General features: G+C 37.0%; 1 protein-coding gene across 2 annotated transcripts; it reads right to left on the minus strand.

Moving 5' to 3' along the window:
• Positions 1-6,340: 6,340 nt before the first annotated feature.
• Positions 6,341-42,907, minus strand: LOC127813001 (E3 ubiquitin-protein ligase HOS1). 2 transcript variants are annotated; one of them, XM_052353649.1, is made up of 12 exons: positions 42,497-42,907; positions 33,794-33,854; positions 33,338-33,426; positions 14,749-15,139; positions 14,327-14,461; positions 14,036-14,211; positions 13,035-13,439; positions 12,360-12,518; positions 10,568-11,065; positions 8,276-8,413; positions 6,927-7,657; positions 6,341-6,806 (listed from the first exon to the last, which is right to left on the minus strand). In XM_052353649.1, the coding sequence occupies exons 3-12, from the start codon at positions 33,419-33,421 to the stop codon at positions 6,626-6,628; spliced, it is 2,898 nt and encodes a 965-aa protein (XP_052209609.1). In that variant the 5' UTR covers positions 33,422-33,426; positions 33,794-33,854; positions 42,497-42,907; the 3' UTR covers positions 6,341-6,625. The 2 variants fall into 2 exon arrangements, with proteins under 2 accessions (XP_052209609.1, XP_052209608.1); XM_052353648.1 differs by having other exon boundaries at positions 33,338-33,457.
• Positions 42,908-72,089: the final 29,182 nt, after the last annotated feature.

The following is a 72,089-nucleotide window of genomic DNA, read 5'->3' on the forward strand; positions in this document are numbered from 1 at the left end:
AGAGAGATAAATAACACTTCTTGATGACTCGAATGGAGCATCATAAAGGTTGGATGAGCAGCTGAGATCAGATTGTGCAACACAACCACTTATTCCAATAGAAAGGTAATCGGGTGCCTCATGGACAGAGCAGATGGGGTTGCCACATGTGACCATCCTGCAGGTGCCACTTGGCAACTTGCGGTTGCTGCACATTGTCGTCCTATCCGCTAGACCACACGACACTGTTTGATGCTTCAACTAAAATCACATCAATCTCCACCTTGAAGCATCAAACCACAGGTGAACTCTCATTCTCATAAAAATACAGCATGCTTCAATTCTCACATTCACAACTCTTATCGGTTGTTTGATCAACCAACTCCTACATGCAGCAAGTCCAAATAATGCTTGAACTTGGTTGCAGTCAGCACCTTTGTACCCATATCTGTTGGGTTACTTTTTGTAGGCACCATTAAAATGTTCACAATTCCATTAGCTACCAAATCTCTTACATAATGATACCTGACATCCACATGTTTTGTTCGTTCATGGTACACTGGATTTTTGGACAGATGAATGACACTTTGGCTGTTTGAGAATACCACCACTTTGCTTTGAAGCAAGTGGATCTCCTTTAGAAGGCCTTGAAGCCATACGTCCTCTTTGAAGGCATCAGTCACTGCTATGTATTCCACCTCAGTGGAAGATAGTGCAACCAGAGGCTGCAACTGTGATTTCCAGCTGATGCAGTTTCCACCCAAGGTGAAAAACAGGGTAGTGATAAGACTTCCTTATGTCTCTTTCTCCTGCAAAATTAGAATCTACGAACCCAACAAGATCAAGTGTATCATATTTCTTCTTATAACTCAGACCAATGTTTACAGAACCATGTATATATCTTAGCAAATATTTTAGTGCATCCCAATGTGGTTTCCTAGGGTTTGACATGAATTTACTAAGAGAGGAAATTACATATTCAAGGTCAGGCCTGATACTAATTATTGCATACATAATGGTTCCAATTGCATTAACATATGTAATATTTTCCATTTTAATAATTTCTGAGTTAGATGTAGGGCTTTGAGATTTAGTTAGAACAAAATGTCTAGCTAATGGAACACTTATAAGCTTGCAATTATGCATGCCAAATTTTTGAACAACTTTCACTATATAGTTATGCTGATGAATTTTTAAGCTGAGTTTACTTCTATCCCTTTTTATTGTCATTCCTAAAAAAAATTTAGTAGATCCTAAGTCTTTCATATCAAAGTTTGTATTTAGCATTGTTTTTAATTCACTGATCTTTGACTTAGACTTGCTAATTAACAGGATATCATCCACATATAACAATAGGTAAACAAGGACATTTGAGAGCATGAAATAAAAGCAGTTATCATATCGACTCCTAATAAACCCAATCCCTAGAACAAAGCTGTCAATTTTTTTATGCCATTGTCTTGGGGATTGCTTTAATCCATACAAAGATTTTCTTAGCAAACAAACATGCTCAGACTTAACAGGGTCAATATATCCAGTTAGCCGAACCATATAAATCTTCTCTTCTAGGTCACCATGTAAGAATGTTGTTTTAATATCTAATTGTTCTAGTTCTAGATCAAATTGAACAACAACAACAAGCATCATACGGATTGTTTTAAATTTAACTAGGTGAAAAAATTTCATTTTAGTCTATACCCTCCCTTTGTGTGAACCCCTTAACCACTAGTCTAGCTTTATATCTAATTGGGTTAGTGGGAGACATACCTTCCTTTAGTTTGTACAACCATTTGCACTGGATTAGTTTTTGCTTCTGAGGTCGAGGGACCAATTCGCAAGTACCATTTGCCTTAAGCAAGGTCATTTCCTCATCCATGGCTTGTTGTCACTTGTTGCATTCCTTGGAGTTGACAGCCTCCTCATATGTGGATGGCTCACCACTCCTTAATTCTATCCCTACAACTAAAGCATAGTAAACCAAATCTGAATAGGCATACATTGCAGAGGTCTAATAACCCTCCTACTTTTGTCATGGGCTAACTGATAGTTATTGAGGTTTTGAGGTGAGTCATGATGCTCCACCTCAATCTCAAGATCATCTTCTTGTTCCTCTTGATCATCATCATGATTAGAGGTGTAATTCTCATTGGACATAGGCAAGGGAACTCCTCATTGGTCAAGTTCTAATGTGGCTGGAGCAACTGGCAGGTTGATGTTTCCTGCAGGTTGCTCCACCTCAACTTGAAAACCTCCTAAGATGACACAATCATCTGGATTTTTCAGAGTGTTGGTTTCTTCTGTATTTAGAGATTTACAAGGAAAAATGGCTTCATTGAATATGACATCTCTACTGATAAGAATTTTTACTCCACCAGATTATCTTTCCCATAGTCTATAACCTTTGGTCTCTTCTTGGTAACCAATAAACACACACTTTGTGGACCTAGGTTCTAATTTCCCTTCAGACTTGTGAGCATAAGCTTCACAACAAACACTCTTAGGTAATTTAGATTTAATTTCCTACTAGTCTATTTTTCTTCAGGGCATTTAAGATTTAAAGCAGTTGAAGGGCTTCTATTTACTAAGTGGGCAGCAGTTAAGAGAGCTTCACCCCAAAAAGACTTAGGTATATTAGAGGTGAATAAAAGACACCTAACTTTTTCAAGTAGGGTTCGATTCATTCTTTCAGCTACCCTATTTTTTTGGGGTGTATTCCTAACTATTCTATGCCTAAGTATCCCCTAGGTATTACAAAATTCATCAAATTCTTTACTGCAAAACTCTAGACCATTGTCTATTCTTAAGATTTTAATTTTTCTATCTGCTTGGTTTTCCACTATGGTCTTCCAAGTTTTAAACTTCTCTAAAGTCCGATCTTTAGTTTTTAATAGAAATACCTAGACCTAGTAAAATCATCTACAATAGATAGAAAATACCTATTACCACCATGAGTAGGAACCTGAGAAGGCCCTCACAGGTCTACATGTAGGTATTCTAGGCATGCCTTGGCCAGGTGAGTTCCTTTAGGAAGCTTAGCTTGTATTGCTCGCCCAGAACACATGGCTCACAGAAATCAAGGGACCCAACAGGCACTGATCCAAGGTAAACTTGGTTTGATAGTGCCTGAAGCCCTTTCAGGCTCATATGACCAAGCCTCTAGTGCCATAGTTTTGTCTTATCAGTATTAGAAATGCAGACATAATGCATGTTAATAGAGGAAAAATAACAACCATTCAAAACATATAAGCCATTTTTCTTAGCACCCGTTAGGATTAAATCATTTCCTTTAAACACATGCATAGAACCATTTTTCTGCTCTATAGGAAAATCCTAGCTCATCTAAGGTACTACGTGAGATCAAGTTTCTTTTTAAACTAGGTACCGGTGAGGGTTCTTGTTTTGTTATCATGTAATTTAAGTGATATGTTACTTATGCCTTTAACACTACAAGAGTGGTTCTTACCCATGTAAACAGTTCTAGTTTCTTTGTTGTTAAAATTTTGAAACCAATCAATGTTTGGACACATATGAAATAAGTAACCAGAGTCTATAATCCATTCATTATCAATAGAGAAATTAGAAACAGTAAGCACTTCAGCCAAACAATTTGAGTTATTAGCAATTGTGGTCACATTTTCCCTTTGTTTTTGTTTTCTGATAAAATCATAGCAATACTTTTTAATATGCCCCTCATTTCCACAGTGATAACATTTTCATTTTTGTTTTCCCTACTTTTATTTCTTTTTACCCTTTTTCCCTGACCCACCAAATTGATCAGTGTTTTCTATAGTATGTCTTTTCTCATTTTTACCCTTTACAAACAAGTTATTTCCCAATTTCTTAGAAATGCTTAATTCCAATTCCCTAGCCTTAATGCCATAAATTACAAGATCCAAACTAGGTACAATACCAATATATCTTAAAGCATGCTTAACAACATCATAGTCATTAGTTCAGGAATTCAATAAAATCATAGTTTCACTAGTGTCACCTAATGATTGATCAATACCTCTTAATAACAGTGCTAGCCTAGTAAATTCATCTATGTTTTCATCCATAGATTTAGAGATATTCATCTTAAAATTAAACAGCATGCTTTTCAAACAAACTAAATTAGGTGCAGTTATAATAGAAAATAGAGAATCAAGTTTATTCCAAAGGTCAAGAGGGTTAGTCACCGTCTACTTTTCGGATTACACTGTCACCCAAATGGAGGAATATCAAATTAAAAGCCTCATCTCTGATCTCATTGGTCCTCACAAGTTGATTTGCGGACCATTTTCGATCATCCGGTTCAAGAGCTATCAACACTTTATGATGAGAGAGAAACACTCATTTTCTTTTTCCAACTTCGAAATCACCTTTGCCATCAAATGTTTCGATTTCAAATCAGGTAGACGCCACATTTGCTTTGCACGAAGGTAACCTAAGGGGCTCTAGACACTGATTGAGACCCACACAGCAAACACTTGCTGACAAAGACTCTCAGAAAACCCTAGACCTCACAGATAAACAAAACCCTGATACCCTAAGAGACGATTTTAACAACCGTACTCTGATACCACTGTTACGAACAGACAAGTAAAGACTCTAAGGAAAACATAACAAGTTCAATCACAAAGAACATACCTTCATGGCTGAAAGCTTACACAAATATACACACAGAAAATATAAATCGCAAACTGAAAAGGATAAAAAAGATGCCAAGGTTTTACCGTGATTCACCCCAAAATAGTGCTATGTCCACATTGAGCTCTGGTGAGAAGAGCTCACTGCACTATGAATGAAGAACGAATATTACACCCTCAAACACTCACAAACACTTTCTGTACATCAATGGTTTTCTACCAAAATGCTCCAATAATCACAAATACATATTAGAGCCTAATCCTATAGAACTTGAGAATAAAGAAGACAACTATATAGAGCATTTACAAAGCAAACGAAGAAACCCCAAAAAATCTTAGCCCGAAGACGACAACCTCTCCCTTTCTCCCTCTTTCTTCTTTTCACTCTTCTGACGCTCCATATCCCCAGGAAAGATATAAATAGCAATTCTTGACGGCTGGGATGGAGCATCATAAAGGTTGGATGAGCGGCTGAGATCAGATCGTGCAACACGATCACTTATTCCAACAGAAAGGTAATATGGCACCTCATGGACAAAGCAGATGGTTGCTGTGTGTGACCATCCTGCAGGTGCCACTTGGTAGCCTGCGGTTGTCGCACATGGCCGTCCTATCCTCTAGACCACATCACACCGTTTGATGCTTCAACTAAAATCACATCATATGTCTAATGCATGTTGCAAGTAATATGCATGACATTATCAATATGTGTCTAGATGCCTATGTTCATGCTAATGAATAGTTACTTGCTAATAAATAGTAAATCCCAAAATAATTGACTGGGTCCAAATAACTAATTGGCTTGAAATAACTAATTGGCCTTGAGAGAACTGACTAGCTCTTGAAAACTGATTGGCCATCGAGAACTGATTGGCTCATAAGAATCGACTAGCCCTGAATAATCGGTTGGCCATTAAGAATCGACTGACCCTGAGAACCAAATGACCATGAATAACCATCTAGCCACCAAGAATCGACTGACCCCTAAGAACCAACTAGCCTTGAATAACCAAGTGGCCCTTGAAATGCTTGAGAACAAAATGGAGTCCTTGTCCAAAAAAATCCCCTCTCCTAAATAAAGAGGCAATCCGCCTATTTATAGAGGAAGGAATGGGGGACAAGTGGCAATTATCCCGAATTTCCCAGGGGGACATCTGGCAGCCATCTGAGGCTTCCTAGATGGCATATTTCGCTCGAGTGTTTGAAGAAAACTTAAACCGAGAGAATCTCGGTAGAATCGAGCGCCTCTCAGTGATGGCCACCTCTTGAGTAAAAGAATCGAGAGCCTCTCAGTAAGGAACCGAGAAGCTTTTAGTGGTGACCCCCCTTTAAGCAAAAGAACTAGAGCCTCTCACTTCTTTATTGAGAAATTCTCTGTGGTGGCCACCCCTTGAGTATGCGAATCAAAAGCCTCTCGATTCAAAATTGAGAAGCTCTCAGTTATAAACTGAGAGCCACTCGATTGAACCGAGTAGAGAGGGCCTCTCAACCTCCACTTGTCCTCCAATTTTTTGTTTTCTTCATTTTACCTTTTTGAATTATTTTTTTTGAATATATTCGATCCATATTCATAGATCCAACAGTCTCTTTATTAATATTTGTGAGCATCACTTTCAAATTAAATTCCCATCATGGATGGATGGTACGTTCCCGGATATGATTAATTGGTGATGCAAGAAATAAAGCAAATTCGGGTCATCAGCCCATCCCATGAATCATGGTCATGGATCATGATTCTAATGAAATTGGTTCTTTTTGAGATCAGATTTGCCTCAACACTATCATATCTGTGTCCAGATTTTCAACTCATCAACCAAGCGCAAGTAAAAGGGGAATGAAGTGTGATGTTATAGAAAACAGCTGGAGCCTGGAGCTGATGGCCCAATTAATTATTTTAAACCTGCCTTCCTCATCTCCATTACCATTAGTCATTACAACCAACCAGCTCCTCCATTCATTCAGCTTTCAGACCCAGCTAATATAATTGTAATAATAATTCCCCCAAACCTACAAGACAATCAAGAGTTTCTTCGTCTTCTAGCTAATATGGTGCTGCGTCTCACTCCCCTTGTATAAGAAGATGGTCCGGCGACTCTTTGAGGACTCTGCAGTTCATCATCTTCGCTGGTGTCGTCAGACCTCCATCTCGCTCCGACGTTTACATTTCCGTCGTTGGCAGCATATTCCTTCTCTCCACGGCTAAAAACAGAAGAACAAGTTCAAAATCAAACAGCTAATATTGCCAGTAGCATATAGAATCATAGAACCATGGGGGATAGCAACAAGAGCAAGGAAGAAGAAAGGGGTTTTATATTTTACCTCCAGGAGATATCCATTGCATCATCCGAAGGGACCTTCCATCCATCAGGTCCACCTGATGGCAGCCGTCTGCCTGATGCAAATAGGTAAGGATCTCTAGCAGTATGTTTTAGTACAGCACTATTGTCACTAGGTGAGACTACTGCATTGGCTCCAACCCTGGCAGTGTACGGACTGGCATTTCGAAGTCTCTGGATGAACCTATTTTCTTCCTTCCCTGGTGCAAGTTCGTCTAATTCACGATCCTGGAAGCTCTTATTCTGAGGCACCCTTGATGGACTTCTATTGAATTCTTTTAGTGGGGTTTTCATCATTGGGCTAACACTATGAATGCCAGAAGTCCTGATTCCCTCAAATTTGACGTTCTTGCCAACGCCACTTTGAGGCTTCAGGTATCTTTGTTCATTTCTGAAGGAGCTACCTTGCTGAGCGGAGGGAGAGCCTTTCTTCCCAAATCCAAAAAGGGAATGGTTAGAAAATCCACCAGGTCTTGAGGAACTCTTGAAGAATGAAGTTTCAGATGAAGCCATTGCTTTGTCCATCAAAAGCATAGGTGAAGAATCCATAGGGGCAGTAAACAATAATCTTGTTGGGTTTGGCTCATCTACCTTCAGAAGATTAGAGGTTGCAGGAATTTCAGCCGCATTAACAGAAGAAACAACTATTTCAGGCAATTTTCCAGCCTTTACTTCTTGCTGTTGGACTTCTGGCAGCAACTCTATGCCCTTTTCCTGTTAAGAGTGCACAATCACATAAACATCTCAATTTGTGCTTCTTTTTCCCAAGAAATGCATACTTCACAATCATTAGTAATTGTCAATGTCTGTGCTTACATCTCGTTCCATCAGAAAGTAATGATTTTGTTAACATATATACAACAATCAGACCGCAACAAGCAAATAGCACAGAACTGCAAAATGATAAGCACCCGGAAAAATCTCTCAGCCAGTTCTCTTCCAGCCACCCCAATACTTTTTTGAGTACAAGAGAAGTTGGAAAACGTTGCATTTAGTATGATAAGCAGGGATAACAAGCTGAGTACTAGCATACGAGGACTACAGACTTCATTTTCACATTTTGGTAGAGATGATCTTAATCACAGACAAAGAATAAGGCAGATAAAGTACCAGTTCATCAGACATATGTTGATTCACTAATAAACACCTCACTGAGCCTAATTACAAACCTTCTTAGGTTCACAGGCATAATAAAAGCAGCAACTGATTCTTACTCCACCAGATATGAAGGGTGACAACTACGCTGCTTTTTGTGACCATTTGACCATACCAAAATATCATTTTCAAAAATAAATTGTAAAAAGAAAAACATGATTTTTTTAAAATACTTACAACCAATCCGGCTCTCCACTGACTTGACGCTTCAATTCTTAATGAGACTTCTTCACTGACAGAAATTTTTGATATGAAGTCCTGCTCCACACTCTGAAGTTTACGATCAACTTGGTATGCCTCAGCATATTGGTAGCGCTAAAATCGTAATAAAATACCAGTCAGTTGTAGTAGTAGGCGTGTCTATGCAAACATTTGAACCAATTGACAATTTAGAAAAATAATAATAATAATAATAATAAAATGAGAACATTTTATAGAGACAAAAAAAGTGTAGAATCTCTTCACAACAATCCACCACAAAGACACAAAACCATCTGCCTGCATAACATTAAACAAGGATGGTACACCTTTAATTCTTCTCCATTTCTTCATGAAGATTTTAGAATGCAATTGTTGGATTTAAGTGAAGCTTCAAACAATGCCGTTTTGCTTGAAGTAGGCAAGGGGGGTTGGATGGTCTTTTGGCAACCACCATTGGCTGCCCAAAACGCTGCCATTTTGGGCCCATGAGCTGGAAGGCCAAAACGGCAACCCCCCTTGCTGTTTCATCAAGCTCGCACGATCTCCTTGTCCCTTAGCCTGCTGCTATCCTATTCGTCGATGCTACCTTTTCACGATCAAATCATCACCGCTGCTTTCCCTTATTTATTTTCTCCAGCGCCTCAAGATCGGTGAAGCACAGCCTCCGATTTGAGTATACCTTTTAGGGTTTTGTTTCATTCTCTGCTACAACTTGCTCTCTGTATAGTTTCTTCTCTATGTTTTCTCTCTAGGGTTATCGCCTCTAATCTATGTTCATGTGGTTATGAGGCATTTTTTATTAGAGAGTCGTTTGTTTGTACAGTGAGTGAATGAGAATGAGATTTGTACATTGAGGCTGTATCCACATTTCTTCCGATAATGCAGTGAGCTCTCCTTGCCGGAGCTCAACATGGACGTAACCCTCATCAACAGGTGAACCACGGTAAAATCACTTTGTGTTTATTCTTGCATTACTTTTACTTCTGTTTCATGCAAGTTTTAGTCTATTGATTGTTCTGTATTTGTGAGGCTCTGTTTTTCTGGGTTCTGTTTTGAGTATTGGCCGAGTCTTGTCTTGACCCAACAGCAATTTTATGTCATGCTTTACAATTCAGCAATATGACAATACAAATCATTCATCTTATATTGACTTCCCAAATGTCATTATAAGTGCAGTAGTTAGTTTCCACAATTTTTTATTGTTGTTCGGTCTGTCTTTAAAGATCTCAATAACCTAACTTAGTTCTATCGCCAAATTGGGTTCTGCTATCTATACAATGAAATCTTATACAAGTTTGATAGTACATACAATGAAGTAATATGGTCCTATCCTAGCAAATGTTTCCTGCTTTCCCATTCTCCTCCTTTCCCAGCAGAAAGACAAGACTGGGTCAACTTTGTGGCAACAATCTAAACAACATTTTACTAACCTCTTAAACTTTGCTCTCATTAGTTAACAAATTGGATTACCACAGTGGTATATGACATCCATCAACTAAACCTGCAAAAGCTATTTAATAAAAACCATAAATATGTCACTCACCCAAGTGGTTAAGCTAGTTGCATCTTTTTTCTGATTTGATCTAGTTTCAGGATCAATTATCTAGATTCTGCATGCAATGGTAAGGGAAAATATATCTGATAGACTGATTCTATTGACCTGGTAGTGGTGGGATCCTTCTGCATTGTTTTTTTTTTTAATTTTTTTTATTCAGGTTGAGAATACTAGTTTATATAGATTGACGGGTCTCCATTTAATGGATGGTGGTCTTTATTAAATGCTTCTTCCCCAGACCCACCCCACCTCTACAGGCAAGTCCATAAAGGCCACTGTTTTTCACTTCAGGCCTAGTGAACATTTGCAGAGACTAACAAAACTCTCAGTGAAATCTCCAATTAAGGAAGAGATGCAACAAACTCACTATCAACTACAACTCAGGCAGTATAAGAGTTCAACTATGAATGGCCAGAACCACATTAGGATAACAAAGTGAACACCCCACCCCACCCCACCCCACCCCACCCCACCCCAAAATAAATAAATAAATAAATAAATAAAATAACACATCTAAATGTTCTGAGTCACATCACTACTGTTTCAAATAATCACTGTGCAATTACATTGAGTATGCCTAAAAATCAGCATGCCTAGCCACGGTTTCCATGATAATAGTATCATTTGGTGATGAATGTTGGTAACAGAGTCAAAATCACAAGATTCAGAAGGGAAGAACATCTCCTCCAACTTGGAGCAGATATAGAAGTTACCTGCAGGTAGAAAACCACAAGAAGACTACCAATTGCTGTTGAGGGGTCATCAACAGCAAAATCCAAGAGGCTTTTGTGGACATATTTCTCTTCAACTGAATTCCATGGCAATTCTATCATTCGATCTACCAAGTTTCTCCGGATACAGAGACAACAAATTTCAGTCACCAGTGCCTCCACCCAGTCCACCCAAGTCCTGCACTCATCTTTTAGATTTCCCACAGAATGCTCAGATGATCCGTGCTTCAACTTCTTTTCCTTAACTTTCATACAGAGCCTTCTCTGGAACATAAATGCTTCAGTCAGAAGTCCACACTCCACTCTCACGCGAACTGCAGTGACAGCCTCACCAAGTGATACTAAATGTGCTCCACCATCATGCCCGCACCACCTTAGAACCATAAGAGCAGCATCAGGATTTTGCCGTTCTAAGAGAACTTGTGCCACTTTAGGGTGAGTTGTAGGGCATGAGATTTCAGGAAGAAGGCGACAAGTTTCCTATGACAAAACAAAATGAACTATTAGCACAACAGCAAACATTATGCAGATGATTCTGCCAAAAAATCACAAAGAGATCTATATTTTATCATTAGCATACTATCATGGATTGAATCAGGCTATCTGGGCCCACTATATACCATCCAAATACAAAAATAACACCTAAAGTCAGTCTATATGGCTCCACTATATACGGTCCACAAAAGTTTAAATAAGGAAAATCACAGTTCTAATAGCAACTGATAATGAGAAATATCACAATTCTAATAACCATCCAACTGAAAAGGTCACATAATGAGCAAATTCTCCAACAGAGAAAAAGAAAAGACTACCCGACAGAGGAGGTTTTGTAATTACAGAGTGATTCATAATTTAGGAAAGAAAGAAAAAAAAGCATTCTGGCAAGAACTACAGATTCAAATGGAATTCTCAAATACATGAAAAAACCCCATCAACTTACTAAGTGTATATGCACATGTCAAAGACAGGATTCAAACCCAAAGTACCCAAAGCCAGAAAAGGATATAGATAAAATGTATCTGCAAATAATGTCCTTGCCATCCATCAAGTATGCTTCCCATCTTCTCACCAATAAAGATGATAGCAAACAACATATTTAGTATCCACTACAGTAAACTAGAATAGTTGGCAGGAATTTGGAAGATGCAGTGAAAACATTGAAAAAGAGATCATCTCATGCAAAATTTTGAGTAAAAATAAAGCCCTACAACAGAAATATTTTATTTGTAAGAGGAGCCTTAGATCTGAACAGACAGATAACAAATGTTCTCTCTAGATGGAGTAAACAGAATATGCCCAGGAGCAGTTAGGCCAAGTTCTGCAGGTGACCATTGACTTTAAGTTTAGCCAGATGCAACTCAACTATCACTGATTCAAGAAGTTTTTTTTAAGTACTAGTTTCATGCTATTTCTTATAATTTTTTCGTGACATTATTAAATAAGAATTAAATAATTTTGAGACTTGAAGGAACAAATAGATTACTTAGATGATTTATTGGCCACATGCTAGTCTTCAGTGACTTTATAAACTATAAATAAAAGGGGAAAAAAAAAGGATTGAATGCTATATCTTTTTTACAGACTAGATCTACATTCCAACTGATAAAGAGTGTACTAGAGCACCGTGAAGGAATAGAACCAGTTATTTAGTAATGAATGGCAGGGAATAGACGTTATACCTAGGGCCTCAACCATAACACCACCATGTATTCATATTTAACAAACATCTAAAGCATTCATATCTAAAAAATACCAGAACAAAACATGAGAGTACCTGGAGAGCCTCTTCGCTGTGGTCATCCAAAAGATAAAAGGTAAAAGATTCCAGTAAGGAATGCCTAGTTATGTTAAATGTAGCAGCAAAGTTATCTATAATGCCTCTCCATTCTTCTTCAGGTCTTGTCCAGTGTCGATCAAACAAGTAATAAAGAAACTGAAAAATTATTAAGGAAACAGAAGTTGGACTGCTTTCTCTTTTCTCTAGTGGTTAGTTGCCCAAGCTACAAATGGGATGTCACAAAACAATTAAAGGGAAAAACCTTCAAATAATAGTAAATAATAAAGGCAATATATAACATGAAATATTCAAATATAATATTATATCCATGAAGCAAGACAAATACCAAAATTTGGAGATATATTCACTCCATTTTTGTATTCATTAATTTTCAATGAAATGAATGAAAAGAGTTAGCAGCTATACATAAAAGCATCAGTCACGAAATGACTAAGTGCAAAGGGAGCATGATAAATAAACATTCATACAGAGTGATGTGGGATTGGCATTTATGTAATTACAAACCACTTTGATGTGGGGGTTTTCATTTTCAATTTATTGATACTAATAACCCATATTATATAATTTCTGTATAGTAATTCTGTTTGTCCAGCATTACAGGAACAAGACATAAGTTGAAATCCACCAAAATAGAACAATGAGAAAGGATACTATTGCTTGCTTTGCAACCACCAAATCAGAGCTTCCACGCAAAAATAGTACATCAGCAGCAGCTCGCAGATTTTCAAATGGGTAGCATCCTGCCATTCCCTCTATCTTAGACCTGAAAAATGATGAGCTTCCATCCTTCTGCAATGATGTAATTTCTAGTTCTCCCCTTTCATGTGCATAGTCCTGTTCTATCTCAATATTTGACAGTGCATCCTCAATAAACAGAGTGCAACTATTGGTTCCAGAGGACTCCGCAGGGTGATTTACCGAGTTGGGCCATGAACGACTAATTGCTGCTGATTTCCTTTCACGGACAGAAGCACGCCAAGATGTGAGATTACTGTAGCGAGATCTGACATTCTCAAGAAAATGATGCCTTATGCACCATAGCATAATCTCCATATGCTGAAAACCCAAAACAAGACTGAGAACACATTTAAATAAGACATCTAGTTAAATCAATAGTTTCAAAGAACATTAGACCAGAAAACTTATCAACCTACCTCAGGACAAAAACAAAACATAAAAAGTGAAGTAGAACCTAAAAATAAGACCATGCCAGGCAAGACATGCAAATAAACTAAAGCAGAGAGACAAGCATGTGGCACAATATGTTCACATAAATCAATAAACAAAGACAGCAGCCTCTCATTGAACATCCTTGAAAACCCAACAAACAAAGAATGATACAACTAATGATATAAAAAATTGTCAGTAACTGGTTATCTTCATTCATGCATGACTACTATAATCTTCAGCTTCGGTTGTGGTTGTGGGGTTCATATTCTGGTCTTGTTTTGAAAACTTTTGGTAATGTTCTGTGGTTTTGTTGTCTGGGTAGTCTATAGCTTATAACATTCCTAATATTACTTTCATTAATAAAATTCTACCTTTGTTCAAAAAAAAAAAAAAAATGACTACCATAACCAAAGAAGAATTCACCTTACATGGTAACAGAGACATTTAAGGATGAAAAGGAATTAGTACTTATGTGGTCATACCTGCTTTGTCTTTAATATGCTTTCTTGAAGATGATGCAGATCATGAAGCTGAGCTGAGAGTGCATCCTTAAATGATGACTCCAGCACTTCCACAACATTGGATATGCCAGACAGCTTCACTGAAAATTTAAGAAGAGAACTTGACCTTGTTTTTATCTCATTTACTGTTAGATTATCTGTTGGAACTGCTAAGGACCACAAATCTAATAAAGGGAAGAACAAAAGGGCAACAAGAAAAATATATAAAGATATAACAAGCAATAAGTTTTAGATTAACGTGTCCAAGGATACAGATTTCTTGAAGATCTGACAATATAATTTTAAACGTGCGTTTACACCAATCCTTGACAACCACTTCATCCAACAAGAAGGCAATGACAGGATCACTTGACACTGCACTCTCATCCATACAAACATCTGTAACATCTGTTAACCTTTCTGTTAAAGAAACCCAAAATGCCAATGTAGAGATGCAATATTAAATACGGAAGACATTTTCAAAGAACTACAATCGTTAAGACATGCATAAGAACAAAAATTCTCCAACCAGTCATGTTTCAATTCATCATATTATTTTTCCATGTTGGCAAAAATAATTTCCCCTTTTCTTTTCCTTTACATGTAATAGTTTTCCTATCTGGAAAATCCACAGGGATTTGTGTTTGGATGATTATTCTTCCTAAAAAAGAAGTGAAGAGACCACATAAGGATACAGTGGCATATTAGAGAAACCAAGTTATTATCCATTGCAACATCAAACAAAGAATAAAGCCTTTCGATATCAGCAGTTTCCTGCCTCTCGCCATCTTCTTTTTCTCGAAATCTGTCATCACATTTTTTGGAGATAAGACCAGCCTCTATGCACTCATAGTAAAGGCGAAGGCGAAGTCTTTTGCCACTTTTGGGTATAGGAGTTCTACAAATTGGGCAACTATCATATCGCTGAGAGCACTCTGTACATAAAGAGGCATGACCACAAGAGTTCAACACACTCTCCACATAGCGTCCACAGCTTCTCAAGTCTCTGGATGCACGACAACGCTCAACTTTGGCTTCATGGCATAACTCAATCAAATCAATTGATGCCAAGTGTTCCAATGCTTCCTGAAATTAAAAGAAAGAGAAACATAATTTCAAGGATAATAGGCAAGAGGTTAACAATTTGAAGTATATATTTGTTCATTAATTCTAACAAGAACATGAAACATAATGATAACAGATTGCATTATGCTTGTTTTCCTACTAAGCTTGCACCTAAATAGAGGTGCAACATACTATACTTGAGGATATGAGTGAAGAGTAAGGTTGGGAAGGGGTGACAACTGGCCTAAAGTCAACTTTGGCATCAGTTGTATGTATATGTGTGTGAGAGCCAACCATCAATCAACTGTAGCAATCACCTGTTAGACGGAATTGAAGACTGATGCCAAAAATTTATGTGACAATCAACTGTTAGATCATACAACAAATATCAAGCCTTAAGGTGCCAACAAATATACAACAATGCTCAACTTTTTAAAAAGTTCATAAAATTACAACATATACCCCATTTTCTTTTCTTGGCCTTGAATATTTTATAATATTATATACTAATCAATATTTTATTGTTTATTACTTAATACTTTTCTCTTTTTTCTCAAAGTGGCCAATATTTTATATATTTAAGCCATTTAAGACGAGCAATCTCGAAAAAGAATTAAATTACATACCCAACATGTAATTTTTTATATACTTAGGGGGCGGGGGCCAATTTCTGAAAAAAAAAAAAAAAGAAGCAAACTACATACTCAATATGTAATCTTGTATAGTTGAGGGGGGCAATTGCCCCCTGTCCCCAGCTATATGTGGCTGGACCCCTGGTTGTGGTTCTTACATGTAGGCATTATACACAAAATGTTTCTATGGAAGCTTGTTATGCTTTGTAACATAGATTCATTTGCATCGTGTTTTAACGTGAGCATATGCTGCATGATGTGTTGAGTCATGCATACTTTGGTGTGTGGATTTAATGCCATGTATGTGGAACTACCCTTGTGTGGTGTGGAACAATGGTTGCCAAAGGTGAGCCTAAAGCCCCTTGTGCTGGTGTGCAAGGGTGAGTGTGAGAAGATGGGGATATTCAAAATATTACAAACTACAAGAGTGTCTCACACTATGAAACAATAGAAGAGAGTGATAGAACATCGGCTAGGACACGAAAGCACAATACTGCCCAGTGACTTTGGATTTATGCCCAGTAAGTCAATAAGGAAAGCAGTCTTCCTACTGAGGATATTAATGGAGAGATCTGGAGAAAAGCATATGCTCAGTCTTCCTACTGAGCATATGCTGCATGATGTGTTGAGTCATGCATACTTTGGTGTGTGGGTTCAATACCATGTATGTGGAACTACCCTTGTGTGGTGTGGAACAATGGTTGCCAAAGGTGAGCCTAAAGCCCCTTGTGCTGGTGTGCAAGGGTGAGTGTGAGAAGATGGGGATATTCAAAATATTACAAACTGCAAGAGTGTCTCACACTACGAAACAATAGAAGAGAGTGATAGAACATCGGCTAGGACACGAAAGCACAATACTGCCCAGTGACTTTGGATTTATGCCCAGTAAGTCAATAAGGAAAGCAGTCTTCCTACTGAGGATATTAATGGAGAGATCTGGAGAAAAGAAGAAACACACTCAATTATATGTATTACAACTTCAATAAAGTGGACGACAGAGAACCTACAGAATTGATATGAAGAGGAGGAAAATGTAGATATGTCAAACGAGCCAGGCCGGGACAGCTCGCATTGGGCCTGTTACTGTGCAGGCTTAAGTGAGCCAGGCCCCAGCTTATTTGCCTTTTTTTTTTTTTTTTTTTTGGGTGGGGGGCACTGCTCAGCCCATAAGCCAACCTATGTCAGGCCGAGCAGGTGGGCTTACAGGTTGGCCGAGCCTGCAGCCCATGAGCTTTAATGAGGAGAGCCCAATGTGCAGGCCCATTTTTTAATAGTTTAATAAATATATTTTTTAAAATACTTTCAAATTGCACTTTTAAACATTATTTTTATATTTTGAACTTCAAAATTTCATATGCAATGTATGTATAACAATGAAATTGAAATGTGAAATAATTTGAATTGTGAGACTAAGAGACTTATTAAATAGAAAAGGATGCGTATATAAGACAAAGAGGTATGCTCCTTGCTCATTTGAAACTTATATTTAGAAATTTTTGTGGTGATTATGACAATTTTTTTTGTGAAAAAGTGTGAAATTGTGAATTTTGAGATGCTTGCTCATTTGATATTTATATAATTTTTTGTTACATCTTTTAACTTTTTAACTTATTAGTTATTAATATCATATTCTTATAGTTTTTCATTATATAATTTTTGTAACTTATTCTTATAATAATCATTTTTGGTGATTGTTTGATTGGTCATATTAAATACTCTATATAATTTTTAGAGTCCTAGACATATTAAATATTATAACATTGCAATATTTATAAATTTTTTAAAAAATATTTGCTAAATAATTTTTATAAAGATCAAAATTTGTTCATGCCCAACAAGCTGGGCCCTTAGATGGGCTAGGAGACGGGCCTAGAATGGCTAGTTTGGGCTCGGCTTGTCTTTTATAGTAACAGGGGGGAAGGCAAGACAGCCCGTTGGACATCCCTAGGAAAAAGCTTTAAGGTAAAGACAATGATGCAACGCAAACATACATTAATTCCTAGGGAAGTTTGCAGACGCAACAGTTGTGATAATTTCTTTACAATAATAAAAACTGAGCAGGAAACCGAGTATATAAAAAAAAGGGTTTATATTTTCAGCCGCTTGCAACCATAATTTTATGCAAAATGTATAGTTAATGAGCAACTAATTTAGGAAAGCAATTTTATATATTTATCCTTCTACTTGATATAAAAAAGTGTGTCCATAATGCAGAAGGCTCCCCACTTTGTGAGGGTGAGGGGAAGGTCATATTTGTATGTAGCCAACTTGCATTTTTGCAAAAAGGCAGTTTCCACACTTTCACTAAATACAAAAGAGAATAAATTTTAATTATTAACATTAACAGGGGGAAGAATGATAGAAAATAAAAGTCCAAGGATTAGATGACGAGATTTAAGAGGTGAAAACCAAACTATTTTTAAGAAAAAAAATGTGATAAAAGAAATTAGATTGTAAGGCAATACTGATCAAATGTGGATTAAGATAGGTTACTAGTTACTACTGCTCAAAATATAACAAAAAGATTCTAAGATAGTCAAAGGGGGAAAAGCTTCAAACTAAGAAACATCTTAGTGGTGGAATGAAGAGGAACAAAAATAAAAACCAAGAAAGCTTGCTAAAAGACTCTACATACATGCCATTATGAAGAAAACCTGAATAGGTATATTTCGATAAAGAAAGGGAATTAAAGAAAATATTGATACAAAGCCAAAAGTATATGAAACTTTATACTGACTACTTCACACAAAAGATGGGGATATATATATAAACTAGCTAAATACCTAGCAAACAAAAAAAAAATAAAAAATCAAGCGAAATGAAGAGAACAAGAAAACAATGGAGTTGAGCCAAGTGATATGCATAAAAGATGGAAATCAGAAAGTACTAGTAAATGAAGGAGCAACTAAGAGATGGAAAGAGCATTTCTTGAAGTTATTGAACAAATAGTTGTTCAAAAAAATATGAATTACATGTTCTATAGATGCAGTTCTCCAAACGAAATAAAGCAAGCATCGAAAAGGATGAACAATAGTAAAGTAATTGGACCAAATAATATCCTCATAGAACCATGGAAATACATGGGAGAAAAGGACATGTTTTGGTTGAGCAAATTATTTAATTTGATCCTTAAGTCAAAAAGGATGGTGGACGATGGAGAAAGAGCACTTTAGTGCTTTTGTATAAAAATAAAACAAAAGTTTAAAGTTGTGAAAATTATACAGAGATCGAGCTAACCAGCCACACTATGATCATTGGGGGAGAGTAATTGAGCAACAGTTAAGGAAAGAAACTAACATCTTTGAAAACCAATTTGGTTATATGTCTGGTAGGTCAACAAGGAAGCTATCTACTCACTAAGGGGAAAGGTCCAGATATAAACAAAAATAATTGAGTATTGTACTTGTAGATTTGGAAAAAACTTAAGACAGTCTAGAGAAGTCTTGTGGATGGTGTTGGAGAAAAAGGCTTCAGATGGCTTGTACACAGGTCATAAAGGACATTTATCATGAAGCAGAAATGTGTATTAAGATTTACGGAGGAGATACTGACACTTCCATGATTACAATTGGATCACATCAAGAATTTGCATTGACCCCTTACCTTTTTTCCCTTGTGATGGTAACTCAGAGCTATCCAAAAAGAACTGCATTGGTGTATGTTAGTGGAACGGTATGTCTTGTTCGAAGAGATAAAAGAAGGCATGAATAATAACCTTGAAGCATGAAGAAAAAACCTTAGATTTCAAAGGTTTCAAATTAAGGAGGTCAAGAACTGAATGTGGAATATAAGTTCAATAAAAATAGAAGAGTGGATGATGATATTTGAGACTTGGTGATAAAGTTATCCCAAAAAAATAAAAATAAAAATAGATGTCTTGGATCATTTATTTAAAAAGAAAGGGTGATCATGGAAAATGTTACCCATAGAATTAAGGCAACTGAAGTGGAGAACTGTATTTAGCATTTTAGTGATCATAAATCCTTTAAAGCCAAAAGGAAGTTTTATTGGGTGGCTATGATGCATCTTTGTTGTATGGATCATAATGTTGGGCATTTGCCCAATGTGTAAAATATGAATATAATTGAGATGAAAATATCACCACATACAAGAGACAAATTAGAAATGAAATAATGTGTAATAAGGTTAAAGTAAAGCTTATTGAAGATAAGACAATTTGGACATGGGAGAAAAATGCCAATAAAAGCACCTTTGAGGCTAGTGGATGTCAGCTCGAGGGTATCATTGTAATTGAGCATATACGATTGGAAGGGTGGGGGGGGAGGTAATTAAAGGCTGAGATGTAGGGGATTAGAGCCAACTGCACATGGCCACTTGAGATGAGTTGTTACATGAATTCTCTAGAAGCTGTAACTAACTCTCTCTCCTATAAATAAGAGATGCACATGAGGATGGGGATAATGTGAGGATAATTCCACAAATCGTTTCCCTCCAATTCTCTCTCTCTCTCTCTCTCGTGTTCTTCCTTCCCCGCCTATTCTCTATTCTTCTTCAATTATAGAAGAACCTTCTCGTCAGACTTTCAATTTGACATTTGGTATCAGAGCCAACAACCCGGCCAGCTAATGGTTATGGTTGAAGGCAAACGGGTGAAACAAATGGAATCCAGATTCGATGCCATTGAATTTGGGATGTGATAGAATCAAGAACATGTTGAAGATCGCCTGGACACATTGGAATTGGGAATTAGGAATACACAAGAGGAGATCAATCGAAGCCGATATGAGAATACAGCTAATTTGGAGCAAGTTGTCATTGGGCTCAGGGAGGAATTTGTTGGATTAAGCCAACAAATTAACCAACAGGTGAGCGCCGCCTTGAGCATGTTCGCTCAACAACCTAATGCTAGCCACCAAACGAATTTCCCCCTCGGGCTTCCTCAAGGCCAATTCTGAGGACGCCAAGGAGTAGACTGAGATCCCATGATCCAGCGAAGGCAGGGGACAAAGTGGAGGCAAAGGAGGAGAACTTCCACCGAGGAGTGGGAGGAACTCACCCCACACCTACGGGGCCTAGAATGGAGATTCCCGCATTTGAGAGGGATAGGCCTAGATGGTGGGTGAGACGGTGTGAACGGGTGTTTTATCAGTATAGAATGGCCGAAAGGGAGAAGGTGAACATGGCGACGACGTACCATGATGATGTGGCCGATGCTTGGTTCCAAAATTGGTGTAGAGGTAGGGTAGAATGGAATTGGCCGGAGTTTGTGAATGGCATTTGCAACAGGTTCGGGGAGGAGAATAGAATTGATGTTATTGAGGAATTCAACAAGTTGGGGCAAAAGGAGACAGTGAAGACTAGGTGAGATTTGAGGAACTCCGATCCTTGCTATCATTGTCTCACCCCTCCTTAGATGAAGCTTACTTCGTGTCTAGCTTCATCAACGGGTTGGATGATCAAATTTGGCCCACTGTGAAAATGCTTTACCCGACATCTGTGGGACAGGCGACATAGTAGGCTCATCTCCATGAAATGGCTTTGGAGGCTTCCGCAAGGAGGCATAAATTGTCCCCTAGGGGAAGCTAGGAAGAGAAGGAATGAGTAAAGGGAGTAATCAGCCTTGGCTGAAGAGTGGACCAATGGGGAGAAGCCAATCAATTCCACCCCCGGCCAAGGCCTTGACATTGGATCAGAAGAGACAATTGGGCCTTTGTTTTCGTTGTGGGGAGAAATATGGGCTAGGACATCAATGTAAAGGATGTTCCTGACAATGGAAGGCCAAGGAGAAGAGGAAGAAGTAGGAATAGAAGAAGAGGAAGAGTAGGAAAGTTAGATTAAAGGGGAAGGAGGGGAGATATCTATGCATGCCCTACAGGGTTGTGGCTCGAGCAAGGTACTAAAGGTAAAAGGAATCGTGGGAAAGAGAAGGCTAGTGGTACTCATTGACAATGAAAGTACCCATAGTTTCTTGGATGAAGAAACTGCCACTACCCTGCAATGTGAGTTGCAAGAGACTCCCCCACATTATGTTTTGATTGCTAATGGGAGTCGTATGGTGAGCCAACTTAAATGCAAGGAGTTCAAATGGGTAATGAATGGACATAAATTCTTAGACGATTTGAGAATTCTCAAGTTGGGAGGCTGCCACATCATGCTAGTGTGGACTAGATGAGGATGGTTAGTCCCCTGGTGTTTGACTTTAACACTCTAGAAGTGACATTTGAAATTGGGGAGGGGGGGTCAAAAAGTCACACTTAAAGGTTGTCAAAAGAAGGGAGAGTGCAGGGCCATATCGAGAAAGAAGTCACGAAAACTCCTGGATCAAGGAGGAACCCCTATTGGGCAGCTATGTTCCCTCTATGCCATAGAGACAGAAGTGGATCAGGGGGAGGACCTTCCCAAGGAGAGACAAGAGGATGGCACCCTATACCTCAAGCCAGAGTACCAACCATCACTCAGGTACAATCACACGAACCAATTCAACTATTGTTGATGGAATTTGAGGAAATCTTTGCTAATCCTTCATCCCTGCCCCCACCTTGATTCCTTGATCATGCAATTCACCTCAAACCAAATAGTGAACCGATCAACCTAAGAGCCTATCGATACTCCCCTGTTCAAAAAGAGGAGATTGAAAAACTAGCAAGGGAAATGTTGGGAAAATCCCTTATCCAACCGAGCCAAAGCCCATTTGCTTCCCCGGTTCTCTTAGTGAAAAAGAAGAATGGTTCAAGGAGGTTTTGCGTGGACTACAGGCAACTAAACTCCATAACCATCAAAAACAAATTCCCAATATCTATTATTGAGGACCTCCTAGATGAACTAACCAATGCCTCCATTTTTTCCAAACTAGACCTCATTTCAAGGTATCACCAAATTCAAATGAACCCTAATGATTACCCTAATAATGGCCTTCCGCACCCACCAAGGACATTATGAGTTCTTGGTCATGCCCTTTGGCCTCACAAACGTCCCAACCGAGACCACAACAGATTAGTATTTGCAGGTAAGACATGAGACCTTGCAAGTGATTAAGAGGGAACTTACTATGGCACAACAAAGGATAAAGCAGACGGTGGATAGACATCGCATAAAAAGGACCTTTGAGATTGGAGAGGAGTTCTATTTGAAGGTAAAAAGGTTCCAACAACACCTTTTTACTAAGGGTCCTACATCCAAAATCAGCCCTAAGTACTACGGGCCCTTCAGAACCATTGCTAAGATAGGACCCGTCATTGCTAAGATAGGACCCGTGGCCTATTGGTTACAACTTCCTAATGGAGTGGGGTTGCATCCAGTGTTCCATGTATCTCTCTTAAAGAAGACAATGGGAACAACATAAGGAGTAAGCAAGAAGGTACCTAAGCTGATTGAAGATAGGATTGTGGAAGTGGAGCCTAGAGTTGTGCTAGATAAGAGGGGTGATCTACCAAGATTCCCTTCCCCTCACACAAGTCTTAGTGCAGTGGACCCATTTGCACCCTGATAACACCACCTAGGAGTTCCACCCAGATCTTCTCCAACAATATCCAAGGGTGGACAGACTTCTCTGATTTCTTGGGGTCAAGAAATCCTTCAAGGGGAGGGGGGTTGTAATAGCCCGAGGGTATCACTGTAATTGAGCGTACATGATTGGAAAGGGGGAGGGGGGGTACATGATTGTAATTAGATGCTGAGATGCAGGGGATTAGAGCCAAGTGCACATGGCCACTTGAGATGAGTTGTTACATGAATTCTCTAGAAGCTATAACTAACTAACTCTTATATAAATAAGAGATACACACGAGGATGGGGATGATGTGAGGATAATTCCACATATCTTTTCCCTCCAATTCTCTCTCTCTCTCTCTCTCTCTCTCTCTCTCTTGTTCTTCTTTTCCTGCCTATTCTCTGTTCTTCCTCAATTACGGAAGAACCTTATTGTTAGACTTTCGATCTGACAGTGGATGAAATAAAAATAAAAAATAAAAAAAAAAACAAAGCAAAACAAAATTAAAAATATTAGTATACTGGTGGTGGTTGGCATCATCGACAACAAAAGGAGGAAGGAGGAAGAACCCATCGCTACTAGGTTCTTCCAAAGAGGAAGAACCAATGGCCGAGAGAGATAAATGACATAAAGCAAAGAGGTAGGGATGGAAAGATAAGGAAAGTTGGTCAATGATGGGGTTTCTTTTCCATCGGCGACAACGATGGCCTAAAGAGAATTATAAAAATATAGATATAAAGGACATATAGAAAGAAATGACTGGCAATGGGGTTCATTCCCATCACCAATGATACATATATTTTTTAAGAGAAAGAGACGGCTAGCAATCTAGAGCAACCCAAAAATCTGGTTTCTTTTTCTCGATCAAAATTCAATTTTTCTAGGTTCTTTTTTGAGACAGAGAGAGGAAGAACCCAAATTTTTTGTTCCAAAACTCTCGATCAAAACACAAATTTTCTAGGTTCTTTTTTTTTTTGAGAGAGAGGGGGGGAAGGACCTAAAACACTCTCGATAAAACCCAAATTTTCTGGGTTCTTTTTTGAGACCGAGAGAGAGAGTGATGTAGTGTGGCATGAAGGATCAGTAAAAACAAGTGCAAAAGCTGGGTAACAACAGTGTAAGGTCACTTCTGAAATGGAGATATTAAAATTAGGGTTTAATAAATCCTCAAAATTGAAATAGAATAAAACAACCTACAAAAACTCTTTAAAAGACTATTCTACACTAGGTTACAACTATAATAGATCCTAATCCTTGATCACAATGGAATCCATCTAATCTCAAGAATCTATCTATTTTAAAAGTCACATGACATGACCACTTGTTAAAGCTAAAAAATTAAAAGTATTTAAAGCCTAATAACTTAAAAACAAAGAAAAATTAAACAAATAATAATAAAATAAAAATATTGATGACAAAAAAACTGCTCCTACATTAATCTCCTTGGGTTGAAAAGAAACTCAGTTTGATGAGAAAACTTTGATGTATTGATCATAAATGCTAGGATCAATTTTTTGTAATTCTTCTTCAGATTACAAAAATAGGACTAATTTGAAGGGCAGCTTTGTCATTCTCTCCATCAAATCCATAGAAATCATATACGTCAACAACATTAAAAATAGGATGTTAGATCCTAAGATCTGACAGTGGCTATTTAGGGTAGAACTTGAGAATTAGAGAGAAAATGGAGGGAGAGTTACGACTGAAAGAGAGAGAACAGCAAGGATTGGGGAAGAACAGAGGGTTCGAGAGAGAGGGAGAGAACAAAAAAGTGGAGGGAAATCCCCATCCTCTTACAAGTGGCCTTTTATAGGCATAGGCTGGCTGCTCTTCAGTTATTGTAACTGAAGGTACAAACTAAAATAGCAGCAACCATGTGCACCTAACAGAATAACAATATGTAGCTCAATTACAATATTACTCCTCTATTGCCCCTAGAGTCGTGACAATTACTCCTAGGGTCATGACAATTCCCCCCTCTTGAAAGATTTCTTGTCCCCAAGAAATCACAACAGTTGAGCTACCCTAGAATGGTTTAAGTTGATCAGGAAGATGCTCTCAAATGGTGTGGTTGGGATGCAAGAGAGACCACTGCACAAGAACAGAAGAACTTGTGTTAGGGGCACTAATCCTTGGTAGCTAACTCTCTTTTCCAGCACAGCCAATGGTTCAACATCTTCCACCAAGTCCTCAGCTGGAGGGGGTAAATGAGGACTGGTGATATCCGTAGGGCCAACAGATTTCTTTAGCAAAGAAACATGAAAAACCTGGTGAATCTGCACATCAGCGGGTAGCTTCAGATGGTAGGCCACCTTTCCCACTTTAGCCTCGACTGGAAAAGGCCCATAGTACTTGGGGCCAGGGGAAGGTGAGAATGCATGCTGCTGAAATCACTTCACCCTTAAATACACCATATCTCCTACCACAAGCACCCTCTCACTTCTTCTGTCAGCAATTTGTTTTGTTGGGTTTTTGCATGGAGATTTCTGTCTAGAAGATGAAGAGTAGAACCTATTAGAAGAATGAGTGCGACTGGATTTTTTCTAAGTTAGAGAGAGAGAACTTAGGTGTTATATTATAAGGGATATTTTAGTCTTTGTTAGGCTAAATGATAGGCTTTGTAATTAACGCCCCTATGGTTTATAAATAGGAGGTGAGGGCTAGGCAGTCGGACATAACAAATCTGTCATTCATTGTGTCTGAGATTGTCGAGAGGGAGAAAAGGCTTAGAGAGAAAGTTTGTCTTTGTAATCTCTTGTGTGAGGGCAGTGAACTTGTGTGATAGAGAGTTGAGGGTTTCTTGTAATTTGTTTCTCTGGTTTCTAGTGGAATTTGCTCTCAGATTGGAGGCTAGATGTAGGACTCATCATTGATCAGTTTGAACCAAAATAAATCTGCGCCTACTGCCTGGTTTGGTTGTCTCTTACTTTGATTTCTTTTCTGTTCTTTTCATTTCCAGTTTATATTCTCTGTTGTGGATGTTTTCTCGGGTGAGGAGTGTTGAGAGATTGACAAACTAAGAGTATTGAATTGAGTTTCTAAGCGCTCCAAATCCTAACATGTTTCATCCGATTTTGTGCCACTGCCAACATTTTTTTTATCACTTGCAACACCTCTTGCTGTTGCTGCAAATAATAGTCTACCGCCTCTTCAGTATTAGGAGATCATAATACAGCAGGTAGCGGTGAGGGTTTGTACCCAGATAAGGCTTCAAAGGGAGCTCTCTTGAGTGAACTGTGGAAGCTCAAGTTATACCACCATTGAGCAAGGGACATCCACTTGTTCCAGCTCTTAGGCTTGGAAACACAAATGCACTGGAGGTAGTTTTCAAAGCACTGACCCTTTCCGTCTGCCCATCAGTTTCAAGGTGATAGGCCATTGACATGTGTAGCTTCACCCCTAAATTCCAGAACAACTCCTACCAGAAGGTGCTGGTAAAGATCTCATCCCTATCTGAAACTATGTATAGTGGCAGCCCATGGATTTTAACAACAGAATCCAGCAATAGACGTGCCACTTCTTGAGCTGTAAAAGAGTGGACACTCAAAAGTTTGCAAATTTAGTCAATCTATCTACCACCACCAAAATAATATCCCTCCCTTCGGACTTGGGCAATCCTTCCACAAAATCTATGGAGATTTGTTCCCAGGCTTGCCCTGAGACGGCTAATGGCTGCAGCAGACCAGGATAGGCAGCCTGGTCATGCTTCCAGCATTGGCATACCGCACAGGCCAAGACAAATGCAGTCATATCCCTCTTAAGTCCTTGCCAAAAAAAAATTGCTTCACCTTGTGATAGGTGACCCTTAACCCTGAATGTCCCCCGAAGGGAGAGCTGAGCAAGGACTGCAAAATCCGTTCCTTCAACTGGTCATCATCCCCTACCACCAACCTCCCTTTAAATCTCAGTAATCCTGCAGAAAGAGAGTACCCCGGTTTACTTGCAGGCTGAATGGCTAGCTGTGACACAAGGATCTTTGCCCATTCTGTTTTTTCATAGCTAGCTGAAATCTCCTTCACCCAATCAGGGACTATGGCTGAAATGGCTTGACAGCTGCCTGTTTCTTCCCTTCTTGATGAAGCGTCTGCCACTACATTCTCCTTACCTTTCCTATATTGAATCACATAATCCAACCCCATCAATTTGGTGACTCTCTTTTTCCGCAGCTATGTATATAATCGTTGCTGTAACAAAAATTTAAGGCCCTCGTGATCTGTCCTTATCACAAACTGATTCCCTTCCAAGTAATGCCTCCACTTCTCCATTACAAACAGCACTACAATCAGCTCCTTATCATATATGCTTAGTCCCAAATGCTTTGGGTTTAAGGCTAGGCTAATGTACGCCAAGGGCCTTACATCCTGCACCAACAAAGCTCCTATCCCCATGTCACATGAATCAGTTTCTAGGATAAATGGCCTTGAAAAATCAGGTAAGGCCAATATAGGTGCCCTAGTCATGGCTCCTTTTAATGCTTGGAAGGCATCCTCAGCACTCAGATTCCATTAGAAGTGGTCCTTCTTAAGCAACTCAGTTAGAGGCTTGCTTATTATTCTATAATTTTGGATGAACCTTCTACACTACCTGTAAGGCCTAAAAACCCCCCGCAGCTCCTTAACAGTCTTTGGCCTCAGCCAATCAACCAAGGCAGCAATCTTTTTAGGATCAGTTTGCACTCCTTCCCCTGATATAATGCGGCCCAAATATTCCACCTGTTTCTTAGCAAAAGTACACTTGGACAACTTTACATACTATTGATTGGATCTAAGGACTTTAAATGCTGTCATCAAATGGTCTAGGTGTTGTTCAAACGTAGGGCTGTAAATGAGGATATCATTGAAAAAGACAAGGATGAATTTGCTCAAGTCGGGGATGAATATATGGTTCATTAGGGATTGGAAAGTTGCAGAAGTGTTGATCAAACCAAAGGGCATGACAATGAATTCATAAAGCCCTTGGTGGGTTCTAAAAGCGGTTTTGGGAATATCAGCAGGGTTCATCCTAATTTGGTGATACCTTGCTCTTAGGTCTAGCTTTGAAAAGACAGTGGCTGAGGTCAATTCATTTAGTAGGTCCTCAATGGCAGGAATTAGAAATTTCTTCTTTATGGTTATGGCATTCAATAGGACGTAATCCACACAAAATTGCTAAGTCCCATCCTTTTTCTTAACAAGTAAGACAGGGGAAGCAAAGGGACTTTGACTAGGTTGGATAATTGTTTTGGCTAGCATTTCTTTGACCAGTTTTTCTATCTCAGATTTTTGAATAGGTGGGCACCTGTAAGACCTAATGTTTACAGGTTCGGCATTAGGCTTAAGGTTAATAAAATGATCAAAGAATCGGTTAGGGGGTAAGGTAGGGGGGGGGGGGGGGGGGGGGGTTCAACAAATATATCCTCAAATTCAATCAAAAGTAAATGTAAAGGGTCCTGAGAATGTACCTCTGAAAGAGAGAATAAGGCAGAATCAGCTGCAGGTATGAGTTTTCCACCCGCCTCTACTTCCTGCTTGCTGTCATCCTCCAACTCAACAGCATAGATAGAGTACATTTGAGCCTTTGAAATCCCCTATTCTTGGAGCATTTTCTGCATCTTCTTACCTATAATTAGTTTACATTCTCCAGCCTCTAAGCTCCCTGTCAAGGTCAATTTCTTCCCCTCCATTTCAAATGTTACCTCTAGTTTGTTGAAATCAAACACTAGAGAGCTGACCGTTTTCATCCAATCCACCCGAGGATTATATCACACCCTCCCAATTTCAGAATTCTGAGGTCTGCTGTGAACTCCTGCCCTTGTATCTTCCATTGAAAGTTTTGACAATTAAATCTACTAATCATCTTGCTGCCATTGGCCACTATAACTGATAAGGGGAATGTGGCCAATGTGGGGCATTGCAGTTCCATGGCAGTGGCTTCATCCAAGAAGCTGTGGGTGCTGCCACTGTCTATCAAAATCATCAATCTCCTCTTCACATAATTCCCCTTTACCATAATTATCTTCCCCGATGGACAGCCTTGCAAGGCATGTAGGGAGATTTCTCCATCTTCCTCCCCTGCTGTCCCTTTACATTTTCCATTTCACCAGCAACAACTTCTTCGCCTTCCACTCCTTCTTCTAACCACTCCATTTGCAACAGCTACCTCTTACATTGATGACCAGGGCTGTATTTTCCCCCACACCTAAAGCATAGCCTACGCTGCCTTTTCTGCTCCATTGATAGGGTTTTAACTGGGGCTGGGCTTGGTAAGGCCTTAGGAATTAAGGCCCCTCTCTGAACTACAGGGCTGGCTGCTCACAGGATATGCTTTTGGCTGCAGCTTGTGCTTCCTAAATATAACCTCCAGTGCCAGCTCTTGCAGCCTGGCCTTCTCTGCAGCCTGTTTTACAGTGACAGGTGCATCATCTTCACCGTAGGCCGTAATTCTTCATTCAACCCACTAATGAAACTCAATACAAAATAAGCCTCAGTCAGGGTTGGATGGGAATTTAGCATGAGTGACTTCAACTCCTCAAACCGAACTTGGTACTCCATAACGGAACCTTCTTGTTTCAGCTTGTTAAATTCTTCAATAACATCTGCCATAGATCTTTCTCCAAATCGCTCATAAAATCCTCTGCAAACTCCTGCCACTTGCATACATTCCTCATCCGACTCCAACCTTAGAACTAGGCCACAGCTATATCATTGACATATGCTGCCTCCAAGTTCACCATCTGATTCTCGACCACCTGATAGTGGTGGAAGAATCTCTCACACCATCAAATCCACCATCTAGGCTAGTCCCCTTCAAAGATTGGGATCTCTAACCTAGGCATAGGGGTATGATGACGAGTAACATAATTGCCCTTTACCTGGACCTCCAGTTCAAATTCAGCCAGATCATCCATTGCCAGTAAATCAGGAGCATGCGACAAAATCCTAGCTCTTGCAGTGGATCTAGGGGGATTTTACACTGGCAAACTGGCCTGCGGCCTCCTAGAGATCATCTCTAGAACACTGTTGATCCATTGATTGACATTAGCAATCTCCATGTCAAGTCTGGAGAGCTCTTCTTTCATACCTTGATCCAATGCATGCACTGCCTCCCTAGCAGGGGTGCTTTCAGCCCTGCCAACATAAAATGATAGATTATGGAACTTAGTTGTGCACTACATTGTCATCCCCTTTTACTTCAAGGAATGTAATCTCTTATATACTCCATTGCATAATCAGCTGGCAATGTTGCATCTTAGCCTTCATATGCTCCGAAGTTTGAATTTTTGGCTTCCCTTGGTCAGCAAGCTACTCTAAAATCTAAAACTCTCTTCCACCATTGAAGGACAGTACTTTCCAATTTCAACTTAACAAAAAGAACTTTCCTGTCTTCAGCCATAAGCTTCCACTCAAAGTAAATCTCTAAACTTGCTTCCCAATCTAAATAATCCTTAGCATCCATCCTTCCATAAAAATCAGAAACTTCTATTTTGATTCCACCACTTGACAGATCAAGTGCATGTGCCAACCGCTCTTTCAATCTGCCTCCACAAAATTTGAGGTTCCAACATCATGAAGGAGTTTTCATCTTCTACATCATCAAACTCTCCCTCAAGACCACCTTCCAGCATGTCAAAAGGGTTGTGATCACCTTTCAGGATCTCCATAAGGAGTCCCACATGTTCCTACCACTGTAGAGCATGCACAGCTTGCGACAAATCTTCAATCTTATGCTGCATCACAACCAATCCTATTTCTTAGCCTTGATTGCCTCTTCCATGTCCTCTAGCATGTCCAACCATAGCTCATAACGGAAAATCCTAACACAACTATAGGATCATTTTGCTTTGATACAAATTTGATGTAGTATGGGAGGAAGGATCAGCAAAAACAAGTGCAAGAATTGCACAAAAACAATGTAAGGCCAATTATGGAACAAAAATCTTAAAATTAGGGTTTAAGAAATCCTCAAAGTTGAAATATAGTAAAATGACTACTTTATAAAGTCTCTTAAAAGATTATTTATACTAGGTTTCAGCTAAAATAAATCATAATCCTTGATCACAAAGGAATCCATCTAATCTAGGAATCTATCTGTTTTAAACGTCACATGCTAGGGAAATGACTACTTATTAAAGCTAATAAATAAAAAAAAAAGTATTTAAAACCTATTAACTTAAATACTAAGCAGAATTAAACAAATTAAAATACTAATAACAAAAAAAAAAAACTGCCCTTGCATAAGAGAAAGAGACTTACAAAGTCATTCTCCATCGCCACCCCTATTGTTTTTCATCACTTCCCCATTGTGATTCTCTCTAAAGAGGCTCCAAATCTCCCCGTCACGATGGTCGCCTATTTCTATCACATTGTCTAACCGTTGGCTTGAGAAGGAGAGAAGGGGCATGCCTTCGGCCAAAATAGGCGTGGGGCCAGGAAGGGGGGGCAGTGTTTTGAAAAGTGCTAAGTGCAATTAAGCCCAAAAAGCCTACAATGCTTATGTGCAAAAGGGCAATACAAAGTGCATGCTTAAGCAAAGTGAAGTGTATATAAATAAAGTAAAGAGTATAAACTTTTATAAGCATAAAAATATAAACTACTAAAAAATTATTTAAAAAAACTAAATAAGAACGAGGGCTACAAGTTTAACAAAAGATGAGATAACATTTTTCATTTATATTTTATATGAGTTTACAAGTTCATTATGTGCAACCATCTAGTCAATTGCTAGTCTTGAGGGAACTTGGAAGACAAACTAGTTTGAACTCTCAGTTGAAATGATCTAAATAAGCTAAGGTTTCTTTCTTAATTTTTTATTTTGTTGTTTTCTCCTTTTGTTTTTTATAAAAGTTTTGCAAAAAAATCCATTCTATTTCATTAACACGATTTATACAGAGGATCAAATAGAAGAATAAGAAAAAAAAATCAAGCCTAATATGCAATTAATCAACAATCCCTAATTTACAACAATTAGGAATCAATCATCAATCCCTAATTTACAACAATTAGAAATAAATTAGCAACCGCTAATTTACACCTAACTGTATGTTTCCTTCAATATTTTTTACTTAGTAAATACAATTGAGTCTTTTTTTATTCAAACAAATGTATATATGCTTTTATTTAGATCTTTCTAAGATCTAATAATACCCTTTTTGGGTAGCAATTTCGTATAAGCAGCCACACTATTGCAAAAAAATTAAACAAATCCAACCATTCATATGGTTTGATAAAGAAAACCTAAGTGTATTTATGAAGGGCATTTTATTATGCTTCAGAGCTCAAATAAAACCTTGTCTTAAGTGCACTTTAATTGCGATTAGGTAAAGTTGTCAAGGAGAGTAAGAGGGAGGAGAAGGATTAAAAACAAGGGTAAAATGGTCAATTTCCAAGATTAGTTAATGGCAGGGAGGTGAGTGCTAATTTTAAAAACACGTGTGTGATCAATGCAAGTTAAGCAAACCTTAGGGGTGGTCTATGAAATTTACCCTAAAAGAATTTGTAGTATCCAAAACTTTGATAACCATTTTTATACCAAATTAAGGTGCTTGCCTTTTAATGGTAGTATATCCAACCATGCAAAAAAAAAAAAACAAATGTAGGAGAAACTAGTATTTTTGCTATCATTTTGCTTAACATCAGGAGTGTAGGTTAAGTCCTACCTTTTTTATTAATCATTGTTGAATAAACATATATAACATCAAATATTTGGGATGCATTATTTGCTGAAGCTAATGTGTTATAAATAAAAGAAATGAAAAGGTAATTCAGAACCCAAGAGAGTAGCTTTATAATCAAAAGGCTTCAAGATAAGCATATCCAAACTAGACATACAAATTGCAACTTAAACAAGAACCAAGGTGGCAATGAAGAATTAGATTATGGCAAACAGGTACCAAAAGTGAGCCGTCCCATACCTCAAATTAATCTTACATGAAAGATAGAGACATCAGTTTTCCGTGACTGACATCTAACTACGAGATTAAAAGATACACAGATTATGGTCATGTTCCTAGTTCAGAAGAAAAAATACGTTAGGGAAATAAATGCATGTGCGTATTATGTGTTCTCTTGCCAATACCATAGTTACTATCAGAGAAAGATACACATTGCTGCATTTCTTATAGTCTCCCGTTAAAGGGAAATGTTACAAAGAGAACCATACCGTTGATGTAAGCTTCTTCTTAACCTTTCCGAACTTATCAGCTTTCGTATCCACTTGCTCACCCAAATCTCCTCTGTCTACCATATTACCTTCCATGGTAATTTTTAATTCATCATTCATCTACATATTTCCAAAAATATTCATAACATTTAATTTTATACAAATGCAATAATAAATAAAATTTAGCCTTTATAAAACAAAAATCTGGGATGCATAGATCCGGGAGTTCGACTTGTCCTAGGAGTCGAACCCTAGGTCTGGCCTCCTAGAGTCGTCAAGTCAAATCTAAGAATGTAGGAACTTAAAATAAGTTGCATAAGATATAATCATTTCAAAAAAAAATTAAAAAAACAGAAACTTTTTCATAGCAGTTTCAAGAGGAATATTTACAATGGTAAATATAGAATCACGAACACATGAGAAAAATATAATGCTATAATATAAATATCTACTCACAACTCAAAGTGCCCAACTTCAGAGGATCTCGCTGAATTCAAGTTTAGAAGCTTCTGAAAACCTAGCCATTAAGAAATCAAAAAATACAGATTAATTAACAAAATTATAATTCCAACACTTCCCAACTTAAACTAAGACTCACTCTATCAAATCCTAACTCCTAATCACCCCTATATTCCAATTTCAAGCAACAGATTTATTGAAATAGTTGCACAAATTCACAAATTGGGATAAACTGCTTGGCATATTTCTTAAAAAAAATTTAGAGTTGGTTTCATACAGAAAAATGGATTAAATTTTGTCAAGAAAGAGACTTGGAAATAAAGAATTCAATTGTTCTTATTCTTTGGAATGGGCCAATTACAATATACACAGACTTCCTTGGTGAATAAGGAAGTTATTTCCTAGGGAAGTTTCCGAATATGGTTTTGGAAACTTTGTACAGAATATACAATACAACTCCTATTGGAAAGATTACAATAACATAAATATACAGCAATCTAAAAGATACATCTTCTGTTTTAGGAAACTAGAATCAATCATTCTAATTCTGGAATCAATCATTCTCAAGAGCTGTCAACACTCTCCCTCAAGATTTGGAGTAGATATCATCCATCCCGATCTTGCTCACCATCCTATGAAACATTGCCGCAGGAAGACCTTTAGTTAGTACATCCCCTAGCTGATCATTTGAAGAGATATAAGGAGTGCAGATCAATCCACTATTCAATTTTACCTTAATAATGTGTCTGTCCACTTCAACATGTTTTGTTCTATCATGTTGAATTGGGTTATGGGCAATGTTGATTGCTGACTTATTATCGCAATACAACTTCATAGGTGCTGTCCACTTAATCTTGAGATCATCTAGCAACAATTTCAGCCGTAGCAATTCACATATCCCTAGGGCCATGGATATAAATTCAACCTCTGCACTTGACCGAGCAACCACATTTTATTTTTTGCTTCTCCATATTATCAAATTACCTCCCAAAACGGTACAATAGTGTGATGTTGCCCTCCTATCCACCATAGATCCTGCATAGTCTGCATCCGTGTAAGCTTCAAGAGTTGTGGATTCTCTTTTCTAGAATAAAATACCCTTCCCAGGGTTTCCCTTCAAGTAGCAGAGGATCCTGTACGCTGCCCTTAAATGAATCTCCCTCGGGTTGTGCATGAATTTGCTAACTACTCCCACAACATAAGCTATGTCCAGCTGAGTATGAGCTAAGTAGATTATAGCTTGCCAACTAGCCGTTGATGAGACCCTTTGTCAACCATGTCATCTTCTAAGGCCTCTCCTAACTTATGATTTGGTTCAATAGGGGTTTCCACCGCCTTGCATCCAAGCATACCAATATCTTTGAGGAGATCTAATATATATTTTTGTTGTGAGATAAAAATTCCCTCTTTTGAATCTCCACTTCTATCCCCAAAAAATATTCCAGTCTTCCCAAGTCCTTAATCTCAAATTCCCTAATCAAACACTCCTTCAACTTACTCATCCCTTCCTCAGCATTGCCAGTGACAACAATATCATCAACATAGACTATAAGCACTATTACTCCCCCTGTAGCTGAGTGTTTAATGAATAGGGTATGATCCCCTTGGCTTTGCATATATCCCATACCAACCATCACACTTGTAAATCAGTCAAACCAGACCCTAGGGGACTGTTTTAGTCCATACAGTGCCTTCTTCAACTTGCAGACTATTTTTTCTTGTGTTATGGGGCTGTATCCTAGTGGTAATTCCATATATACTTCCTCTTCTAGATCTCCATGCAAAAATGTATTTTTTACATCGAATTGTTGCAATGACCAACCAAGATTAGCAGCCAAAGATAGGAGGACTCTTACTGTATTTAATTTTGCAACTGGTGCAAAAGTATCTAAGTAGTCTACTCCATATACTTGGATATACCCCTTGACCACCAATCTTGCTTTATACATGTCCAATGACCCATCAAATTTATACTTTACTGTATACACTCACTTACAACCCACTGGATATTTTCCCTTAGGCAATTGCACAAGTTCCCACATTTGGTTCTTCTCTAAGGCTGCTGTTATTGTTTTGCCTGAAGTAATAGTGTGCTAGAATTCTGGAAGAAATCAGGAAGGAATAGAGATGATCGATGGCAATTAGTTCGCAAGATTCAAATGTAACTAATTGTAATTAATAAGGGTAGTTTAGACTTTATGTAAGTTGGTTATTTCCCTTAGGAAATTCCGTCTCTCTAGTTTATAAATAGAAGGGTGTGGAGGTCAGATAGAATCATCAATCAATTTTCATTCGATCCCCTTGTGTTCGAGTGCAGTGAGAAGTGAGAAAGAGAGTTGTGATAATATAGTTCTTGTAGTCTTCATTTAGAGGATTGTATTCGAGAGGCAAGAGGAGGTGAGTGAGGGATATTCATGTACTGATTTCATACGTTCATAGTGGATTGTTCTCTTCTTGGATTGCTAGATGTAGTGCCATGTAAATGGCATGAACCAGGGTAAATCGGGTGTACTGATGTCTGGTTTGCATTTCTATTCTTTATTCAATTCTATCTTTTTAATTGCTTACTTTCTGTTTTATCGTGATTGGTTTCGATGAGATTATTGAGTGATTCTTGGATCATTTTAACACTCGGTTTCAACAGCTGCCATCTCAACTTCCATGACATCTTTCCAATTCCCATCCCCTAATGCTTCAAAAAAAGTTTTGGGTATTGGAATTGTGTGGAGATTGGCAAGGCCGGCCTTGTGGTTGGGTGACAGTTTAGAATATGAGAGAAATAAGTGTAGAGGATGCTTAGTACAGGTTCTAGTTCCCTTCCTAATAGCAATAGGCCAATCAAGATCACTATTAGGTGTAGGTTCAATAGATTTAGTGGGGTTATCAGCCGGTAATGAAGAAGTAACAAAATTACTTTGTGAAGATTTAAAAGAGCTGGTTGAATTCTCATTGTTGTTTGTGGTAAGACTAGGGTTATATGAGGATGTTAGGGCTTGCATAGGGTCAAATTCCAGCCTTACCCTTCTTGAATACACCTGCAGTGATCGAGGAGTCTCAGTAATAGGTTTCTCTGGTGTCACACCTAGCACATCCTTTGGAATAGAATACGATACCGAAGGGATTGATAGATCAGGAATAAGAGGAATAGAGAAATGAGTCCTATCAGGTAGGTCATTTTCCTGAGTATTGGGGTGTTTAAAATAAGGCTCATTTTCAGAAAAAGTCACATATGCTAACACAAAATGTCTCTTTGAAGAAGATGATAGCAACGGTACCCTTTTTGAGTAGGAGAGTATCCAATGAACACACATTTCAGTGCTCAAGGATCTAATTTTCCTCTATTGATTGTAGGAACATGAACATAGGCTACGCATTCGAACACTTTGGGATTCCAATTGCTAGTCACATGGAAATCAGGGAAATGTTTGGTTAGTAGTTGAATTGGACTTTGGGATTCAAGAGATTTTGAGGGTAGTCTATTGATAAGAAAGATGGTTGTCAAGGCTGCTTCTCCCCAATAGCTTTTAGGAACATTGTGGTGAAACAGAAGAGCCCTAGTAACGGTTAGAAGATAACCATTCTTCCTCTCGGCTACCCCATTCTGTTGGGGGGTGTAAGGGCAGGAAGACTCGTGAATAACACCCTTCTGCTGAAAGCAATCAGAGAGGGATTGGTTGAAAAAACCTCTAGTGCCCACTCGGTTCTTCAAGATGATACAGACCATCCCTAACCCTAGCAAGCCCAATCATCCTCTTCATGTCCTGTTTCTGCAACTCACAAACATTTGAATGAAAAATGACACTGCAGTTAGTGTCCTCAATGAGTTTTTGGATAGATAGGAGGTTAGTACACAATTTAGGAACATGCAGGGCATTTCTGAGAGTGAGATGTTTATTAAGAAGAACATCTCTTTGGCCAGCAATGGTGATTAGAGAACTATTTGCCATTTTAATCTTCCTGGAGCTTGGACAAGGATTATAGTTGATGAAGAATTGAGAAAAAGGGGTCATATGGTCTGAGGCCCCTAAGTCTAATACCCAAGCGTTGTGGTTCATGATTTCTGAAGCATGTAAGGAAAAAGAATAGGAATGAGTACTTGTGAGGGCAAGAGAGCAATTACCCTTCTCAATCTTCTTATCAAGGGACCCCAAAAGACTTTTTAGCCTTTCAATTCCGCCTTGTAAGGTTTAAGAGCTTCTCCTTGATCTTGATTTTTTAACTCAAGTGCAGGCTGCTGATAACTGTTGGCCATATGTACCTACCCCTGTCCTTGATTCATTACTGGTGGTCCTCCTTTGGGTGGCCTTCCATGCAATTTCCAACACCTCTCTATGGTGTGCCTAGGCTTTTTGCAGAAGGTACACCATAGAGACTCTCTATCCATAGTCTTCTTCTCTTCTTTGGGTGGCCCTCTATTCTGATTGTGAGCCTTCAAGATCAGAAGGGCAAAGTTGTCTACTAGTGTAGATTCCAGCATCACTCCTCTTCTCCCCTCTTATGCACATACTAGGGAAATCACCTCATTCAGGGAGGGCAAATCCACCTTGCTCAGAATCTGCACTCTCACTGCGTTAAACTCCACATTAAGGCCAACCAGAAAATCATACGTCCTCTCCTTCTCTACAAATTGTTTATGAAGTGCAGTATCCTCATTACACTTCATCTTCAAACACTAATAGTGATCAAGCTCTTACCATAGAGTTTGCAATAGATTTGCATACTCTGTTATGGCCTTCGTCCCCTACATGGTTGATACCACCTTAGTCCTTATCTCATATATTTGGGTCGCATCATGAACCTTGGAATAGGTAAGGTTTATTGCATCCCAAATATCCTTGACTAATGTCAAGAACATTACCGTGTCACTGATTTCTAGAATCATGGAGTTCCAAACCCAGGACATCACCAGAGAGTCTTCCTCATCCCACGCTGCAAAATGTTGGATCTCCTTCCTTGGGACCGGTTCCTAACAAATGGATGAGTTTCCCTTTCCCCTTTAGAAAGGTCCGGAATAATTGCGGCCACTTCAAGTAGTTTTTTCCATTCAATTGGTAAGCTACTTGAAGATTCTACAATTCTCCTCTTATGTTCCCACTATTAGTTCCAGTAAACGAAACTTTTGCCGTGTTGCTAGAATCAACCGTGTCCGAGATTGGATTTTGGGTAGAAGACATGATGTCGGGTGAAGAAGAAGAAGATTGAATAAAGGAGGAAAAATAAAACCACAAAAGTCACAAAGAAATCAGCGACTAAACTCTTGTGACTCTGATACCATGTCAAGAAAGAGACTTGGAAATAAAGGATTCAATTGTTCTTATTCTTTCGAATGGGCCGATCACAATATATACAGACTTCCTTGCTGAATAAGGAAGTTATTTCCTAGGGAAGTTTCCAAATATGGTTTTGGAAACTTTGTACAGAATATACAATACAACTCCTATTGGAAAGATTACAACAACATAAATATACAGCAATCTAAAAGATACATCTTCTGTTTTAGGAAACTAGAATCAATCAATCTAATTCTAGAATCAATCATTCTAATTCTGAAATCAATCATTCCTGAGAGCTGTCAACAAATTTTACAGAAAATGGATAAAATCCAATCTGCTTTGAAATTGGGTCTAGCTTTTAGATTTGGTCATAAAAGGTAGGAATGGCAATTGGGTGTGTTTGGACCGGGGACCCCTGCCTCATGCCTGTTTGCATCCCTGTTCCCATTGGGCATTGTTTCGTTTCTTGTCCTGTCCTTGTTGGGTAACGAGCACCCATCAAATGGATCGAATGGAAAACCATTTACAGATTGGAAAAGCCTTTCTATCCAGTTTTCTATTCTTCAAATGGATCAAACATAACAGAGGGTCATGACCATCCACCTACCCGAGACTGCCTTTTGTTTCCAAGAATTTTTGAAAACATAAGGATCTCTAATTTCCAATCAAAATCTCCAGATTTAAGGTTCAACATTGTATGTCTTGGACGGTTGTGCAAAGTTATAAGTAGCTGTATGGATGTAATGAGAAACTCAAATCAGAAGTGGAGTCAAAACAATTATTTTAAGAAGACAGATTTCTTCTTTGAGACTCAAAAATCTCTAGGGAGAAAGGAGTTATTCCTATCGTGTGAGTACTCAATTTGTTGTTGATACTTGCAATTAACCCTTTCTCTGTTTTCACTTTAATCCCTGCATCAGTGTTGGACTTATTACAGGAGCAGTGTTAGTGCATAAAGCATACTTTTAGTGTTGTCCTCTTTAAAGCAAAACATGTTGTTACTTTTAGTGTTGGCAAATTGTGTGAAAAACTTAAATTTTGAGACTGAAAATTTTGTAATATGTAACCAAACAGAGTAAAACAAAGCATAACAGAGCATGCTTGTAAAATGTATAACAAGCCAAGAATCCGTTACAAGTAAGATTGCTAGTTCTTTGAGTGATGGCGTTGTAGGTATCCTAGGTCCTATACAACTAGTTTGAAGAAGTCATATGACATGTGGTCCAAGCTCTAAAGCCATTTCAAGTACAACAGCCACCCAAATGCTTATCAGAAAGATTGTGAATGCCTTTTTCAATGCCCCCCCCCCCCCCCCATGAAATTCTGTGAAGAGTTCAGCTTGTTCAAGTCTGTATCATGAGCTCCTACCTTTGTTACCCTTCTATAATATCAAGGTCATCACTGTGTGCTAGGACCCCAATGCTTCTTAGGTACCTCATTATTTGTTACCGCTTCTAATCTCTTTCTATCCTACAATGAAGGAAAATTTACTTCAAGCAGCACCATGCAAGACACGAGGAGAACCGGTTGATTACATGCCTAAGCTGAACCAGAAACCAGCACAGAGACCATACGTACACATGATAACAGTTTCTCTACCTGCCATTTCCCTCAATCACCTCATAACTGCAACTTCAATGCCCCAACTCAAGCTAGCATCAGATTCAAAGAGGGTTTAAACATATAAACATTGTATATATAATATATACACGTACACACATATTATTGCTCTAATAAACTAAATGGCGAGAACTAGAAGGCTTAACAGAAGAACTAGAAGGCTTAACGGAAGTTAACAAATGTCAGTCCCAGCTGAGAACAGCCATCGGCGCGTCACCAGAAAGCCTAGGAGCTGGAGAACCGAGCTCTCAGAGAGGTTCGACGACCAGAGTGCGAAACTGAGAAGGTGTCAGTCTCTACCTCCTTCCATCAATGGCCGGCGCGAGCCAAGAAAGGGGTTTAGGGTTTGAGAAGAGATTTGGAGAAGGTCATGATGCATTGTCGACTCATGCAGAACAAAGAAGAAAATGAAATAAGTAAGATGAGGCTTTACCTCGTCGGATTAGGCTCGCTGGTGACCTTCCTGTCTCTTCGACGATTTCTCTCTCTCTCTCTCTCCCAGTTCGGCTTCAAGCTCACTGGGTAATAGAGGGGAGCCCTATTGAATCAGAGGCCTGGACCAGCCCATTGGGCTAGTTGTCTGGGACTTGATGAGACCCCCTTCAGTTAAACAAAAGTCTATTTTGGAAACAAAAGTTTTTAGAAATGATAATGATATTAAAAAGTCACTTTTACCCTTGTGTTTATCCAACAAAGCAGAACGTTTAATTTTTGTATGTAGGGATGAGCAAAAGTTGGATTAAATCAGGGGCAGATCTAGGAATTTAGGTTTGGGGGGGCTGAAATTTAAAAAGTTAATGTAATAAAATTTTTATGTAACCAAAAAGTCAATACAATAAATTTTCATTAATGTTGGAATAATCTCACAGCTCTCTTTCTCTCAATGACACTCGCACTCACAACAAATCTCTCTCAGAATCACTCAACTCTTTGACACACACAGGAATTAATGAAACACAGAAAATACGAACACAAAATGAGAATCAAGAACACCAAAACATTTATCCTGGTTCGGTCTTTTAACAAGACCTACATCCAAACTGCCCGAGGCACTTTATCTCCACTATCTTGAATGAAACTCCAACAATTACATGCACCAATAACCTCACCAGCTTTATACCCAGAACTGCTGAGAGTTTCCCTACCCAAGAATACAAATATATACCCTCTTAGTACTCAAGTAGAACCTGCGCATACTCCTCTCACCTTCTCATCCCAAGACAGTATAATGCTCTACGGAAAACCTCACACTCGACCTCTATTTATACTACATAGAAGCGGTAAAACAGAAAGCTATCTAGAAACCGGTAGTTACAACCAACTTACCGGATTTAAAAACTGCTAACTAACCCTTCTAGAAACAATCCTTCTAGAATAACACAAGTGATATACAAATGCTAACAGCATAAAACCCTCCCGAGATAACTCAAAGCTAATCTAATACAAGTGATTACAACAATTAAACCTGTGCTCAAGGAGGTTTTGAAACAAAAAATTCACCTACAACAGAGTCTACATCTATTATGGTCGATTCAAATATTCAATTCAAATATTCAATAACATAGTCACAATAACAAATTCCAGGCTTCCAGCCACACCAATTCCTAAGTTCCTAACTAAATGCAGTAGTCAAATAGGCAAGCAGACACAAAGTTAGTAGAAAATCACTTACTTCAAACTTGCTGAAAAAAGGCAGCGATTTCAACAACAAATCAAGCATAAACAAGTAAAAAAAATATGGGCGAAAAATAGAAAAACTATCGAGATTTAGCTGTCAATCGAGAGAATCAAAGAAGAGAAAACATACCTGGGCTCGAATGAAGCAAATCTGGATGTCTTTTGGGGGGGGGGGGGGGTAAAACGAAGACCTGAATCAGAGGCAGGGGCCAGGGCAGCGAGCAAGAGGGCGAGGCCGACTGGCCGAGCGAGCGTGGGGGCGAGGGCGAGGGCGAGCGAGAGCAAGAGAGACTGAGAGAGGCAGGCAGGCAGAGAGCGAGGGCGAGAGGCAGCGAGGGCGAGCAAGAGCGAGAGCAAGAGAAAGGCAGCGAGAGCCGGAGGGCGAGCGACAGCAAAAGAGGCAGAGAGCGAGGGCGAGCGAGAGCAAGAGGGGCCGAGCTCGAGCGAGAGCAAGAGAGAGGGAGAGAGCGAGGGCAAGCGCGAGGGGACGAGCAAGAGAAGACACAGCGAGAGGCAGCGAGGGTGAGCCGTGAGCGAGGTCGAGAGAGGAAGGAAAAGAGAAGGGTTTACAGGCAAGTGGGCTGGGGTGGGCTGGGAAAAATTAGGATGGGCTGGACTGCGCTTGGGCTGAGCTAATACTAAATAATTAAAAAAATTACTCTACAAATTTAATGCTCACAGATAGATCCGCCTCTAGGTTGAATTGAATTAATTAAAATTATCAATTCAGTTCAATTAGCTTACTTTGCCAAAAAAACCTAAATTAATCAAATCAATCAAAAATTTTAAACACTATCTTTTTTGTTACTAAAGTAATCGAAATAGCTCTATTTTTCAATCTTTGGTGCTCCACCCCTAAACCTTATCTATCTCTAGATTTCGACAACAACACACTACTGAATCATTGCTACTAACGATTTATTTTATTATTTGTCCATCATCTATCTAATTTGTCCATCTGGTTTGCAACTTGTTGTTGTTAACCAATACCCCACCATGAGTCATCGTAGTTATCAATCATCATCTTTTTCGTCCTTCCCCTTTGTAACTCGTTGTCATTGACCCGCACCTCGTGTGACTCATCATCGACCAAGTTAGATAGAGGAGTATTTCCGTTACAACTCATCTTTTTCGTCAAATTTCAGCATTCATCGGTTCCTCTTTATCTAGTTTCAACCTTCAACCTTTGTCTTTTTTCTCTATAATTCGTCTTTTTCGTCCATCTATTCGATTAACCAACCAAATCAAATTTTTTTTCGGGCATGTTCAATCTATGTATAAATTCAATCAGATTAGTTCAATTTTTTACATCAATTCAGTTTATTCAATTATAACTATTCGATCCGTTTGATTACACAACCCTATTTGTATTATACAATTTAAATTACAAACCTCATCACTATTTAGCATGCATTTTACTTTGTTCGATAAACAAAAGGGCAAAAGTGATTTTTACTTGATTATCGGATTTTGGAAATCTTAAAATCACTTCTGAATGTTGTTTTTTTTTTTTTTTTGCATAATGAATATTTTCAAAATCAGGGGAAACTATTTTTGTTATACTCTAAAAATTAGTTATGTTTTGATGTCAATTCCTCATAAGAAATATTACAGAAGCAATCCATTAGTAAGTTGGATATGGTTATTGAATTTTTAAAAATCATTCTAAATTTGAAAATATAATCAAATTTTAGTTCTTTTTATAATTTATCCTAAAATAAATTAACAAATTAATAACAAAATGAAGAAAAAAAAAAGAGTTTAATGCTAATCCAATATAAATTTTAGATTCCTTCATATTTTTATTCATAGTTATATTTGTTTAAGATGAAATGTCAAACAAAGTCGCTTTATTTTGAATTTTGGGTCAAACTGAATATTATATTTTAAAAATGACCAAATAAGTCACTTTTCTCTTACACCCAAAGTCAAATTAGTCACAGTAGTTTAAAAATTATTAAATTGCAATTGTATGGCTTTTTTTTTAATCTAAATTTGGGGTTTGATTTGGTTATTTTGCCACTGTGTGATATTCTTTTGATTGGAACAAAATTGATGTTATTAATAGAATTAAAGCGCCATTGAGAAACATAAAGATGATATCTACAAGTGATTTATTTAACTATTTTTAAAATATAATAATTAATTTGACCCTAAATATAAAAATACAATTATTTATTCGACATTTCTTAAAATATAATTAACTCTCAAACTAAAATACAATCAATTATTTGACACTTTATCTTATATTTTATAGAAAAATGCACCTAACTTGATATATGATAGTTTTCTACCTATAATTTTTGTTTAGAAAAAAAAATAATTTTTATAAAAAAATGAGGTAAGTAAAGTCATTCCCTTTATTTGGTTTTCTTCAAAGTTTTGATGACTTGTTAAATTTTAATTCGATAAAAAAAATATTATATGATAATATTAATTTGATAGAGAAATAATCTCTTAGACAATTTTTATTAGATAAAAATTTTAATTACACAAATAGGATAAATTTGAAAATCTAATTCTACTATGATTATGATTTGATGCCTATAAATAAGCAACCCTAGTTCAATTAGTAATAGATTGAAGACGTAAATTGTTGAATTGAACGATGTTAATTTTTCGCATGTTGTACTTTTTCTCTTATAATTTTTATTTATCATTCTTGGTTTTCGCAATTCAATTCAATTCAATGCTATATATTTTATGGCGCAAAATATTTTTATATAAAATAATTCATAAAAATACTTTTATATTATTTATAATGTTTGGCATGCATTTAAAAAGTCAATTTTAAATGCATGCAGCCCAAACACCATCTTTTTCCACCCCAGGTAGCTCATTGTCAACCTGTTTCTTGGATCTGATCAGCTATTAATGTTTACGTTTAGATGATTATATATAATAATTGAGAAGTACAAATTTAAAAATAAATACTAATAAGAGGTCGCTAATGAGACCTAAAGTGAATGTGTATTCTATATGCCTACAAACCCAATCCCATTATGTCCCACTTCCTTCAAACTTCTTAAAATTGCCCATTTTACTTAAAAAAATATATAATATTTCTTACATAATTATGATTATTCCTTTGAATGGTAATATTTTATTTTTTTTCTCAAAACAAAAAGAAATGATTTATCAAAATTTTTTAAATGAGTTTTTTTTTTCTCATTTTGATATAAAACAAACATATTGATGCGAGTGCTCAGCCAAAAATTAACACATGAGCCAATACTTAATATGTAATAAGTTATTGCATTAGTTATTTTCTAGACCCGCTAACTTTGTAAATATTTTCATATAGAGACATGAATAAAACCAAATCTTAGCATAATCACCAATCATATCAATTAAGTTGTGACATTTGCATTACTTTGTTAGAAATTACAATTAAGTTAGCAAATCATGGTATTATTGACAAAAAAGCATGATCATTGTAATGCCTCGATTCTTTAAGAAGAAGCACAAATCAATTTACACGTACACACACTCCCTCCCTACTTAGGAGGGTAGTCCCAAAGAACTTCAAGGCAACATCTTAATGTGGTTGTAAGATTTAGAGAGAGAATTTAGGTTACCCATTTAGTATGATTATGTATATGTCTTAGACATATTGAGATCATAATTCTGTCAACATCTTAATATAGTTGTAAGGTAGGGGGTTGTAGGCAAGGGCACCGTCACATATTTTTTATCATTCTAAAATTAAAAAAAAAGTTATTTTTTTTGCTTAAAAATATTTTTTGTTAATACAAATGAAACTAAGTATTAGAAACATAGCTTCAGCAAAAAAAAAAAAAAAAAAAAAAAAATGAAAGAAAGAAACATATGGCCTATTTGGTAGTGTAGTATTCTGGCTATAGTGTTTTTGTTTTTTTAATGTAAAAAATAAGTAACAAAGTGTTTGGTTACATTTTATTATAATGTTGTTGGTATCCAAAATGGCTAAAGAACATTAGTATATTAACTTTTTTGTATATGGACAGTAGTTTGTTTGGTATGAACATTTTAGTTAGCTTATGCTACAAGAAGTTAATAGAAAAATTCATGACCTCAATATACTAAAAAAATTTAAACCACTATTATGAAAATTAGGCTGATCTTAAGGTTGGGGGGCCACAGCCTAACACCCCCCCCCCCCCCCCCAAAAAAAAAAAAAAAAGTTTTTTAAGCTTTACAAGTAAGTTTTTTTTTTTAATTTAGATCTCCAAAGTTTTAAAAAATTGTTAAAATCAAGTTTTAAAATAATTTTTTTAATTTAACCCCTCTTAAAAAATATTTTTTTTTATGTATAATCGTCAAAAGAATTTGACAATTATCATTATATGAGCCACTTACACATGAATTAAGATTGGATGTGAAAAAAATAAATATTATTTATGATATGCCTAACAAATATAAAAAAATTCAGACATAAGGTCAGGCCCAATAAACAAATATGGGTCAAGTATACCTAAAACAACCCAAGAAATGAAAGCAAGAAGAACCAATTAAAAGAAACATTGAGTGGTGACTGAGTGGCCATCACTCGGTCATGACTGAGTGATCACTCGATCATAAGTGCCCTCTACCCCTGAGAGCCTCCCTTATAGCCAATGGACTTTCTTGGGGCGTTTCTCAAACTAAATACACCAAGATTTAGCAAAATATGCCAATAATATATACCATGAATATGCTAGGAATATACCTAGAATATGCCACTCAGGAAACCTGAGAGGGCTGCCACATGTCCCCATCTCCTTCCTTTATAAATATGAGGCCCGTCTCCTTTCTTAGGTACGCTCACTCTGATACTCAAATTCTATTTTTGCGCTCAAACACTTTAAGACTAACTTAAGTATCAGAGAGTTTGCAGAGAGACATTCTCTTGTGCCCCTAACTATTTGTTCGTCTTGGCAAACCTCTCGGTCATTCAGGACCTATTGGTTATTAGAGGGCACTTGTTTATCAGCAAGCCATCCTTTCATCAAAGCACCTAATCATTTGCCTCAAGGTTTCTTGATCATTGGCACCTCGACTTGGAATTCTCAGGATCCTACCTCGAGATCGTATTTTCTCATGTTCAAATTTATTGTTGTATTTTGGCAATAACAATTTGTGCTAATTGTGGAAACCACAACAAAAAGTTAGTAAGGATCATTATCAATGAAAAATACTAGAAGTAATCGATGAACTCTATTTCAAGGTGTTGAAATTCGCCCTCATTCACGAGACTCACAACACCCAACAGGAATACACTTGCCTCCGTTGAACTCTCAACAACAAAGGAGTCTTTAGTCAACTCCATTGGACCCCTAGCAGCAAATGGGGACTCAGTCCCTTCCATTAGGTTTCCAATTAAAGGAATTTATGGATCAAAACGCAGTCGAAAAATACTTTTTTTTTTTCAGTAAATACTTTTAGGATCTCTCCAAGGGAATAGATCATGGAAGAAGGGCAAAAGATTACCGCTTGACATATAGATCTAATCTCGAAAAACGGTGATCATGAAGCCATTTAAGTGCCTAGCCTCTAATAGTATCCACGCGAGCTTGCAATCCAAGAACCTTGTAAGGGATGACTTTCTTAAGGATTAATGAGTGCTAGCTCAAGAAGGTGGCTTGGGAGCTCTCTCATATGCACATCAAATGGCATCAATAGGTAAGAGAGGCACCCATGGAGAAAGTGACTAAAACAACCACATAAGGGGGCTATTTATATCCCTTAGGCACAAAACCTTAATTGAGTTTTGGGTTGTATATGATTTTAAGCCCATATTTTAAACCCTTTAAAACATAGAATTAAACTTTCACTTTTATTCTCCTTATTGGACTTTATATTTTAAATACTTTAAAGCAACCCATTGGACCTTAGTTTTAAACACTTTAAAGCAACCTATTAAGCTCCTTAACCCACCCAATGTCCTTAGGTTAGTTTCACAAATAAGCCCATGACTTAATTAACAATCCACTAAGATGCAAGCCTTTAATTTGGGTAGCCTAGTCTTACTAGGTTTTCAGGTGAATTATGACAAACTTAATTAAGAGATTTATTTATTATAAGTTCTAAAATATTAACTATTAATATTTAAGAACTCTAGCTCCTTATTAGGATTCCCCAATTCTAATCGAGCCCGTCATTACCTTGTAATTACAAACCCTTATTGCATGTGACCCATTAGGCTTCTACATATGTTGGCTATGACTTTATTAAATAAAGCCATAGACCATGAGTAGAGTCTAGCAACCCATCATGGCCCCCAATTGGTAGAAGGATCAATTTATGATAACTGCCTTTCAGTGATAGCCTTCTCATACAATTCAATCCTTTCATCGGTTTAAAGTGTCTTAATCAAGCAGGGATATGGCTTGAGTGTTAATCCCCATTCAATGCTTGACTATAATATTTATTTGGTTCTCAAAAAGTATAACTTCATAGGATCTTTATCTTGCTATGACCGCAGACTTATAAGGTATATTTCCCCAAAGAGCCCATAAGACATATCTCCCCAAATTAGGGGTTGATGAATCCTGTCTAGGCTCACACACAACCTTCACATGCTTCATGACATACCCAATCACTGCCGTACTCACACCCCTTATTGAGATGCTTCCTTAACAGTGTCAAAGTATACGAATCCACATGCAAGACACAATGGTGATCTCAAGTCGAAGGATCATTTGCCCGACAGCCATTAGAGGTTTCCTTAGATACTCTTGCAAGATCCATAAGAAATCCTTTTGGTTAGGTCACTATCCAGTGAACTTGTACTGACCAACAAGCACCCATGTACTATCTTAGGTATCCCATACCTATAGTCTGTAAGATCAACTATTTCCTTTCTTAAAGGTAATAACATAGAACATACTAGTCTCTTTGTGTCATTGATGTCCTGTCTCAATGACACTTTTGACCAGGGACATGTTTAAGGTTATACTCTTAAGTGTATCAAGGAACTAACAATTGAAGTCACACTTCAATTCCATTGTACACATAGTAAACCTAGAGACTTTGTCTTTAGGCATCTTGTATTTAAGTGATTGATGAATAAGCAAATAAATAAATACAAAAGACAAGTTTGCCAATAAATAACATATGAAAATGAAACAATTAGAGATATTATCAACAAATATATCACATCTTAATATATTAAGTACAACTTAACTCATAAGCTGTAGGGCATACAATAACATCCAACACCTGATTAATCAGCATGAACGTTATGATCAACTTGGCTCTTCATAATAGGCTCCCATCACAGTCCCTTGGGCAGAATATGAAGTGATGTAATATGAGCATATCAAAGGAATGTAAGTCTTACGAGACATGGTGGGGATACATCACAACATGGTCCCTGATGCGGCGTTACCTATAACACTGAGGAGATTTATACCGAAAACTACACCACCAAGGAAAACTTAGCAAAGAGATGAGGAAATCAGTTCTTACTTACAACAACGAGGAGATTTACACTTGACTCCCATTCTCGGTCCTCTTCCCGTAAAGGAAATCGCCCCAAACCCTTGCTGTAAGGCACTAATGCCTCCCTACAGCAGAATTGAGAGTGTAACTCAAACTACCAAAGAAATGGAAGTGATAGGTGAAGCCTGAGAAAGGGAAGACAATAGGAAGTTGTGGCAAGTATGCCCATGGAAAGAAGGTAAAGTCTCACTAGGGGTTCGAAACCCAAAAGTAGAAGGGCTGACAATTACATTCCAATGAGTATGCAAGATGATATGAAAATGGTGGTAGGAGAAGTGCTTGAACAAAAGAAATCGGTTCTAGCCGCCAATGAAAAACCAAGAAAAAGATCCTTATTCATTGAGAACATACTAGGGAAAGCACTGCCAAGAAAATTTAAGATGCCATAGATTACCCCCTACGCTGACAAAGATAATCCCGATGATCATATTTAGAACTATGAATCGTTGATGATACTTTATGGTTGGGACGATGAAATTGTGTCAGGCATTTTTGTTAACTTTAACAAGACATACCCAAACCTAATTCAATGGTTTACCTGAAGCATCCATCTCATCATTCGAGTAGTTAAGAACTTAATTCATTAAAGCCTCTATGATTAACAATTGAAAAAAGAAGAATGTGACACATCTCCTTAGTATCCAACAAGGAGGCAAAGAGACCCTTCACAGTATAACCTTAGCTTTTCATTGGTGCAGTTGTAACTTCTGCTTTTCACAAGCTCAACAATAACCAAATACAATCAATTTTTTAAGGCTCAACTAAAACCACCACTTTTAAAGAATCAGGTGTAACCACTACCTTTTTAAAGGATTAAGCGTAACCACTGCTTTTTTAAAGGATCAGGCGTAATCTCTTGCCTTTTAAGGATCAGACGTAACCACAACAAGATAAGAAAAGATTATAGTTTAAAACACTTGAGAAGCTCTTACAAGATTTAGAATAAAACAATAAGATTAGCTTCTCACAAAGAAAAGACAGATACAAAGAATGAAAAGAGAATAAGCATTATTTCTCTCTTTTTCTAATTGAAGATGAGAACTCGTAGTATTTTCTTGGTTCAAAGCAGTAGTAGGAAGTATTAGAACAACAACATTGTTCTTCATCTTCATATTCTTTTATAGTTGCTGTCAAAAGAATGAAATCTGGAAGGATAACTTTCTTTTTCTCATAAAATAATTATTAGAATACTCAAATATCAAGATAAATGATTGAGGTAAAATTTAGAACCTTTTTAAAGCCATAACGGTCCAACCTATGCATTAAAAGCACTTGCAAAGGGCAGTTCAACGACTCTATTTTTAAGGTTCAACACAAAATTAATCAAGTGAATTTGGCCTTTACTTGAGTAATAAAGGACTTACTCAAGTAAGCATTTTCTCCACTCATGTAAGCTTTGACAACACTCGAGTAAACCCATAAGCTACTCGATTGAACACATTAGCTACTTGATTATATATGCACTACTTGCTGCTAACCGTGAGATGCTTAAGATACTCGACTATTACATAATAATAGTCAATTGCACATAAACATACACTCGATTGCTCACTAAAAATACTCGATTAAGACCTCATAAACATAATTACTCGACTATGAAACCAACATACTAGACTAATAAAAGAATTTACTCGATTATGCTTAATACTTAGTCTATCAATGAGGCATAATACTCGGCTATCACTTTGATCACTTGGTTATTTTTGCTATAGCCAAAACTTGCAATAAATACTCGATTTATTTCTCACTCACTTGACTATTATTCAATCAACATATATTGTTTTGAATATTATCAAAACAACATCTAAGATGCTATAAACATTAAACTTAATATAAAACTTAATTTTCTAATCAACATCTAAATAATATAAACCTTAAACTCAAACAAACATAAGTGTTGTTTGTGAAAGTTGGTTAAAACTAGCTTTCCAAATACTTCCACTTGGTTACATAGAAAGTCTTAGAGGATAAATGAAATATTCTTAAAGCATGTGGCTTTGACAATAAGTTGAGAACAATATGTGTTACTCAACTAATAGCTTTCTTTAAATTCAAAATAAGGATCATTTTACAATAGCTCATACAACAAAACATATTTCATAGAGATACAATTACTCAAATATCTTATACTATCAAATACACACTCTTGAAACACACACAAGTCAAGTAACTTACTTGTTACTTGACTAAAATGAAGCATGTTGAACACAAAACATGTTAGTCAACAACAAAGCCTATCATACAATACAAAGATGCTCTAGCTTGAGCATCATGATCTCTCAAAACAAGAGCACACATCATATATCACAAAGATATTCTAATTTGAACATTATTATTATTCAATCCAGACAAGAGCACATATAGGCTGAACAAAAGCATATATATATGATTTCTATACTATGAGCTCTAAGCCATCATACACAAATGTTACTAATGCATATCTTGAGTAATTCTTGAAAGATAGAATCTTTAGATTTCTATTACTCAAATGCATTCAACCTAAACATAAGCAACACTAGGAAGTATTGCTTGAAATACATATAACATTTCTAGATGCTTTAAGATAGCACCACTTAAATGCATCTACATACTTACTCGATACAAACCTGAGAAGATAGATTTTCATAAGCTTAACCAAATGCTGCTTGAAATCAACAATCCTATATTCAACTAATAAAATCTCAAATGTTCTTACATTAAATTTCAGAACATTGAGAGCCTTAAGAAAAAAATATTAAATAGGTAACTTAGGCTTTGTGAGATAGAACTTAGGATCACTTGCCTAACCATACAAGCATATATTCAATAACATAGATGCTAGATATTTATGAAACAACTAAAGCATATTACTCTTTGATTTTAACAATGCTTCCACATATTTTGAGCACTTAAGATATTTCTCAATCCTAACTTTACTCTAAGTGTTAAGAGGATATATGACATTTATCCATGACACTAAAGTATTAGGATACTTAAGATATCCCTTGAGATCCTAAAGCAACCTATTGACATAACATACACATAAATAAGAGCAAGATTAATCACAAACAAAACATAATAAGGTTATTGGCACAACCTTAACATGAATAATAAAACAATATAAATTCTACGAATATCAAAATTCAAGTACCCTTACTTGGGTATATGATCTTTTCTCAAAAGACCTGTGTTTGACTTGATGTTTAACACTTAATCATTATACAACATATATAGAATACATTACTCTAAAACTTGAGTAATGTTGCCATATAAAATACATAGCATATCATATCACGAGCTTCCATAAAACACTCATGCATTATTTTTAGGATGACTCTAAGGAGAGACATATCAATAAAGCATATGGCTAAAGCAAGTTTAGCACATATGAGAGCATTAATCATACTAAAAGATAAACCTATCAAGATTCCTTGACCAAGGCAACCTCAACATATATCTTATCAAGATAAGCTTAACATATCCCTAAGAAAAATGCTAAAGAGAGATAAAATAAATTCCACATATATTGAAGCTATCAAAACAAGCTTATGAAGACATTAAAGTTTTTGGCATAAGGTAGTTATCATCAAAACATTCATGAACATAAAGCTCAACATTCATGCTTTTATAAATGAATTCCTACACTATTCCTATACTACTTTACATTTGAATGAAAGAAACCTATGTTACATACAAAGGGAGTGGGGCGAGAAGAGAAGTACAAACAGAATTTAAAGAGAAGGCAAGACTACACATGATGTGCTAATATTTTCTATACTATTCTTACTTGATTTTATGCTTATATATGTTTTCCATATTAATTTTAGGTAATTTATCATGTTGATAGGATTTGAAGGAAAAGTGAGAAAGAAGAGCAAAAGTTATGGATTTTTGCTACTCAAGGGTCCGATTAAAAATAAAATCTGTACCAATTGGAATGTCAAAAACTTTTGAAAAAAAATATATGTGAGATTTCTATGTCTACTTTTCTATGCTTCAAACGGTACATAAATCTAAATTTTCTTCAAAAAGTTATGGCTGTTAGAGTGACAGAAGGTCAAAGCTGTAAAAAATTCAGCATTACCTATGAATTTTGCATTCCATTTTCTCCAAGTTGGGCTGATTTGTAGATGGATTAAGAGGTCTTTTAAGGGTTATTTGGGCTGCCTATTTCATGAAGAATTAGGCTCAATTGGACCTAAGAAGCCTAGACCAAAAGCCTAATTAAATTAAACCCATATCTTACAAAAATCCCTAAATTATAATTCTTGATATTTTGAGGGATTATTTTGTATTGAGTATGGGACCTAAACTTTTGAGTGGACATGGGTGGCATGAAATATGGAGAGGAAAATATGGAAGAGAAAAATATGGAAGAGGAAAACATGGAAGAGAAAAACATGGAGAGGAAAACATAGAAGTAGGGTATCCCATGTTTTAAGGAGAAAATTTAGGAAAAGAAGAAATGAATGAATATAAATAGAGAATGAAGGCTGAAAAATTGAAGGAGTTGGAGGTGAGAGTTTGAAAGATTGGAGAATTGGAGCACTATTGGTTGAAGATTTCTTAGAGAATCGGTGACAACATTTTTGAAGAAGGAAATTCTACACATCAAAAGAGTTTTATTCTCTTCTTCCATTTCTTTTAAATTCTATATTTATGTTCATTTGTTTTGTTATGGATTACATTATTTGTAATATGAACTAAACTCTATAACTAGGGTGTTTTGATGTAGTCTAATTATGATAATTTGATTTTTATGGATTGATCTTTTTTATTCATGCAAGTGTTTATTATTATGCTTAATTAATGCTATCAAATACTTGCTCAATATTTGATTGATATGTTGATATAGATTTAGACCGGAAGAAAAAATCTATAACTTGATCTAGATAATAAACACCATAAGAATATAATTGGAACGGAAGTAAAAATTTGACTTGTGTGGTTAATTATCATTGCATGAATAATTAAATTTGGATTATCAACTATTTAAATTAAATTGGATTAATTAGGAGAAATCGAAATACTCTAGTGCTCTCCAAATCTTGAAACTCCCCATATTTATTTTATGTGTTATTATTATATTTTTTAAAATTAATTGCCCTTAATTTAAATAATATTTGGATTAATATAATTTTAGTAATTATCACCCGATCCTCGTGGGAACGATATTCTACTCACTATTCTATTACTTATGCAATCTGTACATTTGCGAAAAATCGCCATCAACACACAAGCCTTATTTACCAAAATGATAATACAACCCAATCTAGAAATAAAATAAATCTACTCATATTGGTTATTGTGTCCCTGATCGCCCATCATGCAAAGACTATACTAATCATTACAAAAAAAAAAAAAACTTGATTTGAATTAAATTCATGACATATATTAATTAATTTTAACACTTAAAATTAATTAACATATCAATCTTCTAATTAGTCAAATTAGGCATTTAATTGTAAAATTAATTTTTGCAAAAATTGAGGAATAGTAAAAAAACCTAACTGGTTGGGTTGTTGTAGGCATGCCTGTTGCGCACAACATGCGTTATGCCCTTGCACGAGCCATGGTTGGGCCGCACGGGTTATGCGCATGTGCGTTGGCCACGAATGGCTGCTTAGCCCCTATGCGCACCTTTACTGCGCGTGAACGCATGGCGCAGTGCAACCCTTTCGCAACTGCGTGGCTGTGTGTTGGGAGTGCATTGCCAACGTTACTTTCGCTACATTCATGGCTAAAATGGCGTGTTTGACCCTTGAATGACCACACCTAACCCCTTGCTTGTAGTTTTTCGACTTTTAATTGATCAAATCTGTTGTTACAACCTATAAACACTTTATAGATTGATTATTCCTCATAAAATACCAATTTTAATCTCATTAAAATCATAAAATATAGATTTTAATCTCATAAAATTATGAACCTTGAAGTACTGATTTTAATCTCATTAAAATCATAGATCACTAAATATCGATTTTAATCTCTTTAAAATCATCGATTTTCCCTAAACCCAATTAGAACTCATCATAAATTTAATCAAATAAACAAATTGAACATGTATCGAATCTATTTCCTATGGAGTTGGATTTGATACCTCTAAAAGAATTAATGGATCATGAATGCAATGAAAAAAATACAAATTTTTAATTATAAATTCCTTTAGGATCTTTCCAAGGGAATAGATTACAGAGAAGAGGGCAAAGGATTGCCTCTTGAAGAGAATATTCAAAACCAACACTTGATGGAGGCAATCACGGAGTCATCCAGGGATTCGGCCTTTAATAGTATCCACACGAGCAAGCAACACCAAGAACTTCCAAGGGGGTGGCTTCCTAAGGCTTAAAGAGTGCTAGCTCAAAAGAGGTAGCGTGGGAGTTGTCTCACATACACATCACACGGAATCAATGGTTTAGAGGCTTAATGAAAAAAGCCACATAGGGTTATTTATAACCCCTAGGCACCAAACCCGAATTAAAGGGAGGGGTTTGAGTCATATGGTATTTTAAACACTCTAAAACATAATATTGGGCCTTTCTTTCCATTTTCCTTTTGGGCTTTATGTTTTAAACACTTTAAAACAACCCTTTTGGGCCTTATATTTTAAACACTTTAAAACGGCCCGTTAAGCTCCTTAAATCACCCCAACAATCTTAGGTTAGTCTATAAATAAAATCCTAATTACTTAGGTACCAATTTTTGCCAAAATTTAAGGCCCAATTTCTTAGTGTTATGCCCCACAAACCAAATAGTTTGTACGATCTTATTTCATAAAATAGTGATTCTTTAAGGACCTTTTATGTTAAGCCTTGATCTTAAATGTTCCTAGACATAGAGTTATTAGGAATGAACACTAATAACTCGGATAAACCAGCATATATGATTCATGCTCAATCGAGATAATGTCTTGTTTCATGGACATTGGTGCAAGGACACTAGTGTATATATGTGGATGCTTATTAGAAGAATAAGTACACTGTATATATGTGGATGCTTATTAGAAGAATAAGTACACTGAACTGATCTGCTACAAAATTCCTAATGGTTATTATTCAATGTTGAATTGAAATTCTTGTGTTGCAATTGTACAAACTGGTCATTTGACTTGAGACATCATAGTAGTCTTATATTTGATTGGTTACGCCTTGGTGCTATTTGGATTCTAAAGGAATCGTTAACAAATTATCACTAGGCATGGCCTTGTTACATAGGCTTATGAATGCCAATAAAGGATTCATCACTTATCGTCCAGATAGAAGGATGCCCTATGTATTCCAATAATTTCATAATTGTGGAAATCCTTGACCAAGGTGAGGTGGAAATCAAAAGGTGTTTGATTTCACCTATCAAGTCATAACTTTGGAATAGATACATAGTTATTGAATGGTTAGGGTTTCGTCATAAAACCATACCCTAAATTCAATTAGGACATTGACTGATGAAATGATTTTATTGCATAGTAATTGCAATTGAAAAGGTCCACGTATATTTCATCATTAGCTAAGTATTCATGACATGTTGTTAGATGCTAACCATGATATGTATGGATTTTAGAATTAATTTGGTTACTTCTAAAACTATTAATTAAAGAGTTTAATTAAGAAGCCCATGAGATGTGTTTAAATTAGACCAATAAGTTGGGCCCTAAAGTAGTCCAATAAAGTTGGGTCCTACATCTAGTCTAATGGTGGACCTAAGGGGTCACACACTTAGATCAAGCTTAGTTCATAATTAAAGGAGAGAACTAGCCCAATATGGTTAGGGTCCATCCCTAAAACGTTTAGGGTTTTGTTATGACATGATTAGGGTTTTGTGCTCTATAAATATGCCACTTCTAAACACAAAAAAGAAGAGGAAACATTTTCGTTCTCTCTCAAAATGTCCAAGGCTGCTAGCACAACTTGGGACGTCATGGAAAGGGCTAATGGTGTGGACTAACTTAGAGGAGTTCGTGCTTGTGTCTCTACAGATTAAAAACAAACGGGATAAAAGGCATCAATTGCACGATTGCAATTTCCTAACACAATTAGCTAACCTAGTCCAACTAGGATTTTAGGTGGAATTTGGCAAACATAATTTATGGACTATATTTATCTTAGCTCTTCATAAGGGTTTCCTCAAACCCTAAATGAGCCCGCCATTACTTAGTTGTTGAGAAATTTGTATTTTTATTTAATGAGAAAATAATTTACTAAATTTGGTTCAATGATGATGACTAAAACAATTGAAAAAATTCTTATGTTTATCAAAATTTTAATCGAGTAATATGTTCAATATAATCGAGTAAGTGATCACATGTGAAAGATTAGCAAAGTTTTCAAAGTATAACATAATCAAGTATGCTATTTTGATAATCGAGTAACGCTTAGTATGCTTAAAAAATAATAGATTGCAAATATAGGAGTAATTGAATAAAGATGAAAAGTACTCAACTAATTAACTCTTGTACTCGAGTGTGTAATGCAACTTTCTTTCATCTTCAAATTAATCGAGTAAGGTGTTTTTGTAATCGAGTAATAATCATTTGTACTAATCAAGTAATCTTAAGTTAAATTTTTTGGGCATCTTTTTACCCGAGTGAATGATTTTTATAATCAAGTGATGTTTTTATACTCGAGTAGATATATTGTGTAATGGAGTAAATGCAGGTTGAAAATAGGCTAAGTTTCTAGACTTAACATTTAATTGAGTAATAATCTTTATACTAGAGTAAGGATAATAATTAATCGAGTAAACTTAGCTTTGTAATTGAGTAGACAATGCATTTTTTTGAGGCTTAAAAATAATCGAGTAATGGAATATTAAAACTTGAGTAAGCATAAAATATAACCAATTACATAATTCACATAGTCGAGTAAAGATCAAACTTAGTCGAGTAATGCCTAGTTTGTATTCGATTAATGCTTGACAGATTTTGAAATTTATAACCGTTTTGAGAAATATGTGAGATGACAGTTTCAATCGTTTAAGCTTTATTCAATTATTTTATGAGGCTAATTATGTTCTCTTATAATAGAATGATAAATATGCTTATGTGTTGTGTGCAAAATGCTTTATCTTATTATTACGCATATTTTTCTTAACTAATTTGACTGTTATTAGTCAAATAAAAGAAATTGTGAGTATGTGCAGATAACATGTGCTAAATTCAAATCTCAAAACTTCTATATACGGCCAAGTGCTGCATGAGATCAAGGTGTGTTGTTGTCCAGTGATTATAAGATAATTTCAAGCTAACTTAAGCCAAGATACAACCAAACTAAATCCGTTTTTAGGCCAAACTATGTTGCTTGAGTGATAGTCTTTTATGCTTATCTTCCTTCACCTCAATCCATTATTTGGTTAAGCCTCATGAAGATCTTCTTGAACCATAAATTAAGAATACGAGAGTGGAGTGCGTTACCATTCATATTCTTTTAACCTCTTTTGTCTATTCCCTCATATATTGTATTTCTCATTCTTTGAGGTAATTCTTCTTGTGAGCTTGACCTTTATTTCATCTTCCAATAAGTGTTTATAAGGGTTCTACCTCAGCCCTTAAAAGGTATGTATTGGTGCTACTTTGTCTTTAAAAGTAAAGGTTATTGTTAGCCTACAAAAGCAAAGGTTGCAACTGCTCCTATAAAAGCTGAGGTTCCTACTTAACCCATGAAAAGTGGAGATTTCAATTAAACCTGAAATAACTATGTATGGGTTGTAGTTGATCCCTTAAAAGCTAAATCCCTTAGTAAATGTTTTAAAATTCTTAGTAAGGAGTTAAGGTAGTAGACTAGGGTTGTTAGCCAAACCACTATAAATTGTTATGTCTTGTGGATTGTTTCTTATGTTTTGATGGTATTGTTTTTCTCTTGCCATGAAATGTTTACATATTTGAATTCAACTCATTAGTTTCAAGCAAACAGTTTCCTTATTCATTTTTTCAAATGTAGCCACCTTTATATATATATATATATATATTCTATGTATGAAATATGTTTGTGATAATCTTTATGAAAAATGTATTAATGCATATAAATTTATATTAAACTATTGCATCTCATTTTATGTTATGAAAAGTATCTTCTCAATTGAGCCTTGATGCATTTTTTTAATATTGCAAAAATCTTCAATACACCCAATTCACCCCTCTCTTGGGTGTTCTTTCACTGGTGATGTTTGCTTTTATGCGTGTGACCTATCAGGCTTCTACTTATGTTGGCAATGACCTTACTCGAAGACCATAGATCAAGAGTGGAGTCTAGCAACCCATCATGGCCCTCAATTAATGGAAGGATCAAGTTGTGATCGCTAGCTTTCAATTGTGGTCTTCCCATGCAATTTAATACCTTAATCGTTTTAAAGTGTCCTGATCAAACAAGGATATAGAAAGAGTTTCAATCCCTTTTCAGTTTGATCACGATATTCTTTGGTCTCTTGAAAGGATGACTTCCTTTAGATCAACATCCAGCTATGGCCACAAACTTCAAGTCATCTTTTACCAAAGGGCCTATGAGACGACATATCTCTCCTTAATTGGAGTCAATGAATCCTATCTTAACCACTCGTAGCATTTGCATGTTTCATGGCATACCCAATCACTGCCGTACTCACACCCCTTATTGAGATGCTTCCATAACAATGTTAAAGTATATGAATCCACATGCAAGGGACTATGGTCGTCTCAAGTCGAAGGATCAATTGTATAACAACCACAAGAGGTTTCCTTAGACACCCTTTGCAAGATCCATTTGGAATCCTCAAGTCGGGTTGCTATCTAGTGAACTTGTTCTCTAACATACACCCGTGTACTAGCTTAGGCATCTAATGCTCATAGTTTGTAAGATCAACTGCCACATTCCCTAAGGTGACATCTTTGGGTCATTGTCATGATTGATGTCCGATCTCAATGACACTTTTGACTAGGGACATTTTAAGGTATACTATTATGTGTATCAAAGACCTTACAATTAAAGTAACACTTTAATTTTTTTCTACACAAAGTATCCTTGGGGATTTTGTCTTAAGGCATTTTATATAATTAAATATAAAAGACAAAGATGTGCCAATTGAATATCATGAACATGAAACAAATAGATATATTCCTCATTAATGTATCAAACCTTAATAAATCAAGTACAACTAAACATTTATGTTGTAGGATATCCATTAACAACATCAAATCTTAGTGTATCAAGTAGAACTTAACACTAAAGCTGTAGGACATACATATTAACAACATCAGATCTTAATGTATCAAGACTTAAATTGTAAGGCATACACTAACAAAAATAAGGTCTCAATTTTCTAGATGTCACAACTAGTGCCAATGCGGTCCTTTCACTATAAGGATATTGGGTATCTGCTCCTTGAAGTAACTTGCTAACATAGTACATAGGTTGATCCATTTGGCCATCCTTTCATAGCAGTACTGCACTAATTGCTGTGTTACTCACTCCTAAGTAAATAAATAACAGCTCCCTAGTTTTTAGCTTGGTAAGCAGCGAAACTTCCTTTACATACTCTTTCAATGCCTCAAAAGCCTTCTAACATTCATTAGTCCATTGAAAATCTTACCAACTCTTAAAGTTTGGAAGAAAGGATGAATTCTTTCTATGAATTTTGATAGGAACCTATTCAAGGGTGATGTCTTCCTAGTTAATCTCCAAACATCTTTAATTAAGGTAGGCTCCTTCATATCTAGGATAGCTTGAATCTTCTCAGAATTAGACTTGATCCCTCGTTGTGTGATCATATACCCTAGAAACTTACCAAACTACACTTTGAATGAACATTTACTAGGGTTAAGTCTCATGTTATAGCTTCTAAGTACCTCGAACACCCTAGTGAAGTTCTTAGCATATAACTAGGTCTTTTTTTTCTTTTGACAATCATGTCATCAACATAGGCTTCCATAGTGTTGCTAGCAGGTTCTTAAAGATCTTTTTAACCATTCTTTGATATGTAGCCCTGACATTCATAACCCAAAGGGTATGACCTTGAAACAGTACACGCATTTCTTAGTGATGAAAGTTATCTTCCCCTTATCAGGTGGGTGCATCATGACTTGGTAGTACCTAGAGAATGCATCTAAAAAACTCAAAGGTTCGAAGCATGATGTCTTATCAACCAACTATCAATTTGTTGAAGAGGGTACAAGTCTTTTGAACGCGCCTTATTAAGATCCATGAAAACCACACACATTTTCCATTTCCTATTAGATTTTTTCACCATTACTACATTTGTTAACCAATCTAGGTAATAAACTTCTTAAAGGAAACCTACTTTCAATAGCTTATTGATCTTCTCTTCCAAGGCCTATTGCTTTTTAGGGGTAATTTTTCTCTTCTTTTGCTTGATAAGTTTCATGTTTGGATTGATGTTCATGTGATGGGAGATCACCAAGGAACTTATTCCTGGCATATCAACCAATGCCATGCAAATATATTTGTATTGCTTCATAAGCATTCCACTATTTCTGCCCTTATATACCCTTGTAATTGCCTTTCTATGTACACTAGTTTTTCAATATCATATTCCCTCAATCATACGGTCTCCAATTCTACTACAAATTTAGGTTTAGCCATGGCTTGTTTTGCTATGGTAAGAATCTCATTTTTTTCTTTCTTTTTTCCTTTAGTAGAGGAGATGTAATAGGTCATTACTTTCCTTTGATCCCCTCAGATTTGCAACAAGACATTACTCCATGAGTCATTAAAAATTTCACCAATATGTATCTTAGGAAAATCACCGCCTTTATATCATTTAGTAGTGGACATCCTAATATAACATTATAAACCGATAAGGAAGACTTGACCACCATGAAGGTTGCTTACCGCATCATATTTTGAGGCTCAATCCCTAGTGTTATTGTTAATTGCATCGACCGAACCACATGTACAGATTCCTTAGTAAAATTATATAAGGGAGAAGATACAATTTTTAGGCTATCTTAGAAGATGTTCATTTTCTTGAAATAGTTCCAATAAATCAAATTAATGGAACTATCACTGTTTATGAGTATTTGCCCAATTAAATATTTGGCTATCACAACAAAAATTGCCGTGGGATCATCATGAGGTGTGATGATATCCCCTCTATCTTCCAAAGTTAAAGTGATTGGTTCCTTATTCTTCTAAACCTTTATCATAGAGTTCACCTGATTGGCTTACTTAGCATGGGCTTTCCTAGAAGATAAGGTGCTCCTTGACATGGTCTCTTTTCTAAAAATGACATGAATAGCTTAGTGGGTAGGCTCATTATCTATGGGAAGAGATGTAATACCTTAGTGGGTAGGCTCATTATCTCATGGTTATGGAAAATATATGATTTCCAATTATTTGGAAAGGACCCCGGGTGGTTTGGGAAGCCTAAAGGTCGATTTTAAAAAATTAATTAATAAAAATACCAAATTGACGGCAGGAAGTGCCCTAGGACTTGAATGTCCAGAGAAGAGGGCATGAAATTGGTAAGCGCCTTGAGGCGAGACTAATGACGCTGAAAGTAGTCCGATCGAGAATAATTTTTGAAATAAATTCTATATAAGCCTGAATGGGTGCCAGTACCAAATGGTCGTAAGGGACCTCCAGGAAGCTGGGGGGACCGCAAGGCTGGTCCGATTCTGCGAGTAAGGCAACCTTTAAGTGTTTTCGGGTGGAATAAAGGTCTTGTGCAGGCGCAGGAACGAGATCGGTATTCCTGAGTAGAGGTCGATTATTAAATTAAAGACTTGGAAGGTCCAAGTGCAATTAATAATTCTTCAAATGCAATTACTCAAATTTTTTAAGTAAGATTATGAGAAATAAAGAGGGGCAAATGTGTAATTATATCTATATGTATATATATAAGTGTGTGCGTGTAAGCTTGTTGCCCAAGCTCGTAATAGTGGCCCATTTAATTTGAAATCTGAAAATGGAAGAGAGAGAGAGAGCTCGTGAGACATGGAGCTTGGCCGAGAGATGCGATGCGAGAGGGAGAGCAATGTAATTGAGAGAGATTAAGAGATGTTGAGAGAGAGAGAGATTGGCTAATCGGTGGAGGCTGGGGTTGGCCGAAGGCAGCAGCGGAGGGTGGCGATGGCTGACGCAGTGCAGAGGTCAGGCAGCGATGGAAGCCAAGGTAAAAGTTGCTGGCAATGGTCGCACAAGCAACGACTGGGGTGGTGACCAGCGATGGCTGAAAGAAGTAGCGACAGCAACGATCGGAGGCTGCTGGTTGTGGTAGTTGTAGCGCATAGGGGGGCCAGCCATGGCCGCTCGCGGTGGAGGTGTCGATGGTCGGCGATGGCACGACGACTGGTGGCGGATTAGGCTGGAGCAGTAGTGGCGACTAGCGAAGGGCCAACAGCGGTGGCCGGCAGTGGCCGTGTGCGCACACGAAGAAGAAAACGGAGGAAGAAGATACAGAGAAAAAAAAATGAAAATATGGAAATTGGAGAAAAATAGGAAAAAATCCTAAAAAACTTTAGAAAAATTGGGGAAAGTTTTAGAAATTGATTTGGGGCTTAAGAAACGTGCCAGAGGCTCGAAAATGGGAGTTTGGGTGCAAGTGGCAACTCGAGAGGCAACACCGGTGTGGGCAGTTGGCTAGATTTCTCCTCCAGATCGGGTAGGTAAATTAATTAAATTTCTTTTAGAGTTATTGCATCATATGAGATGTTGTGGAATAATGTAATGTGAAGAGTTGGTGGGATTAAACCAATGGTTGAGGTTGGTTGGAAGTTATGGTCGGGTGGTTTTGCGGGGTATGGCGAAGTTGAAGACATTGGTTTAATGTCTAATGTTGATGAATTTTGTGTGGCATCTAGGTTCTACCGAGGCGGTGGTCCTAGAAGAGTTAGAGGTTCAGGCTAGAGTTCATGTCGAGACAGAGATAAGATTTCGAGCCAGGTAAGGGATGACCCCAATGGTGGAGGTCTTTCATGCATTCGTAAATGTTTTCTTATGAGTTGCATGTAGTGGTTAGCACTTGCATGATATGAGTTCTAGTGTACCTATGGCCATATGAAGGACTAGTTTTGTGGGAAGGGTTAGTTGATGCCATAACCTGTGTAGGTTATAAGGGCATGGAAGACTACCCATTTTACATTACATTTTTGCATTACATGCTCTCTCATGCTTCATTTACTTATGCATTGCACCCTTATTGAGTCTTTATGGCTCATGAGGTTTTACCTCGTGTTGTAAATAATGCAAGTCCATATGCAAGCATGGATAGTGTGGGGAGGCTAATGTGGCAACTAGCGGTGTTGCCCGAGTTGTATGTTATGCATTTATCATGTATATATATTCTTGTGTGTGAATGTAAATGTTATTGAGCACTAGATGATATCCAATTTGTTGTAATCATCTTATTATGATAGGTGATTGTGAGATTGCGTGATGTATATGGCTTTAGTTAGAGGAGCTAAGTTTCAGATCATGAAGGATCGAAAATGTATGTTCCCATAAATCTCTAGTACTCAGTGGATGTTTGATGCGCTAGTTTTGTGCTTGGGTCACCTTTGGCTTGCTATGAGGTGAGCTGAAAAATGGTGAAGCTCACTCGGGTTTCGGGGCCTGTAACGCTGTGTTTCCTTGTTTGTTTGGGGGACCGATTCTTCAGTTGGAGCGAAGGGAATGACGAATCCTATTTCTTATCTTTCTAGCCTTCCTTTTTGTCTTTTATCATACCCCTTATCTTTTGGGGGATAGTCTAGACACCCTCATTTCATGCTACGACGTATACAAACCTTCCTAACTTTCCTTCTTTAATCAGGGTCTCCATTTGGTTCATTAATTCACAACAATTGTTAGTCGAGTGTCCATGAGTTTCATGGAATTTACAAAAAGCATCCATGTTCCTTCCCAAGGGTCGATTAATATTTTTGGGAAACTTGATGAGACTAGATCTTGCAATGGTTGCTAAGATAGTTGATCTTTGATTGTGAGGTGAGTATAACTTCCAAAATTGAGTTTAATAGAGCCATTAGACTTCTTGGACTTCTTATTCCTCTTGCTTTACCCCTCTTCAACATCCCGTTCCTTTCTTTTCTTGTCTCTTTCCTCACGTCCTCCAACTATTTTCATTACATTGGCCTGCAAAATATACTTATTGGCCTGAACAAAAAAAAATTTGCCAAGGAGATAGACTCATCTAAAGTGAGTGATTCTTGTAGCGATATTGATTTTGTCCCTTGAAACATTGCAACGATTGCCACACCTACTTGCAAGTCTTGAATCTCCAAGATCATATTTCTGAATTGGTCCATATACTGCTTCAAAGCCTCCTTGCTACTTTGCAAGATGCTAAGCAAGTATGTGGCATCTTTCTTTCACTGACTGTTAATTATAAAGGTTTTAACAAACTCTCATATCAATTGTTTAAACTATGAAATAGAAAAATCTCAACCAAGTCGTTGAACCAAGTATGTGCATGATCAATCAAAGTCAAAGAAAAATCTCGACACATAATAGCATCCTCCCAACTATGCAATAACATCATTGACTCATAATTTTGAATATGATCGTAGGAATCCCTTTTCCTAGCGTAAATGTCAAGTTGGGAAATTTTGAACTTGGAAGGAAAGGGCTTTTCCATAATCTCATGAGTGAATGGGATCTTTTGCTTTTGTTTATCCTTTTCCATTGATACTAGCTTTTTTGGTTTCAAGACTTCTCAATTATCTCCTTCATATCTATAGCCTCACGGTACTAAAGATGGATTGATTATTAGCCCAATGCTCTTTCCTAGGCTAATTCTTTAATGGGACCCTATCTACTCCCATAATTGTGCTCTCCACAATCTCTTGGTACTTTTATCTATAGGGCTATGTGATCTCATAGATGAGGTCAATTATTGTCGATTGAACATAATAAAATAATTAATATCAAGAAATTGATCTCTAAGCTCCAAAAATTTTCCTAAAAAAAAGATTAGAGGATGCATGCATTTCCTAGTGCAAAAACTTTAATGCTTAAAATCAGATTTCCAAATGAAATCGCAAAGCTTTTCAGCAGGTTTGAAGTGTGTTTGGAGAATAAACTCTCAGTTATTTATGGTTGAGCTAAAAGGGTAATAATCATTATCCCTAATTTTTCAAGAGTAACAGCTAATAATAATCTATTACACAATTATCAAAAAGGATCATGAAAGTATATTTGCACATCTCTTCAATAAAAAAATCCCTTGCGGGAGGGCTTTTGGGAGACTCTAAAGACTTTCTTGGGAACTTTGGTCTTCTCCTAGAAAGGTGTTTCGCCTCTTCTTATTAGAGTATTTCGAAAGAATTTTCCGAAAACTCTTTATTCTCTCCCAAAAACCTCTCCTCTCCTTTTTTTATTTTGAGCGCATGTAGACATTATTATTAAATACAAATTGGGAGACTCTACCAAATTAATCATATTAAGCTAAAAAAAAAACTTTTAATTAACTTAGGAGCGAGGGCAAGACCAAGTGATTGTGGGGAGTTGTGTCGGGAACGAAGGGACATTAATGGAGCTATGGGCCCATTGACTGTAATGAACACGCAGCAACATTCACAGCAACATTAAATTATTAATATTAATATTAATATAATATATTTTCTAAAAAGGAAATTTATAGAACAATGGACATAGCAATTTTTTTTTTTTTTGTGACCATGAAAGTTTTCTTTTATTAAATAGTTAATAGTTATTATGGAGAAAATAAATTTGTCCCGCCTAATCTTGCTACAATTTACATGGTCAGGCATTGTATTCATAGCCCATTTTTATTTATAAATTTTAGTGATCTCGCATGTAAAATAAATTTAATATTTAAATTCTAAATTAGAAAACACACAAAAAAGAAAAAAGAAAAAAAAAATTGTTCAACAGATGATAAATTCATTGATATTTAGTGACATGCATGTGACATCCACGTGAGGTCCAGGCGGCCTTGTCTCCCCCCGTCCCCACCCGCGCTTTCTTCATTTTCCTTCCCACGTGGACTCCACCCTCACTTGTTTCCCTTCCTCTTAAAAAGAAAAAGAAAATTATATATGGATACATCAGAAGAGAAGAGAAGACTACTGCATGGCATGGGATCCTTTGGATCATCAACTAGAATAAAGCATAATTAATTAATTAAGCGTCTTCGAATCTTCATTCATGCTCATTCACTTAATCATAATATTTGGTGACATCTTAATGATGGAGTTGCGAAAAGCTTGAACCAAAAGCACACCCAGACGACCACTGCCAATAATGTATCCATATATATAATAAGAGTGCTTCTATAGAGTTAGAAAAAATGATAGAGAGGCTTATAAAATATGGACAAAAAGATGAAATTGCCCTATCCACTTTGTAAATTTGTAAAGTGAGCCATTACCCTGCTCTCTCCTCTCCCCTCTCATGATCGCCACTTCGTTGCTGGCCTCGCCTCGCCGTCGCATCTCGCTGTCATGTTGCACTTGCCTCGTCTCCATCGCCTAGCTGCCATCGCCGTCTCGCCTCGCTGCCATCGTCTCTTCACCTCATCAATTGTTTTTGCATCTTCAAGATGCAGCGACGATTAGTGAGGCGAGACAAGCAACAAGACTAGCAGCGAAATGAAGGCAGCGGTCATAAAGGAAAGAGAAAAGAGTAGGACAATAACCCACTTTATAAATTTATAAAATGGGCAAAGATAATTTTATCTTTTTACTCTTATTCGATAATTTCGTTCATAAATTTTTATGACTCACAAGACTTTTCATATAATAATGTTAAACATAGATGAATGCCACGGGACATATACTTTACCCTTAACCTCCTTTGAAATGAGACTGAAAGTGCTTTTATCATTACTTTGAAATGGATGGTTGCACTCCAGAGTAATGAAGCAGTGGGGCCCTAGGGTGGTCGTGGAGTAATTAATTGATGTATCGTTCTCCGTACGTTCCAATCATCCTCATCATCAACTCTTGATTTGATGGTTAGTTGGATTTTCCCTTTTAAAATGGCTTCTCATTTTATAATAATAATATTATTTAATATTCATTTACACTATTTATAAACTATCACGTCATTAAAAAAAATTAAATATTTAATATTCTCCCAAACTAATGTTAGTTATGATATGATAATTTTAAAAAAAAAAGAATCATTTGATAATTTAAAAAAATTAGTAAAATTGATTGATTTGTGTTTTAGCTTTCAATAGACTATTGAACCACGTGTCTAAATAAAATTAAATATTTTATGAATTAATTTTTATATTTAACTATAAAATTATGAATATTAATTGATTATTAAGTAACATATTTATAATTTATAATTTTATAATTTATAGTAACCTTTGAATAAATCAAAATGCCATCAACCTTGTCTCTCTCTCTCTCTCTCAACCATACTTGTAAGGCCCGCTTTCAAATATTTCCACTATCATAGGATATTTGAAAAGAGGTCATCATAGAAATAATATAGAACAAAACTGAATTCAAATAGCAACTCATTTTATTTATAGCAGCGAAAATTTAAATAAGATTTTAATTACATTTTCAATATCTCATGACTCTAAACTCGATAGCCATACAAAATAATAAGAGACTCAAATGCCAATAAACAAAACAAATCCTCATCACTATAAACCTCACCAAATCACTAACTAGGATCGTTGAAGTTAGAACGCGTCTCCGTACACCACTATTCTTGGGCTATAGTTCTACTAGACTCACCTCCAATAACATTTTTTCATTCACCTGGAATGACAAACAAGATTAAGTGAGCCACAAAGCTCAGCAAGTTCGAGAAACAATGAACAATACATATGATTCAAGAACACGATGATACTAAGAAGAGTAATCAAGGACTCCACAATTATATACAATATTCATAATTCATGAATTTATCAATTCAACTTAATATATAATGTCACAATGTATCACTATGCAAATGTGCATAAACTTTCAATGTCATTATCAATTCTCACAGGTTCGCAAGCCATCATTCAACACATACAAAAATGTATCATTTCATTATCAATATCAATCTCCCCGACTCTCAAGCCATCAATCAATATATGCAAAATTGCATAATTTTAATAAAATCTCACAAATAAATATGGAGCCAACTTGCTGGACTATGGTCACCTCGTCCTACGTCAGATGCTCTAGGGCACCCTTTCTCCCTCTATGTAAAATATATATATAACATGTACATGTATGCTTTTGCCAACAACATGTATTTAAATTTTTGTTTTTGCAATATTCATGCTTTTGACATCATTTACCCATACTGGGTATTTTTCCATCATTAGATAAATTTAACATATCTTACTTCATAACGTTTACCACATTCAAAATGTAATTTATGACACAGAAATGCTAATGTAAATACAACACAGGAATAATTTTGAGAGATGCTATTTAAGATTAAATCTTGATTCACCAGTTGAGGAATATTATTGATTTAATAACTATTTTTCCCAACGTATGATCTTTGTGAATTCATTAACTAGTGTCAATATGCATTGACTTGCATTCGTGCTCATAGCTCAAATTCATGATTTGTTCCCATGCAATCAAAATGACCACACCACGCGGGTTTGTTCATTGACAAGCTAGTATTGATCTTTTACACAAACAGTGGGTGTTAAATTTAATGACCACATTCTGAGGAATATTTAGAAGGAATTTTACTGAGGCATCTCATAATTTGGACATATTTGAAATCATTTAAAATAGATAAACCATGCATTCTATACACATACAATGGTCACGCTTGTGTATTCTTATTTACTATCAAAATCGACTTTGACTTGCTAAAGGAGAGTATTGTTCAAGGCAATTTGATTTCCGAAAGATGACCTAGGTGGAGGCCTGCGACAAGGTTGGAGCTCACAGCAGTCTTACAACAAGAGGGCATATATGGAAGAGCCCGCGACAAAGGGATCGCGGGAAAAGCTTGTGGAAAAAGTTCGAGGCAAGAGCTCGTGGTAAAGGGCTTGGGGTAAGAGTTTGCAGAAAGAACTTGTGGAAAGGGATGAAGCCAGAGCTCGCAGTAAATGATCACGGGCAAGAGCTCGTGTAAGCATCCCCGCCCGGATATTCCCAACCACCCGAACTACCCGAACGGGAGCGCCTACGGGAGGAAAAAGAATGAGACACGAGACAAAGACCACCCTGGCATGCATACTTAAAAATGAGAGCAACGGAAGCGAAGTTAAACACATGCATGGACTACGGGTAACCCTGCTAACACAGCGGTCACAAAATAAATAAAAGAATACAAACTCCTGTGCCGACACACACGAAACTCGAGAAATGACCTGGCACAGAACAAAAATAAGAGAATAGACCCTACACAACCATCAGAGTTGACAGAGATTGACGGGACTGCCTGTACACCATACCAACTTTGCTGCTAGACGCTGACTCTCTTGCTCAGACCCACGCTGGCACTACCTGGAATGATGGAAAGCAAAGTGAGTCGAGAGACTCAGCAAGCATAAAGAAAAGAAAGGCTGAAGGCTGAACATAACCAGAAAACTCTCCTCAAAATAAACCCCAGGTACACACAAGTCATGAGACGCTACAATACAATAGTAGAGCATAATAAAAGCACATACCGGTCCTTGGGGTCCACATAAGACACATGGCACCCAAGTCCCATACCAACCTGTCGCTGCCCTGAAAGGCAACAAATATCTCCACAAACCTGCGCGCGCGATCCCGGGCAGGTACTCCCGTCGCCCGTCCCCCGTCCCCGTCGGTACTCCCGACAACCGAGCTATAGGCTCCCTCGGAACGGTACTCCCGTCCGAGAACTAATAACTACCAGTAGCCATGCAATGCACATAAAAATGCAATGGCGTAGTGAGCATCAACGTGATACAAGGCGCCCATACATCCAGGCATCAGGCCATGCTCCGCCCACATAGTAAACCACACGCCATGCATATGCTCGTGCTGGATGCAACCTAAACAAACTAGAATGTCCGTGTCCAAGCATACTCAATAAATGGATATCCCAATATGCATCCCGTACCCATGTGCATATCAAATCATGAACAGTAATACAATGTATCTAATCATGCAATAAATCACATACCGGCAAAGCTAGTCAGCAGTGCCCGGCACCGGCCAACGCCCAGTGACTAGGAGTGTCCGCCTGACGGTCCACTTCAGGGCCGTACAATAGTCTACCCCAACGTCACCAAACAATCGACCCCTACCTTACTGCTCAATAGCTCTAACCAAATCATAAGTAAATCCAAGAAAAACTGTAAATAAAACCCGCACGACTAGGAACCTAGTTCCCCAAACTGGTTCAGCATCATTTCTGAAAGGAGTGGGGGCGGTACAAACCCCCGTAGGCACA

The sequence above is a fragment of the Diospyros lotus genome, chromosome 11, assembly GCF_014633365.1.
Source record: "Diospyros lotus cultivar Yz01 chromosome 11, ASM1463336v1, whole genome shotgun sequence".
Lineage (NCBI taxonomy): Eukaryota > Viridiplantae > Streptophyta > Magnoliopsida > Ericales > Ebenaceae > Diospyros > Diospyros lotus.

Excerpts from the sequence above, each read along its gene's own strand:
- LOC127813001 (XM_052353648.1), bottom strand. The coding sequence starts at position 33,457 with ATGAATGATGAATTAAAAATTACCATGGAAGGTAATATGGTAGACAGA. Across the intron at positions 15,140-33,337 it reads AGAAGAAGCTTACATCAACG|GAAGCATTGGAACACTTGGC; the intron begins GTATGGTTCTCT and ends TTTTAATTTCAG. Across the intron at positions 8,414-10,567 it reads TTGTGGTTTTCTACCTGCAG|CGCTACCAATATGCTGAGGC; the intron begins GTAACTTCTATA and ends TTACGATTTTAG.